The following is a 72089-nucleotide window of genomic DNA, read 5'->3' as shown; positions in this document are numbered from 1 at the left end:
TCTCTATCATTATTCTAGGAACACACTGTTTTGCTTTGTAGTAAATATTGAAATGTATCTCTTCCCCAGTCTCTTCCTTCCTAGGCTTTTCAGTCTGTCTGCTGCTTGCTCTATTATTATTTTTTTTTTTTTAATTTATTTATTTATTTATTTATTTTTAGCTGTGTTGGGTCTTCGTTTCTGTGCGAGGGCTTTCTCCAGTTGCGGCAAGCGGGGGCCACTCTTCATCGCGGTGCGCGGGCCTCTCACTATCGCGGCCTCTCTTGTTGGGAGCACAGGCTCCAGACGCGCAGGCTCAGTAGTTGTGGCTCACGGGCCTAGTCGCTCCGTGGCATGTGGGATCTTCCCAGACCAGGGCTCGAACCCGTGTCCCCTGCATTGGCAGGCAGATTCTCAACCACTGCGCCACCAGGGAAGCCCGCTCTATTATTTTTTTTCATGGATAGCTGTGTGTAGTATATGCCTTTGAATACTTTTGACAAAAGCCTCCCAGGGGGGCCACTCCAGCCCTTATGGACCAAACGGGTCAAAATAAGCACAATTCTTTGGGAACAAGTCTGTATTGTCCACTATGGTACCAACAAGCTGCACGAGGAATGCAGGCCACCATACCCACAGCCACCTCTGAGGTGGGAGATAGTAGGTTGGTATGCCAAAATACCACAATTCCTTCTACTGAACTTTAGCAGCTTCTTTCTTCATTAAGTACTCCCTTGGTTTTGTAAATTTTAAATTAGATTCCATAGTTATGAAAAGTTGATTCTGACAATTTTTGCCAGCTTAATCATTGCTTCATTGGAGGGATGGATCCATGGAGCCCCCTACTCCACCATTCTCAGTGACATCACACCCATTTCTACCAGTTATGCTTTACATATTCTACAACTCTGTTGTTTGGCACATACACATTTAGGATTTATACATTTGAATAAACATTCCTAAAGGATATTTTCACTAGGTAGAGAATTCTGGGTTGGACAGTTTTGCTTTTTCTTTCACCACTTGAAAAATGCTGTGCCACATCCTCCATCTCTGATGAGAAATTTGTTGTCATTCAAATTGTTTCCTCCTATAGATAAGGTGTCACTTCTCTTTTTGCTTTCAAGATTTTTTCTTTAGTTTTCAGAAGTTTGATTATAATGTGTCTTGGCTGGGATTTTTTTTTTTTTTTTTTTTTACCCTGTTTGAGTTTTTCTCAGCTTCTTGAATTTGTATGTATGTCTTTTGCCATATTGGGGACATTTTCAGCCATTATTTCTTCAACTATTTATTTAGCCTTGCCCTCTTTTTCCCCCTCCCTGTGGGACCCCTGTGACACAAACATTATATCTGTTTTTGTTTTCAGTCCATTTTCTCTTTGCTTTCAAATTGAATGATTTCCATTGTCTGTCTTCAAATTCATTGAGTCTTTCCTCTGTACTTCTCACACTGCTATTGAACCCAGCCGCTGAGTTTTGTTTTGTTTCTTATATTTTCAATTATTGTATCTTTCAATTCTAAAATTTCCATTTGGTTCTTCTTTATGTTTTCTATTTCTTTTTTTTTAAAGGGAATTTTTTTTAATAAATGTATTTATTTATTTTTGGCTGGGTTGGGTCTTCATTGCTGTGCACGGGCTTTCTCTAGTTGTGGAGAGCAGGGGCTACTCTTTGTTGCAGTGCACGGGCTTCTCATTGCAGTGGCGTCTCTTGTTGCAGAGCATGGGCTCTAGGCATGCGGGCTTCAGTAGTTGTGGCACCTGGGCTCAGTAGTTATGGCTCGCAGGCTCTAGAGCGCAGGCTCAGTAGTTGTGGTGCACAGGCTTAGTTGCTCCGTGGCACGTGGGATCTTCCCGGACCAGGGCTTAAACCCGTGTCCCCTGCATTGGCAGGCAGATTCTTAACCACTACACCACCAGGGAAGCCCTATGTTTTCTATTTCTTGCTCAAACCTTCTATTTCTCATTTGTTTCAAATGTGATTTTAATTGCTCATTAAAGCATATTTATGATGACTGCTTTAAAATCTTCATCAGATCATTCTAACCTGTCATCTATGTTGACATCTATTGATATTTTTAATAGAATTTATTTTTTAGAGCAGTTTTAGGTTCAAAGCAAAACATCTTCATTTTATTGGACTTCACTTTATTGTGCTTCACAGATATCGCATATTTTACAAATTCAATGTCTGTAGCAACCCTGCCTTAAGCCAGTCTATCAATGCCATTTTTCCAACAGCATTTGCTCACTTTGAGTCTCTGTGTCATATTTTGATAATTCTTGCAATATTTCAAACATTTGCATTAATATTGTATTTGTTATGATGATCTGTGATCTTTGATGTTACTACTACAACTTGCTGATGGCTCAGATGACAGTTAGCATTTTTTAGCAATGAAGTATTTTTTAACTAAGGTATGTATATTTTTTAGGCATAATTCTGTTGCACACTTAACAGACTACAGTACGGTGTAAACATAACTTTTATATGCACTGAGAAACCAAAAAATTTGTGTGACTCACTTTACTGTGATTTTTGCTTTATTGCGGTTGTCTAGAACTGAACTCACAATATCTCCAAGGGATGCCTATATTGATTTTTATTCAAGTTGAGATTTTCCCCGTTTTGTGAAATTTTCTAGTTTTTCTGTAATTTTCTATTGAAGTGTGGACATTTGGGGCATTATGAGACTAGATCTTATTTAAACCTTCAGTTTGGGCTGGCTTCCTCTGATACTGTCATAGCTGAGAGACCTGGAGACACGACCTTGTTTCTGCTAGCTGTGGGTAGAAGTTTAGGTTCCCAATTCAGCCTTCTTTGACACCTGAGGAGGGGAAGGCCTCCTTGTTATTGCTGAACAGGGATGGAAGTTCCAGCTCTCCTTTAGGCATCCACTGGTAATCACCATGACTGGGATGGATAAGACTATATATTATAACCGTCCCCCAGGTGGTCTCCACTGACACTACAGGGGTTTGTGTGGGCTCATTAACACAGGGCAGTGGTGAAAGTCCTGACTTTCCAGTAGGTCTCCCTGAGACCACCCAGTAGAGAGGTTGAGGGATGCAGGTGCCTCATTACTGCTGGGTAGAAGTCCTAGATCCCCAGAGGGTCTACACTGACACCATGGGTGGGAGTGCTGTCTCATTACCACCCAGTGGGGATAAAAGTCCCAACTCCTTAGTCGTCCTTTTCTGAAACCACCCCAGTGAAGGAGAGGTAGGGTTGGAGCACCCTTACAGCCTGGTGAGGCTTTATGCGGCCTTTGCTGGTGTGGGTGGGGCCAATCTTTTCTGTGGTGTTTGGCTTGAGTAGAGCAGCTATTATCTAAAATTTTTTTGTCTTACTAGGCTGTCCCTTTCATTGTTCTTTGGTTAGAGAGAATGGGCTTTTTTCTGAGGCTTTTTCTTTCTACATCAATTGGCATTCCAGGGTTGCCAGCTTCTTCAGCTCCAAGTCTCAGATGTATAAGGCAAAAAGAAAACCCAGAAAACTAACCACCATGTTATTCCTTAGGTCCCATGGTTCCAACCATGTCCACCTTTCAAAGTCTTATGTTTGTTTTCTATAAATATTCAGAGTTTTTATTTGTTCTCAGCAAGAGAAATAAGGAAAAGTACACCTACTCATTGTTCTCTGAAGCAGAAGGCCCTCTTCTATTATTTTTAAATTATTACTTAATCTTATACTGTTCTTTTTTTTTTTTCTGGCTGCATTGGGTCTTCATTGCTGTGCGTAGGCTTTCTCTAGTTGCAGCGAACGGGGGCTACTCTTCATTGTGGTACACGGGTTTCTCACTGTGGTGGTTTCTCTTGTTGCGGAGCATGGGCTCTAGGTGCGCAGGCTTCAGTAGTTGCGGCTTGCAGGCTCAATAGTTGTGGCACACAGGCTTAGTTGTTCTGTGGCATGTGGGGTCTCCCCCGACCAGGGCTTGAACCCATGTGCCCTGCACTGGCAGGGGGATTCCTAACCACTGTGCCACCAGGAAAGCCCAATATACTGTTCTTTTCTGGCTCTTTCAAATGTCTATTATACATATAGAGCATATTCTAGATGTATTTTTATATCTTTCCTTTCATAATTTCAGCGTCATTTTTCTCAGTCCTTATCAAGCTGTTAAGATTGACTGATTTGGTACTCTGCCATAACCATCCTGCTAATTATAGTTGCTGAGTCCAATTGCTTCATTTTATTGGCCTCTGTTCACTTGTAAAGGGATTGGAATAAATAGCCTTTAGCTTCCCAATTTATCTCTAAAGATGCTCTATTACAATAATGGTTTGAGAACTAATGGTTAATTCCTAACTATGTAAAATTCTATTTCATCTGAAAAAAAAATGAAAATGGTTAACTACTAGCTATGTAAATTCTATTTCCTCATCTGTAAAATGGAAATAAGTGACTACACTTCATAAACTTGATGTGAATATTGACACATTATAAAAGACTCAATGACTGGTAGTTATTATACAAAAACCTATGATTCCTGAGAGGAAAAAGGCAGAGAAGAATAGGAAAGGCTCAGTGGAAGAGTGACAACTGATCTCTGCCTTTGATGAATATATTTTGATAGCTGGTAATTGACAATTATAATGGATGGACATTCCAAACAGAGGAAAAAGCACAAGAAATATTGCTAATGTGGAAAAGAGCAAAGCAAGTTCTGGGACCATTAAGCAATCTATGTTTAGTTGACATATAAAGTACATGCTCTAAATTAGTGATGGATTAAATTAGAAAAGTAGAAAGTAAATAAAATATGAAAGACCTTGAATAATGTGGTAAGGAGTTCAGTTTTCTTTTCAAGAATTGAAGAATGATAGACATTTATTCTTCATATGGCAATGAGATAAAGTTGTCTTTCAGATTTCTCTGGGAGATAAACGGAGATTGCATGTTTACCCAAAGACCACATTCTGCATAGCTCTATCATCTCAAAAAATTTGCTTCTCTGGCAATTTCCTTCCTGGATTATGTATCAGACTGGAATCTCCCAATTAACTCAGCAACCCAGGCAATCATTTCACTGTTTCCACTAAATGAAGTTAGAAAGAATAAAAATAGGTTCTGGTTACATGTGAAAAGGATGGATGACTGTCTGCAATGGTCCAGAGTCCTTACACCAGAAAGCCAAAGAGAACTGTGAGGCCTCTTAAGCCCCACTTTTCGGTCCTGTCAGCACAACCTTTACAGTCAATCATACTAACCCGCACTTCCGCTCTAATACTGTCTGTGCCTACATTTCATTTTGCCCTTGGAAATGCCAGTTGTATCACAAACACTGCAAATATGCTAAACCTCAACAGTAAAGGTTTTACCTCTATTTTCTGCCTTAATTTAGCCATACTTTTTCTAAGGATTTCTCTTCCTCTTTAGGCCTCTAGAGCTGATGTTGCTCACTTCCCATGCTTCACATCCCACGGATCCCAGAAAAAGGGTGGGTGTTATTTTTTATTGCCTACACATTTGTATCCCTCATATAGCTATAAAAGCTATATAAAAGCTATGTCATATGCTTATATCACTTCCTATACTTCAAACTACTGTAACCTGTTCAAAACTCATTCTGGGAATATAGTTTTGAGAAAAACTTATGGATCTAAGGTTTTTTGTTTTTTTTAAGAAACTGTTGCATTTCAGCTAGACTTGCTCTAACTCATGCTGGTAGTTTTAAGGACTTATGTATCTAAGCTTATTTTCACAGAAACTGCTGTTTCAACTAGGTTTACTGATTTCCAGGTTGTGGGTTATATTATGCCTCCCAAAAAGATATGTTTAAGTCCTAATCCCAATACCTATGAATTTGACTTTATTTGGAAACAGGGTCTTTGCAGATGTAATCAAGCTAAGATGAGATCACACTGGATTAGGGCGGGCCCTAAATCCAATAACTCTTGTCATAAAGAGAAGTTTTGGACACACAGAGGAGACAAGGGGAATGGGATCATGTGAAGAGATTGGAGTGATGCAACTACAAGCCAAGGAATGCCTGGGTCTACAAAAGTTGTAAGAGGCAAGGAAGGATTCTTCCCTAGAACCTTCAAAGGGAGCATGGCCCTGATCACACCTGTGGGTTTTGGACTTCTAGCCTCCATAACTGTGAGAGAAGAACAAAATACCACAAACTTGGTGGCTTATCAAAATATTTGGTGGCTTGTTTTAAGCTTTGTGGTACTTTGCTATCGCAGCCCTAGGAAACAAACATTCCTCAGTGACTGAAAACTTCAACAGCAGTTTCTGAATTTTCTCTCTAGTTCCATTATCATTATCTGCATGGAAAACTTACCCAATTGGCTTGTCTGCCTCTTCTGTCATATACTTTCACAATGGTACAGAATAGTAATGAAAGAGCACATATCATGTGCATTATAAACTTAAGTTTAAAAAGGGAAAGTATATGTCACTTTCATTTATGCAATCAGATTTGAAAGCTTAAATACTACCAAACTTATTCCAGTAGGACTCCAAATTGGCCAAACAGGAATTCTACAAGGAATGCCATAAATGGACTTTTGTTGTTCACTTTTATTACACAATAAAAGATAGAAAAAATAGACACATTTTTTTAAAAAATTTTTTTCATCTTTATCTTTTGTTAGCACTTTTATGAGTTCATCAGTTAAGACACATTTTTTAAAAGAAAAAATAAAGAAAAGGAAAAAACTCAAAATCATCTATAATCTCAGCTATTCAGGATTACCACTCTAACATTTGCTAACCATCCTTCTTCATATTTTATTCTGAATGTGTACAGAAAGTATATTTGTATAGAAATGTATAGAAATGGTTACTTATTTTAGATCTTGTTTTGGTGGCTTCCCTATCACACTGTAGAAAATTATGTATTTCTATTGCACTGTAAAAACACATACAGGCAGTGGAGAAAGTGACCTGAGGGTAATAAAATGTGCAACTTACACACAGCCCTCTGAGAAGGCCAGGCCTGAATGGTTATATATAATTGATGGGTGAGGAAATAGTGCCCTGAGTAGGAAAAGCCAGGTCTAGGCCATGACACAATTTGGGCCAGCTCCCATCTCTTTCAAAGAACTCCATTTCCCATCATTTTAGGCATTCAATAATAAGGGATTAAAAAATGATGGAAATGATCATGAGTTTCTCTTGAGTTGGCTTTGCTCCTGATAGTTTTAAAATACCTGGTTAATTTGTCAATTTCTCTCTGTAGTTCTTTTGATTTGTTTTATTAATATTCTCAGGCTATATTATTTAGCAACATACATGATTAGAATTATATCTTCCTTAGTGAAGTGAAACGTTTACTATTCTCTAGTGACTTTATCTCTAGTAATGTTTGCTTAAAGACTACTTTGTCTGGTATTTAAATACAACAGCTTTCTCTTAGATACCATTTGCCTGGCATATCTTCTTCTGTAATTTTCACCTTTCTGTCCTTATCTTTTTAGAGATACCCTTTGTAAAATGGCTTATAGCTGCTTTTTAAAAAAAGAATTCTGTTTCATGATCTTTACTTTTAACTGAAAAGTTGAGCCTATTTACATTTACTTGATTAATGATGTACTCAGATTTATTTCTACTATTCATTATGTGGTTTCGACTTACCTCCCATTTTTGTTGTTGTTTCCTCCTCATTTTCCTGCCTTTCTTTGCGTTGGTTTTTTTCTCACTCCATTATTTTCTTCTAGTTTAGAAGTTTTCTCTCCCTGCCACCCTCCTTCCCTTTCTTAGTGGCTATCCTGGTTATTTCAGCACGTACACTTAAATCAGTCCATCTGCCATCTTCCTGAAATAAAAGGATCTTACAATGCTTTAACCCAGTAACTCATTCACAAAAGTTTGCGTCTCAAAACTTTAGTTCTTTTGTTAACGCCACAAAACAGACATTATCATGGTTTTATAGTCACTATTCCTTAATAAAAACATTTATATTAAACATTCTTTTGTATAAATATTCAACCCTTGGTATATTTTAGTCTGGTCTCCAGTATTTTCTCCTGGTTCTACATATCAACCTATTTTCTACAAGATTCCTGATGCAGTATTGCTAGGAATTGCCCTAAAGTTCACTCCTCTAACCATCTGCGTTTTCAGTTCTGTAGGATGGTAATCTCATTATATAGAAGTTTCATCCAATAACATACTCTCAAAATTTCATGTGGCAGGATATGTGAATAAATGTCTCAAGTCTGATATTCATCTTAGGGTAGAAAAAGAATCATTAGAGAAAAGCCATCATTAGTATGCTCTGGGTCAACTCCACAATACCCCCTTCCCTGCCCCAGGGCAGGCAGTTCAAATTGGACACATCTTAGGAATGTCTGAAATGAGGGGTGACTGTTGAGGAAAAAGGAATTTTTACTGAAAAATTCGAGACTTAATTAAGATATATTTTGTTGGGGACCTATGAGCATGCTTCAACACTTCAGTATGAGAGACCTCCTTTATCTCCTCAAATCTTGCACATTCCTTCCTCCGCTTTCGTTCTAACCCATTTCATCTGATATTACACTGAGAAAATACAATTAACCAAACAGAAACTTCCTTTTATTCTCCCCACCACCAAATTCTCAGATCTGCTTGCACTGACACTTATATTCTCTTCCCTCCTGTTCAGAGAAAGTAACCCAGTTCCTATCAACCACTAACTGGGTCATCTATGCAACAGCTCATCTTCTTCCGGCCTCTCAAATACTCTTGTCCTGAAGTTACCTTACAGTTTACAAATATATTCTACCCAGCTTTAGTAACAAACCAAAACCAAAGAACCAAAACTCCCTTCCTTTATCTCACATCTGCCTCAAACTAACTTACCTCTGGGCTTCTTCTAGTGGAACACTTAAAGGGTAGTCTACTCGTGCTGCCACTCTTCCTGTCTTTCCGTTCACCCTTTAACTCTAAGAATGATAAACATTTATTGAGCATTTAACGTGCTGAGTACTGTTCTAAGATTTTTTTTAAATGTTAATTATTTATTAATCCTTACAACTCTATGAGAAGATGATGTACTGGAGATAAGGCAACTGAGGCACAAATGTTACAAAATTTGCAGAAAGCCTCAGAAATAGTGGCAGGAACAGTTTTCAAACCTGATAGCAGAGCCAAGTTCTTATCAATTTACCCTATGCTAAACCAATGTGGTTTATGACCCCCGCAGTCCACCAAAAAAGCTTCTGAACAGGTTTACAGTGGCCTACATACTGTCAAATTTAAAGGACACTGGCTCATCATTTAATTTTGTAGTAAAATCAACAGAATGACCATTTCTATCTTCATGTACTTAGTTTCCTTGGCTTCTAAGACACCATACTCTAAATAGGCTCCTACCTCATTAGCATAGGCGATCAGCTGCTTTTCTTTCCGCTGCGTGACTTCTAAACATTGGAGAGTACCAAGGCTCAAACCTAGGCCTTCTTATGTCCTCTAAAGACTGTACTTTACCTCAGGGATCTTATCCTATCACCTGTCTTTAGTACTATCTGAAGGCTTATGATTCCAAATTCTCTGATTCCCACTTAGTGTCAAACAAGTTTTTCAAATCTAACAAACACACCTCAAACCAATTTTTTTTTTCTTAAAGGAAACTTTTTTTTTGATTTTTTTTTTTGACGTGGACCATTTTTAAAGTCTTTATTGAATTTTTGTTACAATATTGCTTCTGTCTTATGTTTGGTTTTTTGGCTGCGAAGCATGTGGGATCTTAGCTTCCCGGCTGCATTGGAAGTCTTAACCACCGGACCGCCAGGAAAGTCCCTCTCAAACCAATTCTTGATTCTATTTCCTCCCAAACTGCTTCTCCATGGCCCCTAATATCTTAATCAGCTAGCTGTAGAAGTTAAAAGTTGGCATTGTACTTGATGTCTTCCTGTTATCATGTACCTCGTAAGTCCTGTCAGCTCGCCTCCAAATAAATCTCAGAACTACCCATTTCCATCCATCTCCAATGCAACATCTCTATCCTAACCTCTATTACCTTGCTTCAGTGATTGATTACTCAGCCTCTAAAATGGCCACTCTGCCTCTCTACTCTTGCTCCCATTTCAACCCACTCTTCACAAAGCATCAAATGATCTCGTCAAAATGTCAATCATACTGCCACACTCAAGTCTCCTTTGGCAGATTCTCCTGGCACTTAATAAATCAAGTCTTTGACACAATGGCCTATGACCCTTACATTATATGCTACATGGCTGTATCTTCAGCCACATCGTACACTTCCCCTGCCTCCCCAGCACACACAAGAGCACTAGTAAGATCTTAAGAGGGCAGCAGCATGTTGTTTTGATATTCATTATGTATCGATGGCATGTAACAGGTAGTAGGCAAATTATTCACCAAAGTTTGCAAGAGCCATCTCTCCCATCTATTACACTGAAGTTGTCACAAAAAGCCATAACTTGCTTTATAGTCTTAGTTCACCACTAAATAGATATAAAACACTAAGCTTGTCACTTACCTCTCATTTTTTCTAGATGTAAAATGGAGAAATACTACTCTCTACTACCCAGTGGAGCTGCTGTGAAGATCATCAGTTCTCAAAGTGTGGCCCCTGGCACAGCAGCACCTGGGAACCTGTTAGAAATTCAAATTCTCAGCCCCCCTCATGCCAGATTTACTGAATCAGGAACTCTGGAAATGGGACCCAGCAATAAACCCTCTAGGTGATTCTAATGTACACTGAAGTTTAAAAATTTAGATGAAAACACTGGGGAAAAAAAAAAAAAAAGTAGAGATAAATAAATGCCAGGGTGTTGTTATTACTGCCTTGTATGACAAAATGGTGTTTGTTATGCAGCAGTGGTAAACAGTAAAATTACAAAGTCAGGTTTTGCATAAAATAACTTGTGCTGGCTCATAGTATTTTAAACACAGAACACCTTAAACGTGAAATACATATGCAGTATGTAAGCAAGGAGAGCAAAGATAGTATTGCTTAAATAACAGATATAACTAAGGAATACCTGAAACAGTAGATGAAAGGTTATCACTGAAAATTAGGATACTTGAGATTTTGTTGGGCTTGGGGCAAGGATAAAGATGTTTTATGGCCCCTCACGTGGTTTGGGTATGATATAAGGTAGCTATTAATATGTATCCTGGCAACGTGGGCAATGTGGGAGTAACAATTTATTTTATAAATCTTGACTAACAATGATTCAGGTTTCCAATAATCTGGTCACTTGTACCTATTAGGATGGAGTAAGACAGATGTACTTAGGAAGTTCAGGTCATCTGCCTCCTGACATACTGAGTAAAATGACGATTCTGATTTTCAGATTCAACTTCCCTCTATGGGTCAACACTACCAGCCAAGCTGGATGGGGGTGAGGGGTATCCCAAGCCGCAGTCAACAGACACATTAAGGTATCCTCTTGGTTTTGTCTTAGCGTCAGGCTTTATTTACTCTGTTGACTCCAAAGCTGCAAAAACACAGGAGCAGAGTTAAGAGCTAAGTGAAGCATGTGAGATTAAGGAGAAAAAAGTAGTTCAGGAAAATGCCTTATGACTAAAATCTTTGTTTTTCCTACTGTGGTTGATAAGCGGAGGCAATTTTTTTTCTTTTTGGCCCTGCCGCACAGCTTGTGGGATCTTAGTTCCCTGACTAGGGATTGAACCCGTGCCCTCGGAAATGAAAGCGCAGAGTCCTAACACCGCTGGACCACCAGAGAATTCCCTGAAGGCAATTTTTAAATGGTGTACAAACATCTGGTGCAATTCCTTAGTAGATTTAGTATATAACATCCTTTTTAAAAAGGGGGTTGTGGAACTTCATACTAGAAAGGACTAAGACTCACGTATTTAAGTGATGGTCATTCCTCCAAAACGGCTAATAAAAGATACACGGTAATGTTGTGGCATTTAGCTGAGTTTAAGAGTTGTTTTTGTTTTTTGGCTGCACCGCATGGCATCCAGGATCTTAGTTCCCCATCCGGGGATTGAAGCCTGCACCAGGGATCGAACCCATGTTCCCTGCATTGGAAGCACGGAGTCTTAACCACTGGACCACCAGGGAAGTCCTTAAGAGCTTTTTAAAAAGCAGTTTAAAAAGTCAACCTCAAATGCTGTATTGCTGATGTTCACCATTCAAGAAAATTTTAAAACATTATTTATATCAAGTTACATTCTGATGAGGGACTAAATAATAAGTATCTTCAGGAAGGATTGGTTTACACAATAGATTTCTGCCCGGAGTCTGAACCACTTTTTTCATACCCATCTCATCCTCTCCACCTTTGTAAAAGAAAACAGTAACTTGGTGGGGAGAATCCCTTCACAGGGTATACGTATATCAAATCCTCATGTTGTACACTTCAAATATCTTACAATTTTATTTGTCAGTTATACCAGAGCTGGAAAAAAACGAACAAAAAAGGTGTATTTGTCAAAGCAGGGGGAGGAATGAAATAATCTGCAGGTTAAAACTGAGATCCAGGTGTTGGCATTTAACTCGAATTGTGAACATTCTGGGAAGTTGAATGGTTTCTCTTTTTAAAAATGAAATAATCAAAAACTTTACTTTTAATGTATATGCTGTTCCCATGGAAATTTACAGGACAGGAAATGGTCATTCCAAAGTCAGTTTATCTGAAAAACACAAATTATATGAAGTCTGTGTGTGTATCCTTATTTAAACTAAATGTTCTTAAAAATTCCTAAGCTCAAATGATATGTCACAAAAGTGTTAAAAAACGTGTAGACCATATAGTGTACACTATATCATGTAAAAATAAATTAAAACAGATTTGGATTATGCTGTCATTTTTAATTTTAATAAAATAGATAATTTCATACTACATAGAGAGCAAGTCCATCCACTCATTGATAAAATTTTAGAAATATTTTCTATAAAAAGTTTAGTAGCTGATTGCGAATGAATCCATTAGAACATGATTTCTATAGGTACAGTGTTCCCATCCTCACCCCCATTCTTGTTAATTTTGAGAAAATTTAAAAATACAGAAAAGTACAAAAAATAAGACAAGATATCCATATACCACAATCCAGAATTAACCAGTTTTTCAATATATTTTCTTGCAGTCTTTTTTTTTAAGAGAAATGAACGTTTATATATAAAACTGAAGTCCCCTCTAACCAATCCAATCCCCCCCCTCTCCCACACGCATTCCCTTCCCTTCTCCACTCTTCACAGGCAACCACTATCAAGAGTTTGGTCTGTATCCTTCCAAACCATTTCAAAAACATTTAAAAAACATACATACATATATGTATCTATTACCAATATATAGCACTGAAATTTTGAGGGAAGTTTTATTCAAATTTACAAAACTCATCGTATTATATGTCATTCTGCAACTTTATCTTTCCCCCTCAACATGATTTTTGAGATCTTTCTCTGTAATACATATAGATCTCATTTATTACATTTTACAGATATACAGAATTCCATCATAAGTATTTTCCATTTTGTTGCTGATGGACATTTAAGTTGTTTCCAATTTATGACTACTACATATCATGCCACAGTAAATAGCCTGGTACACATTTCCTGAGCATACAAACTCAGAGTAGAATTGCTAGGTGTTTTTCAATTTGCTGTAAGGAATGTTTCCCAACTCCCAAGGTCATAACCATTTTAGTATATAGCTTTTTCATATTACTGTTTTTAACCTAACCCCCTTGGATCTTACCTTTGTGTATAGTTCGTGGTTTTTTTTTCCCCTTGGAGAACAAATTTCCTCCAAATCAAATCATTTTTTAAATAGTCCCATTATATTCTCATCTCGTGATGCCATTTCTATATTATAAATTCTAATAAATGCATAGGTGTTTCCAGAATCTCTTCTGTTCTGCTAAGTCAATATCATAAAAGTCTCTTCCTTCCTAATACTTGCAACCTTTTTTTTCTTTTACATTGGTGAAGAGCTCCAGATCCATGCAGATGGCAATGTTAAACATGTTTTCCATTCCCAATTTTAGTGGAAATGCATCTAAAGTTTCAGCATTACCTTTGCTGTATGTTTTGTTTTTTTTTTTTTAACTGAATATTATCATACAAATGTCTTTCTCTTCAGGATGAATTCTCTGGTGTCCTTTAAGTTTTTAGCTTTTGTTTCTCTCATTTGTGATGCTTTCCTTCAGAATGATTATTTCTGATATGTTACGAGATGTAAAATCCTGATGAACACCTTTCATGATATCCACAGGTTTTTAATGAGTATGAATTTTCTGGTGTCTAATATGGTGTGATTTCTGGCTGAAAGCTTTCCCACATTCACTACATTGATAAGGCTTCTTACCTGTGTGTATTCTCAAATGTAGAGCAAGGGTTGAGAATTGAGAGAAAGCTTTCCCACACTCATTACAACCATAGGGTTTCTCACCTGTATGGCTTCTCACATGCACCGTAAGAGATGAACTTTGAGAGAAGGCTTTTCCACATACATTGCATTCATAAGGCTTATCACCTGAATGAATTCTCACATGTACAATAAGTGATGTTCGCTGAGAGAAGGCTTTTCCACATTCATTACATTCATAGGGTTTCTCTCCAGTGTGAATATTTTGATGTTTTATGAGGTACTTCTTCTGACCAAAAGCTGTTCCACATTCACTACACTTAAAGGGTTTCTCTCCAATATGAATTTTCTCATGCTCTGTAAGGTTTGACTTGCCACTGAAGGTTTTCCCACACTCCTTACATACAAAGGGCTTCTCTCCTGTGTGAGTTCTCTGGTGTCTGATGAGGTTTGACTTCTGAATGAAAGCTTTCCCACAATCCTTACACTCAAAAGGTTTCTCTCCAGTGTGAATTTTCTGATGGGTAAGAAGGTTTTCCTTCTGGCTGAAGGATTTTCCACATTCATTACATTCAAAAAGCTTCTCTCCAGTATGGGTATTTTGATGTTTAATAACATACTGCTTTTGGCTGAACGCTTTTCCACATTCATTACATTCAAAAGGTTTCTCTCTATTATGAAAATGCTCATGCTCAGTGAGAGTTGATTTGTGGCTGAAGACTTTCCCACATACCTTACAGGCAAAGGGGTTTTCCCCACTACAAACTCTCTGCTGACTGAGGTGTGACATCTGAATGGAAGCTTTCCCACATTCACAAGATTTCTCTCCAGTATGAATTTTCTGATGAATGAGAATTTACTTTTAGCTGAAGGTATTTCCACATTTCTTACATTTGTAGGGCTTCTCTGTGTACGACCTTTCAAATGCAGAGTAAGAGATAAGGTTCAAGAGAAAACTTTATCATACTTAGTACCTTCAAAGCTTTCTCTTCAACTCTAAACTTTCTAATACTCAAATGAAGTTGTGTTACATTCACTGGTTTCTCTCCAGTATGAATTTTCTTCTACTCAATGAGATTTGTTATCTAGCTAAAGGCTTTTCAATATTCCTTAGAAGCACAGGGTTTCTCTCCAGCCTGACTTCTACATTTATAAGGTGCAACATGTGAGTGAAAGTTTTACCACATTCAGTAAATTCATAGGTTTTCTCTCCAGTATGAATGCTCTGATATCATATGGGGTTCAAAATTTTTTAAATGAAGGCATTTCCACACTGATTTACACCTAAAAGGGGTTATTACCACAAGGAGTAAGCTGTGGCAGGATTTCCAAACTAATTGATGATTCTTTCCTACACAAATAAGTCTAAATTGTGTTTCAAACTCTTTCTAGGTTAAGTTGAAAAAGGTGTTGCCTTAAAAGATATAAGGTTTGAGATCAGAGGAAGTATTTTTCCAATTTTCTTATATTCACTGCTTTTTTCCTCAGTCTGTACTTTACTGGAGCTGGATGCAACTTGCCTCCCAAGTCTTGTTGCCTCTCTATCTGCTCATCATCTTCTCAGGCTTCTTCTAAAATGGAGTACAAAGAATCATCATTTAAAGGAGTCAATGTGCTTAGAACTGTGGCTGGCACATGGTAAGCACTCAATGTTAGCTTTATGTTATCATCATTATTTATGAATTTTCCCATTACTAGTAATAAAATTTCAGATTGTGCTTTTGGGGATGAACTCGGGTAACCCACCTCAACAGTATGAAAGAATCCTCATGACCAATGTCTCCAACTAAATTTTGAGAAGGAAACCCTTATAGAGGACCCCTGGTTGAAAATTAACATTCATATGTACATAAAGCTTAGATTATTCTTGAAAAATAATCTTTCTTATTTCATAATCCAGCAAATTGAATATAACAAAAAATGAGGAATTAACAAACAGGATAAAGAGATGACCACATAAAATTAAGAAAGTCTACCTGGGATTCCTAAGAAATGGAAAAAGGAAAAATCAACTGCTTCCTTCTAAAACTCCATTAAAATGACACGAAAAGGGAAAATGGTACAAACTCATAAGAAAAAAGAATATGATAGCAGACATCAATACACACAGGTGTTAACAAAATTTTTGATAACATAAAGTACATGGAAGATTTTCAACACACAGAAGAGCTCAGGAAGTTCAAATAACATAAAGGTATTCCAGAAGAGGATGCCAATGTCAAGCAAGCCAATTTGTGCCACAAAATATCAGAAAGACTCAGGAAATGAAGGGAAATCAAGTATCTCAAAAGAAGGAATGAAGGATGGTTGCTGGGTGGAAAAAGAAAAGATTGTGTGAGTTGCAGCTGGACCTCTACTGTCAGTCAGGAGGACAAAGGACCACTACTCTGTAAGAAATGGAAGTTATTCTTTGCAGAAATTTAATCAGAGTAGCTCTAGTCTCAGGGACACTCAACAAATGAGATGACAGGTGCTATACTGAAATCAATGGGATCTATATGCAATATGGTGAAACCTCCAGTTCCATTATGCAGCTGATGCCAAAAAATGTTGGCAACCTGTGAGCAGGATATGAAAGGACCCTTTTCTGGACAAACTGAAAGGCCAGTGAAAAACTTAAATAGGATGCCCACCATCTAAGATGATACTTGTTGCTTGTACTCATTTTTTTTTTTTTTTTGCCAAAACGAAGTACCTGGCCACACCTGAGCTCATGAGAGGAAGGCAGTATAACGCTTCTGCAGGAGGAGACCCTGAGTCCATGAGGCATTCTATTTTTCATCCACTGAGGCCTACCAGCTGACTAGAAGCACCCAGGCACGAAAGAGCTTACGTTTTAGTGAATCACTCTTAAGTATGACTGTGCAGCCAGTGTTCCACACACATTAGAGGAACCCCACTAACATGACAGATCAACATTGAGAGAAAAAAGAAAGTCTAAGGAAATAAAGGTAAGGCACAGCAAACAACAAAACCCTAAAACCAATCACAGTTATGAGAAGATATTTTATCAGTGAAACAATAACAGGATTCTGTAAGCAAGAAGCAGAAAGAAAAAGTTCCCTTACAAATTAAGACTGGGGTTGAGGGGGTGGTGAGGGGGAAGGTGGTAAAGTAGACTGTACTACCATTTACCAATAACAGGGTCTCCTAAGTGCAGAGGGGTCATACTGTTAATATGAGCACAGGTGACAAGTGTCATTTCCTGGTAGAAGTTTTGTTTGTTTGTTTGTTTGTTTTAGGGGGGCACGCCTCGGCTTGCAGGATCTTAGTTCCCTAAAACCAGGCGTCCAACCCAGCCCCCAGCAGTGAAAGCGCGGAGTCCTAACCACTGGAATGCCAGGGAATTCCCTCTCTAGACTTCTTTTTTCCCCTCTCTTTTTTTCTTTTTCTTTCTTTCCTTTTTTTCTTTGGCCACACCACGCAGCATGTAGGATCTTAGTTCCCCGACCAAATATCGAACCTCTGTGCCCTGCAGTGGAAGTGCAGAGTCTCAACCACTGGACCTCCAGGGAAGTCCTCTCTAGAATTCTTAGAAGGCCCACTTGGTACCCCACACAATGAATAATAAAGATGCATACCTAGACACATCACTGTGACATTTCAAAACAGAAAAGAGGCCATAACTGTTTTCAGAAAAAAGAACATATATCATTCAAAGAAAAAGGAATCAGAATAAAATTTCCCAACAGAAAGACAGGAAGTTAGAAATAAAATTCTGAGAGAAAAATTTTACGCTTAGCCTATCAATCTAATAAGACAGTCAAATAAATCCATTTTTCAGATATGCAAATGCCCCAAAATGCACCTTTCCTCCCAGGGTGGTACTAGAAGATGTGTTCCACCAAAATTAGTAGACAGAGAAGGCAACAGATGTAGAATCCAAATAAGAGGGGATGCATAGGGGAAAAAATGAAGAAAGTTTCTATGATAATGGTGATGAAAACCTATAAGTAAGAGCTGACTATCAAGTCAGAGTACAGCCAGTCTAGACTGAAGCAGGAGGACAAAAATTCTAGAAGTAATATCTCTAAGGGGAAAAATGGAAGGAGATTTCCCAATGCATTTGACCATGTGGAAACAAGTACTGAGAGGGCTTTGAACTATTCTGAAGAAAGTCCAAGGGAGTCTGTGCTAAATATAGGAAACCAAGCAAGGAAAAGCACTTGGGCAAATCATCTAAGTTGTGAGCTAAACCTAGCCACTTTTCTCATGAAGCACCATTTTTTACTTTATTTTATGGAGCACCACTGATTTGCTTTAAATAAATTAATAAATGCCTTACAAACTATGGTTATTAAGCCTTGGGTATTGTTTGCCAGGAACTTCCTTCAGACAGAACAAAGTAAGACATCATCTTAAGGAAAACAACTGACAGTATATGTTGCCAATGATAGAATTCGAGTTTCAAACAAAAATTAGAATTTTGGAAAACCATAAATCCTCCACCATGAGACTGATAGCTTCCCAATACTTAAAAAACTTTTCTAATGAGACTGGTGATGTTAACAAACTGTGATGTTTTGATATTGTATAATGAGATACATCAACATTTGAAAGATCTCCATAATTCAACAGACAAATGCATGATATTACAAAATCACGCATGGGTAAGAGATCCATTCAAAGTTTAAGACAAACCAATGGATTTTATGTAAGAGAACAAAAAAATGTGTTTCAAATTTCACATTATGGCTAATCTTAAAAAAAGTGATCACTTGTCAAGTGTTGGTATAGTACCAAAGAATATTCACAATTATCTGAAAAGGCTACTAAAATACTTCTCCCTTTTCTAACTACATCTGTGTGAAGCCACAATTTTTTAACATACTTCAACCAAAACAACAGGTTACAATAGCAGATTCTGCTATCTCCTATTAAGCCAGACAATAAAGATATTTACAAACATGCAAAACAATGCCACTCTTCTCACTAAATTTTTTTATTTTGGAAAATTGTTATTTTTATTAAGAAACGATATGTTTATATGTAATGGGGGTTTTTTTAAATTAATAAATGTTTTTAAAAGTTTCCATTTTTTGTTAAATAAAGTAAATATCACAAAAGTCCACATAATAAACCAAAACTCTTTGCGGGTCCTCAAGTTTTAGGACTGTAAATTTTATTGCTATTGGGTACTGGGTTTCCTTCTGTGGTGATGAAAATGTGATAGCGGTGATGACTGCACGACTTTGTGAATATAATAAAAACTACTGAACTGTATACCCTAAAAGGGTAGATTTGGTTATCTGAATTATATCTTAATAAAGCTGTTATGTAAGAAAAAGAAAAAAAAAATGTGAAGAGTTCCTAAGACTAAAAACTTTGAGAACCTGATGCTCAAAACACTTCTCATTATTCATTCCACAAATACCTTCTTCTTTCCTTACTATGTGCCTGGCACAGTTCTAAGCTCCAGGGATAAACAGTACTGAACAAAACCGACAAAATTTTCTGCACCCATCAAGTTTACATTCTAGTGGACAGAGACAAATAATAAACAAATGAAGGAGATGGTTTGTTAACAAGTTTTAAGTGCTATGAGATAAAATTAGGGAAGGGATAGAGTTTCAATTTCAGATGGAGCGGCCTCTGAGAAGGCAAGATTCAAGACATGAAGGAAGAAAGAGTGATCTGGAGGAAGAGCATTCTAAGCAGTAGTTAAGTAAGTTCAGAGGCCCTGAGGAAAAGCCTGCCAAGCATGTTAAATATGCTATCAGTGAGTCACAATTACACATATTATGTTCCTTATGTCCTTTGGCTTAGCCTGATCCCCTAGTTTTTACACTTCTTAGAATCCACAGAACCTCCTGGAAGCAGCTCCAGTAACATGCTCTTAAAAAGACTTCTCCAGTCTTGTCTCTTACTTCTAAACATCTTTCCCTTAACTACTAATCACAATCACATTCACTTTTCTTAAAATAAGTGTTTCATATGAAATATTTTTAAACCCAAATTTGTATGTAGTTAAGTCTTAACATGCTAACTATAATCTGAGATGCTGGATTGCAGTAACAGCTCCACTCTTTTCTTTGGATGGCTGATAGCAATTATTTTTTAAAAATAGGGGGCATTACCAAGGGGGAAAAAAGGAGGGGAGGAGAGTTTAGAGTTTAAAGACTAAAAAGACAACAACCAAACCCAAAGTTTAAACCTTGACTGGATTCTGGTATTTAAAAATAAGCTATAGAGGGACCTCCCTGGTCGTCTAGTGGTTAGGATCTGGTGCTTTCACTGCTGTGGCCTGGGTTCAATCCCTGGTCAGGGAACTGAGACCCCGCAAGGCTCGAAGAGGCCAAAAAAAAAAAAAAAAAAGAAAAAAGCTATAGAAAGTATTCTGGAGATAACTGGGGAATCTGAATATGGACTACTACATAGTGTTAGCACATTATGACTAATCATCTAAGGCGTGATAATGGTATTTTTGTTATATAGAGGGATGACAGTATTTTTAGAAAATGCTTAATTTTTTAGGAGTGAAGTGTCATGCTGTTTGTGTGCTGTAATGCACACAATACACATGCACTGGGATACAGATACATCAAACACGGCAAAATACTAACTACTGAATCTATGTGGTGGGTATAGAGGAGATCACTGTACTCTTCTTTCAGTGTTTTATGGTGTTTGAAGATGTTAAGAATTGATTAAAAAAACAAACCTTCCACAATAATAATTCAGATTTAACAAGTTACCACATGTGTAATCAAAACTGCAAACAGAAAATATAAAACATGGGCCTTCCTTTCAACAAGTTCGTAAGATATCCAGACATAAAAACAAAAAAACACGTCAGATGGTATTTACTAAGGACTTTTGAATTTCTGTGGGAAATGTGAAGTAGGATGGACAATCAGAGGGGAGATCAAAAAAAGAGGAAGTAACAGGTTTAAATAAGCAGGAACTGAAAAGGTAGGGTATTTCATAATCAAAGGCCAAGATTCAAATAATTTTATAGAAAGGAAATATGTTCACATTTATATTCACATGGTTAACATGCCCTCTCTTGATGAGAGCAAAGTATATCTTTTAAAAGGTTTGACTGACCATATCACAAGGACCATAAGAAAAGAAATAATCCAGACCTAATTTGAAAATGGTTTGAAGTAACGTCTGGACCTGAAATAATGAGCTGAAATCTCTAATTTGCGTAGAATATTAATGATTTCACGGTCTGACACAATGAAAATGAAGTCAATTGGACAGTTGTTTATCCCGTAAACAGGTAAAATTATGGTGGGCAAGACAAAAAGCCTGGAGGTGCCAAAATAAAAATTGATATTTATAGAAAGAGTTACTTCTAACTTCAGAATGAATGAGTCACTTTCTAGGAATTAATTTATAAAGGGAAGGAGGAAAGGCAGAATGCAGAGTTCCAGAAGCCACCTCCAGTAAGAGGATGAGGGGGGGAGGGCGCAAAAGATAAGGAAACACTTAAGACAGAAAAAGCAACATCTCAGGCCATCAAAGCACCAATCAAGCTTAAGTGGGAGAGAATTCCTAGAGGAGGGACTCAAACATAACATAAATAGATGCTTTCTTCTAAAATGATAGACATCTCTGCTCACTTTATGCCTGTGAAGGAGAAAGATAAAGAGGAAAAACAAAGGGAAAACTGCATTGTTGATAAGAGTAGGAAGTAGCTATAATTCTAATGTCTTATGAGAAAGGATATGAGTGGGCAGCTGCCACTGCTGTTTTTAGGAAGAGCTCTCATGCACAATGCTCTCCAAAAACAAAAGGCACAGCTTCAAGGGCCATTATCACCACCTCCTTGTTTCTAACAACAGAATCCAGGAATGTAGGCTGGATGCAGGAGACTTGGTGGACACACTGGCATCCCTGAGTGGTAAGAAAAGTTAAGACTGAGCAAGAAAATGCAGAGACACCATCAATGAATAAAGCAGCTTATTAGTACAGCAGAACAGAAGTCATCACAACTTTCTATCTCCCTCAATTCCTGACCTGTGCATCCAACTGTCTACCTGAATATGCACTTAGATGATGGACCAGTAGATATGTCACAATTAACGAGTCCAAAAGAAAACTCTTGATCTATCTCCCAAAATTCCTGAAGTCTTCCTATCCCAGTAAATGGTAATTCATCTTCTTCTAATTAAAGAGTCATCAACAACTCTTCTTTCTCTCATAACCAACATAAAATAAGTCAATCTTGTCAGCTGTTCCTTTAAAATATCTTAAGAATCTGACTATGTGTCACTAAGTACAATTACTACCTAGATTACTGCAATAGCCTCCCATTAATCCCCTCTACCATGTTTTCTTTATAGCAGCCAAACTGTAATTCTGATCTTTTCACTCCTCACCTCAAACCCCCCTGCTTTTTTCCCCAAATATTTCATTTTTATTAGAATATTTTTTTTTTTGGTGGTAGAGCATATTACGATTTCAATTATCCTAACAGGCTTTTAAAGAAAAGCAGTTCTGGGACGTCCCTGGTGGTGCAGTAGTTAAGACTCCAAGCTCCCAACGCAGGGGGCCTGGGTTCAATCCCTGGTCAGGGAACTAGATCCCACATGCATGCCGCAACTAAGAGTTTGCATGCCACAACTAAAGAGCCAGCAAGCTGCCAACTAAGGAGCCCACGAGTAGTGCCGCAACTAAGGAGGACACGAGCTGCAACTAAGGAGCCGGTGAGCCACAACTAAGGAGCCAGCAAGCCACAACTAAGAACTGGCACAACCAAATAAATAATAGATATTTTAAAAAAAAAAAAAAAAAAAAAAGAACCCAGGATTCCTTCAGGTTCACATGCCTGGGAGGAACAGGAGAAAAAAAAAAAAGGAAAGCAGTTCTATCTGCCAAGGCGAGAAGAACCAATGTTTAGAGAATGGTTACGAAGCAGAGAGGAGAAGAGTGACTCTTCCTCCATATATGTCAGCGAACTTGAATATGCTCAGCTTTAATACCTTGCCAACTTGCAAAGCGTCTAATGGTGGCTTGAGCCACAAGGGATAACTGAATTATGGTATTTAACAATATTTATTGCTTGACTACTGGCTTCATACAATTTGGTGATTTACCTCAAAACCCTTTGATGGTCTACCAAAATCACTCAGAATAAAGGCCAAAGTCTATGGTTTAGACTGTTAACCTAACCAAACTTATTCTTATTCCCTTTGTTCACTCTGCTCCAGCCCACCGCCCTGATCATTATTTCTTGAACAGCACGCTTCAGCCTCAGGGTTTTTAAGACTTTTTGTTCCTTTTGGCTGAATGTTCTTCCACCAAATACTGCATGCCCCACTCTCATACTCTTAAATGCCATCCTCTTAACGAGACCTTTCCCTGACCAACTTATTTAAAATTATAACCCCCAACTGGCCCTCTCTATGCCAGTTTTCCTTGCTTTACTCTTCTGCATAGGACTCACCACCGAATATATCTTTTACCTATTTATTCATAGTCTGTCTTCCCCAATTAGAATATAGGCCTCAAGAGGGAGGAATTTTTGACTGCTTTGATCACTGACATTTCCCTAGTAACTGAACTGGTGCCAAATACAAATCATTCAGTAAATATTTATTGAATATACGAATAAACCATGTTGGTAGAAATGTAAATTGGTTTAATTCTCTTGAGAACAATGTGCCTATTTCTATCAAACCTATAAATAAACATAACTTTGACCCAGCACTTCCACTTAGAGTAAATTATGATGTAACTATATCTGCACATCTCTGCAAAGCAATATAAACAAGTATATGCACTTGCATCTTCAATTGCATAAGCCTGGAAACAACCTAAATGTCCATTAGTACGAGATAGGTTAAACAAATTAAATGTTGATAGAGAAAAAAAGAAAACTATGTACACAATAGAATACATACCACCATTTACATGAAACGGAAAACTGAGGGCTTATATATATTCATACTTGCAGCACAGATACATAATATATGCTGGTTTATTCGTAGACTACCTCAAGAAGGATACATGTGAAACTCTTAAAAGTGACTGCATCTTTGAAAAAGAACTACAGGACTCAGGGTCAGAACAGCAGACTTTTTCACTGTATACCTGATGTTCAAAAATTTTTACAAATTCATGTATTACATTAAAAAACAAATACTGACTCATACATCCATACACACATACACAGCAGAAAGGTAGAACTGACTTCTAAGGCAAAAACTTCTGAAAGAGGTTCATGGGGGCAGAAGGGAGGGAGGCAGGAGTTTGTTGATGTATAATGGGGGCGTTGGATAAGAAGACAACAGGAAGTGTGATTACAGATGTAAAATATAATGCTGAGGCATTTAACCACTGAAAGAATGAAAGAAATTGGTAAGTAATAAAAAGGAACCTAAATATCAGATAATATATAAAGACTTAAGACATATAAAAGAATGCACAAGGAAAGGAGTCTATACACATCAGGGGATATGAGACTGAGGGTATCATGAAAGAGAGAACAATCACACAGACGCAGTACAAATGAAGTGCGAAGTGCTGACATGCAGAATAAAGGTAAGACGGGAACCTGGTCCTCTAGCATCTGATTAAAGGAGTAGACTACTAAAAGAAAAAATGACTGGAAATGTCCTTCAGGTTTCTAAAGAATTCGTATCAAGTGATACTCTAAGACTAGGGCCTGTAAGAAAACATCCTTAAAAGCATTTCAGAGGTGGCAATGCTGACTGAACAACTGTGACCCGCCTGGTTGTGATGCACTCACCTGGACAAATTTCCTTTACACTTCTTTCTCCACCATCCAGATTTCGTCTTCTTGCTTCAACAGAAGATCACATACAGCTTGGCCAGCTTATAACCTGCTATTGGGGAAATGACACAGCACTAGAATGTTAATGCTGGAGCCAAAGTTCTGTCCTAGAACTCAGGCTGAGCCCTGGGGCCTCCTGGCCTTCCGAAGGATGAGGAAGGTGCAGTCTCCAGGAATGCACAAGGAAGCGACCCTGTGAAAAAGAACAAAGTAAGGACTTTTTGTCTTAGAGATTAAAGCACACACAACTAATATGAGCAAAGGGACTATTTGGGTCCTGAATTTCAAAGCCATACACTCATTAAACCTTTTAAGGCTCCACACATCCAGAAATGGAGGAAGAAAGAGGGAATGTATTTTGAAAATTTGACCTCCATAGGAAAAGCTGTTCATACCTTACATGACTGGCTGCTACTGTTCTCTAGCACCACATTCCTATGTAGGCTCCTAAGTGGATTTTAACTGTGGCCCTTATTCCTGGATGAAATTCAATACTCATATCTATGACTATAACAACATACACCTAACAGAACTAAGCCACATGGATAAAGTTGTTCTTGACAGTATTCAGGAATAAAAACTGAAGTTTACCTGGAGTCCTAATATTTACTTTGCTAGCAATATACTCTGAAAGAAACTATATACTAAAAATATCCTGTAAATATATGTTCATCCACACATTCAAAAAAACGTTTTTAAGAACATTATTCAGACAATGGACAAAATTTGAATATGGATTTTGAATTAAACAATAGTATTGGCATTGTATTTTCTGATTTTGATTACTGTACCATGGTTATGTATAAGAATGTTCTTGTCCTTAGAAAATTTATGAAGTATTTGCAGATAAAGGGAGCATGTATACAACTTAGTCTCAAATAGTTCAGAAAAAAAATTTACACACATATTTGGAGAATAAGAGAAGGAAAAATAAAGCAATAAAAAAGTAAATGATTGGTGAATTTGGGTAAAGGGTATATGGGACTTCTCTGCACATGTAACCTTCTCTAGAAAGGGTACATGCAACTTTTCTATAAAATTGAAACCATTAAAAAAGAAAAGCAAAATCCTAAAAAAACCTAAGTTACTACTTATACACTCTATCTACTATGTGTGTTGAAAAAGCTTGGTCACCAGCTTGTACTGGGGTGTAGCAGATGGAAGGCTTAGAGCCTACTTTAAACAGTAATGTACACAGAGATAAACATGAGAGGGCGAGTTGCCTAGAAACAGCCTGCAAAAGGAGATCAAGTTTGATCTTCTGGACATTCAGAGTGTCAGGTTTCTGAGGATCATGCAGGCAAGTATATCCATTACACAACTGCATATATAAATTAGGAGCTCAGAACAGCCTAGAATGGAAATGGGAATTTGTCAGTTGTCAGAATATCACTGCTGTTGAAGACAGGTGGAATACTACTGTGACTGCTTATAGAGAACATACACAGTACGTGAAGATGGTCAAGGACAGAATCCTAGGAACACCAAAGGTCAAGGACACAAGGAAAGGTTTCACAGGAGCATGGTGGCTGCTTAGTTTCAATCTTGCAAATACTTTTCCTGAAAACCATATAAAACATCAAGAATAATGGGGTAATGGGGAGGGTGGAACAAGGGGGCAAGAAGCTAATCCATACACTACATCTGTAGTGAAACTAGTAGGGAGAATTTATGTTAACTCTAAATTATTTGTAAGTGCGGCCCAAAAACCCAAAATAGCCGAAGTGGTACAGGAACCACAACAGTGTAATAAGTGTAGCAAGAAAGACTAGATAATGGCGAGAAGTCCTTGAGGTAACAGATCTCAGAAAAAACTAGCTAATATTCATTCTCAGAATGAGGGATTCACCCTGAGTGAGAACTGTTGTAATGAAGTCTAATCATGAACAACAAGACTAGCAACAAAAGAAAAAAAAAAAAAGCCAAACACCCAAACTCCATATATCTCTGCCAAAGGGAAACCCAAACAGGAGGCCTAAAGAAGTTACAAAGAAGCCTAGGAAGAACTCGAAATGCTGAGGGAGATTCTCAGGACTTAAGGAGTTCAGAAATCTGCAGCTAGTATTTCCTTCCAGAACGAGTAGGCCTTACCCTAAGACGGAACTAATGAAAGCAAGACCTAGATTAAACAGAAAGAGACTGCAGGGAAAGCAGAAAGAGCAGGCTTAAAAAGTACTTGGGGGCTTCCCTGGTGGTGCAGTGGTTGAGAATCTGCCTGCCGATGCAGGGGACATGGGTTCGAGCCCTGGTCCGGGAAGATCCCACATGCTGCGGAGCAACTAAGCCCATGTGCCACAACTACTGAGCCTGCGCTCTAGAGCCCACTCGCCACTACTGAAGCCCGTGTGCCTAGAGCCCTTGCTCCGCAACAAGAGAAGCCACCGTAGTGAGAAGCCTGCGCACGGCAACAAAGAGTAGCCCCCGCTCGCCACAACTAGAGAAAGCCCGCACACAGCAACAAAGACCCAACACAGCCAAAAATAAAATAATAAATAAATAAATTTATATATTTAAAAAAAAAGCAAATGCATCATCCTGGAAGGCAAGTACAATGAACATTTATGGGAAACAGAGAGATGGAGATAAAAGTCTGCCTCAACCAGGTTAGGGTCATCTAGCCAGAGAAGGTGTGGAAGCCCTCTGCTTTTAAACACTAGAAGAGGCACATGAGCTTTGAAGTATAGAATGCTACTATGTTTCCTTTTTCTTGGTACTTGTCTATGAATATCTACCTCATACAAACATGAGAAACACAAAATATTTTGTCTGTGTCCATACAAGGATGCTTTAAGGAAAACAGTGGCAATGAACAGCATAATTTTCCAACAGTTAAACTCACCTGAAAATTACTGCCACAAGTAGATAAAAAATGAAACACAATGTAACAAAATTAATTTTTTTAAAAAGACATAAAAACTTTAAGAAGCAAGCAAAGCTACAAAAAGAACATAAGGGGCTTCCCTGGTGGCGCAGTGGTTGGGGGTCTGCCTGCCAACGCAGGGGACATGGGTTCGAGCCCTGGTCTGGGAGGATCCCACATGCCGCGGAGCGGCTGGGCCCGTGAGCCACAGCTGCTGAGCCTGCGCGTCTGGAGCCTGTGCTCCGCAACGGGAGAGGCCGCGATAGTGAGAGGCCCGCGCACCGCGATGAGGAGTGGCCCCCGCTTGCCGCAACTAAAGAAAGCCCTCGCACAGAAACGAAGACCCAACGCAGCCAAAAATAAATAAATAAATAAATATATTTATTTTTAAAAAAAAAGAACATAAAAGATAAATGGAGAAACTGATTTAAGAAATTGTCACCCAAAAGGAGGAAATGAAAATAGGAATGGACATCTTACTTTTGTTATATTTGACTTTTTTAAAGACTGCAGCTGGACTTCCCTGGTGGCGCAGTGGTTAAGAATCCGCCTGCCAATGCAGGGGACACGGGTTCGAGCCCTGATCCGGGAAGACTCCACATGCCGCGGAGCAACTAAGCCCGTGCGCCACTACTACTGAGCCTGTGCTCTAGAGCCCGCGAGCCGCAACTACTAAGCCCGCATGCCACAACTACTGAAGCCCGCGTGCCTAGAGCCTGTGCTCCACAATGAGAAGCCCACGCACTACAACGAAGAGTAGCCCCCGCTCGCCACAACTAGAGAAAGCCCGCGTGCAGCAACGAAGACCCAACACAGCCATAAAATAAATTAATTAATTAATTTAAAAAAAAAAGACTGCAGCTATCAGAGTTTAGAGGGATTTCTATTTCCTTGATTAATGTGATCTTTCCTGGTTGTTGTATCTGAGGCATAGCAGTGGTCTCAGCCCTAAACTTTTTGTTTCTACTCACATCCCCAGAGACCCAGGCAGCATGGGTAATTTATACATATATAGGTAATCATAATCTATATCTGACCACGAAAGCCAGCATCTTATCTAATGCAAAAATATTGAAGGCATTTCTATTAAACTCTAAATAAAGGTAAGGATGCCCACTGCCTCATTTTAAAATATAATTATAAACAATAATTCAATAAATTAAGCAGGGAATAAAATTAACTTATAGAAATCAACAAACTTTGGGACTTCCCTAGTGGTGCAGTGGTTAAGAATCCGCCTGCCAATGCAGGGGACACGGGTTTGAACCCTGGTCTGGGAAGATCCCACATGCCACGGAGCAACTAAGCCCATGCGCCACAACTACTGAGCCTGCGCTCTAGAGCCTGCGTGCCACAACTACTGAAGCCCGCGTGCCTAGAGCCCGTGCTCCACAACAAGAGAAGCCACCGCAATGAGAAGCCCGCGCACTGCAACGAAGAGTAGCCCCCACTCACCGCAACTACAGAAAGCCCGCAAACAGAAACGAAGACCCAACACAGCCAAAAATAAATAAATAAATAAATGTATATATATATAAAAGAAATCAACAAGCTTTATATATAGCACAATGACTCCATTCATAACAGCAATATAAAAGATAAAGTACCTAGAAATAAACTTAGTAAAAAGTGCCTAAAACCTATATGAAGAAAGTATTAAAACACTCTAGAAGACCCAAAAGTAAACTGGAATATATACAACACATATCATGTACATGGACAAGAATATTTAACATTATAAAGATCTAATGTCCCTTTCCCTAAATTATTTTACAAAATTTAATACAATATCAGTAAGTTTTTTTCTAGAACTAGACAAGCTGATTCTGAAGTTTACAAAGAAAAATAAACAAGAATTAGGAAACTGAAAAAGATAAGCAGTAAGAGAAGAGTAACTATAATAGATATTAAAACAAAATTATAAAGCATCTATACTAAAAAGATAAATATTGGTACACGAATATAGGCTGGAAGATGGATGAGAATATAAAGTCCAGAAATAAGACCAAAAACATGAGAATTTAGTATATGATCAAAATGGAATCTTAAAATAGTAGAGTTAAGGCCTTTTAATAAATGGTGTTGGAAGAACTGGGTAGCCTACTGGAAAAACATAAACCTGGATGCAAACCTAAATATCATACACGAGGATATGAAAACCCATAGAAATTATAATCTTTTAAGGATTTGAAAGTATAGGTGAAACCTGGAGTGGGAAAGGCTTTCTATGACCATAAATGAAAAGACTGATAAATCTATTACATAAAAATAAAAACTACCTGATTCCACATGGTTTAAAAAAACAAACCACTGTGAACAATATCAAAACACAAATTTAAAACTTGGAAAAAAACCTGCAACTCATTTCACATAGGGCTAACCTTTCTAATGTAATTTAACAGCTCCTAGAAGAAAGAGATACCCTATAGTAAAAGGAGGAAAAGGATATGAACAGAGTTCCCAGATAAGTACATGTGGCCCTTAAACATATGGAAGATACTCAACCTCACCCATAATAGAGATGTAAATTAAACCTACACTGAGATACCAATTTTCACTCATACCTTTGGCAAAAAAAAAATTCAACTCTACATTCTGATGATAAGGTTCTAGGAGGAAAGGTGTTCTTGTAGATTGCTAATGGAAATGAAAGTACTTAGCCCTACGTGCAATTCTACTTGTAGCAATCTACTTTGGAGATAATCTTGCATAAGTACAAAATGACACAGATGAAAAATTATTCATTACTGCAGTAACAGCAAAAGATTGGAAACAACCCAAATGTCCAAGAGCAGAATCAACTACGGTACACGCACACAATGGCATCTTATTTATAAGGCAGTTAAAAAGAAAAATATATATATATAATCATTAACAAAGGGTATCTCCAGAACATATTGTTAAGTGAAGAAAGTGAGGAACACAGATGTACATAGTATATCTTTTACGTAAGGACAGTGGGGGATAGGAGGGAAGAATAAACATACACTAATGGCCCAACAAACAAAAAAAATCTACTTGAAGGATACAGAAACAAAAAAACAAGAAACTATATTTAATTGGGACAGAGAAGAATGTGATGGGGAGGGGAGCAGAATGAGATATCTCTATGAGATATAGTTTTTGTTGAATCACAGAAATGCATTATTTACTTTTTATATGATAAAATTCATTTTTAAAAAAAGCAATCCCTGAACTTGAAATTGAAACAAATGAACTCAACTGTACATTAACTTGGTAACATAACTCCTCAAAGAAAGGATTTATAACAGAGAACTTTGACTACACATCTTTCGTGGGATGCATTCTAAGGACAAAAATAGCTACAAAGAAAATTTTCACATGATACAGTATGTTTATAGTTACTACTATCAACATTGTTATTTTTGAAACCATTTTTTTTTTATAGTGCAGGATAAAGCAAATAATCCCATACTTATATTAACCTGTTCCAAAATTTTTACTATAAAATACAATTAGGAAAAAAAAAAAAAAAAAAAAAAATACAATTAGGAGCTAAGTATGAGGTAAAAATACTGAACCATTTAAACTGAATTATAAATATTAATATGAACTCATGATTTTTCAAAATGGGTTTTCTAGTTCCGTCTCTGAAATGGCCTTGAAACAATGTTACCTCTGCAGCAATAAAATAACATCCAGGAGCTTCCCTGGGTCTGCCCGCCAGTGCAGGGGACATGGGTTCGATCCCTGGTCCGGGAGGATCCCACATGCCGCAGAGTGGCTGGGCCCGTGCGCCACAGCTACTGAGCCTGCGCTCTGGAGGCCACAAGCCACAACTGCTGAGCCCGCATACCACAACTACTGAGGCCCGTGCGCCTGGAGCCGGTGCTCTGCAACAGGAGAGGTCACCGCGATGGGAGGCCCGCACACCATGGCGAGGAGTGGCCCCCGCTCTCCGCAACTGCAAAAAGCCCACGCACAGCAATGAAGCCAAAGAAGCCTAAAGTGGGGGGCAGGGGGGGAGAACAAACATCCAGCACCCAGATCTTGGTCTCCAGTACCACTCTCCAGTAAAAGGAACCAGAGCTCCTTGAAGAAACAGCTAATTCCAAGTCTGGGAGGGAAGGTACAAGATGGGCCTGGAGTGCAAGATAGGTTTCAAAGTTAAATGGGGGCAAGTTAAAATGAGACAGGAGTTAGCATGAAGGAACATCCACTGACTAAAACTGTGACAATATGACTATCAAAAAGAAAACTAGCTGCAGTTATTAGAGCACAACTTTAAAATGATGCTTAAAGAAAAAGCCAGGATAAATTTGACACAATTTGAGGTAGCAATCAAATAAACGTAAAAGGAATGAAAAACTAGAAAATCACTTTGCAACCTTGAAGAAATTATTGATTCCGCTAAGGGTTATTTATTGGTGTTAAAACCATTCATTAAATGATTGATGGGGAATGGACATCTGTACCGTGCCAAATTATGAAACCATACAGATTACACTTTGGTCATAAAGGGGAAAATACAATCACTAATGGTGGACCAGTCATATATTTCTCTCCTGATGTTATGCAATTTGAAGATCACCTCTGATGTAGTCTGACCCAAAACAGGTCACAATTAGGATTTTTAAAAAATATCATCAGAGGCTCTGAATTAGAACCATGAGAAAGTAACCATCACAGAAATCAAAGAACAAATCTCATGAAGGAGGCAGTGATGAATTTCTAAGGATGAATGTAACCTGAACAAAGAACTCTAACTTCCTCATTCCAGTTACAAAAGAAAATGTCAAAAAAAAAAAAATACTTAAACATGGCAATTAAAAAAGAGCATCTACATATCTGAATCTTTCAGAAATTTTTACCAGAAACAGTAAGAATGACTGTACTGTTTCTGAGGAAATTTTTTGTCCCTTTCTGAATTTTCTAAAAATTTTTATTTTATATTGGAATATAGTTGATTAACAATGATGTGCTAGGGCTTCCCTGGTGGCACAGTGGTTAAGAATCCACCTGCCAATGCAGGGGACACGGGTTCAAGCCCTGGTCCGGGAAGATCCCACATGCCACGGAGCAACTAAGCCCGTGTGCCACAACTACTGAGCCTGCGCTCTAGAGCCCACAAGCCACAACTGCTGAGCCCACGTGCCACAACTACTGAAGCCTGCACACCTAGAGCCTGTGCTCCGCAACAAAAGAAGTCACCCCAATCAGAAGCCTGCACACAACAAAGAATAACCCCCGCTCACCACAACTAGAGAAAGCCCGCATGCAGCAACGAAGACCCAATGCAGCCAAAAATAAATAAATAAATTTATTAAAAAAAAAAAAACAATGATGTGCTAGTTACAGGTGTACGGCAAAGTGATTTAGTTACACCCATACAAGTATCCACTCTTTTTCAAATTCTTTTCCCATTTAGGTTATTATATTGAGCTGAGTTCCCTGTGCTATACAGTAGGTCCTTGTTGGTTATCTATTTTAAATATAGTACTGTGTACATGTCAATCCCAAACTCCCAATCTACCCACCCCACACACACACACACACACACACTCTTTCCCTCTGGTAACCATAAATTCATTCTCTGAGTGTTTGCTTTGCAAATAAGTTCATTTGTATCATTTTTTTTAGATTCTGCCTATCATATATTTGTCTTTCTCTGTCTGACTTAACTTCACTTAGTATGATAATCTCCAGGTCCATCCACCTTGCTGCAAGTGGCATTATTTCTGAGAAAGTATTGTTCTATAGATAGTAATAATAGTACTACTTAAAATTTATCCAGTATTACTGAGTAATAAGGCACTATTCTTTAGAACTCCTCGATCTACACAACTACTCCATGAATCAGATACTATTATTTTCTCTATAATACTGGATGAGAACCTGAGGCACAAGGGAGTACCTGCCTAAGGTCACCAAGGTACAAAGTGGCAGAGGAAAGAGTCTGGTTCTATGGCTTATGTCCTCCTTTTAAAAAAAATTACTTTGACTTTTGAATATATACTAAACTCATATAGTCAGGGGAAAAAAAAAACAAACATAGAAAGCTATTTGCCCTTGTCCTATCTATGCCAGTACCTCTACCCGCAACAGAGGTAGCCACTCTTACTAGTTTCTTGTGGATCTTGTTTCTTAAAGGAAACAAATACAAGTATATATTCTTATCTCTCCCCTTTCTTACTCCAAATGAAGCATACCATACATTCTGCATCTTGCATTTTTCACTTAACAATACAATTCTGGAGTTATTTCAGTGTCAGTATATAGAAAGCTTCCTCCTCATTCTTTTATAGAGCTGCAAATTATTCTGTTGTATACATACATTATAATTTTATCGAACCAATCTCCTACTGATGGGCATGAATTGTTTCTAATCTTTTCCTATGTGAAACACTGCTGCAATGAACAACCTTGTACCTGTATAACTTCATGTAAATTCAGGTACATTTGCAGAATGAATTTCCATCTGTAAAATAAGTCAAAAAAAAATACATTTGTAGTTATCATACATAATGCTGAATTGCCCTTCATAGGTCTGCTTCCTGCTAATACCAATACTATTTTAATTTCTGAGGATTTAAAATGTTACTGTTGGGGGAATTCCTTGGTGGTCCAGTGGTTAGGACTCTGCGCTTTCACTGCTGAGGGTGCCTGTTCAATACCTGGTTGGGGAACTAACATCACAAAAGCCCAGGGGAGTGGCCAAAAAAAAAAAAAAAAATGTTACTGTTGGGCTCCGACCTCCCCACACCCCAACTGCTTTCCTTTTTCAGAGTTTTACTAGCTATTCTAGCTTGTCTATTTTTCCATATTAAGTGCAGAATCAGCTTACCTAGGTCCAAAAAAAAAAAAAATCTGTGGATACTTTTATTGGGATAACATTAAATTAATAAATTTACTTAAATTTGCACACACTTCTTTAAGATGTCTTCCTATTGAAAAACACTATATTTGTTCACATCTTATGTTATGCCCTTTAGCAGTATTTTAAAGTTCTTTTCCAATAGTTTTGCACATTTCTTAAGTTTATTCCTCAATTTTTAAAAAACTGTTCTTGTAAATAATGGTTGTCTTCTATTATACCTTCTAACTGGCTGTGGTTTGTCTATCTGAAGGCTACTGATTTGTAGATATTGATTTGGTACCCAATTATTTAAAATAACGTGAAGGATAACTTAAAGTGGATTCCTTAGACTTTTTCGTTACTTCACAAAATCCATACAACCTGGGAACATCTCCACGCATTTAGGAGTTAGGACAACTAACTAATCCAGACTCATGGATAAACACTTCAGGAACTAAGTTTTTTTCAAAGAACGAGGGTAACCGTGCCGAACCTAGAACCCCAAACCCTTGACTCCCCAGTCCTCGGCCTTCTGCTCTATATGACACTGCTTCTCAAAATGTAAGGCTGATATTTACTCTAAGTTAACAGCAGACCTATTAAAGTACCCCAAAGATCAGGATATTTGAGACCGTTTGAAGCAGGCTCCCCCTAACAAAAATTTCCTTCGAAATATTTTTGCTTGTTTAAAAAAAAAAAAAAAACACGGTGATTTGCATTCTACCCCAATTAAAAAGAAACGCGCTTTTATACAAAAGTCCATTTAAAAAGTATTTACCACTTAGCTTTTATCCCCCTTCAAATCTTCAAGTAAATTAGATGTTCCAGGAAGACGGCACCGTTATTATCAGCACTTTCGACGCGGGAAGTGCCGCTCGGATGTTATTCTCTCAATGCTGGTTTCCTACATCTCTCTCTCTTAGAAGCAACCATACACAACGCTACACCCCCAGTTTCTCCGTCAATAATCTCAAACATCCGATCAAACTTGCGGTCAAACTCAGGGTCATGCACGCTCGAACCCTCCTCAGAGGCCCCCACCCCCACTCTACATGTAGGCCAGAAGCGCTTAAACCCACTCCCCACCCTCGCGCCGCACCCCAATAGATCTGGAATCCTTCTCTTCATAACCTCCCAGACCCCATCGGCCCAAGACACCCACGTCCCACCTCCTATTTTCGCGCCACGTGTACCCAGGGGCCGGACTGACCCGCGGACAAAGACCAAAATGTCCACTCGGTGCGCTGCGCCTGCGCACTCCGAGGCCGAGTGAGCACTCCCAGAAATCTCCGCGATGCGGCCCGCACGGTCGCCGCGGCCAAGCGCAGGCTGGTATCTGATTACCTTCTATCGACAGCACCGCCGCTTTTCCGGCCTTGGACTACATTTCCCTTAAGGCTTTGCTGGTCGACATTCTATGTCTCTCCGTCTGTCTTTCCCACGCGAACTTGGCGGCCTCTTCCTGTGATTATGAAGCTCTCAGGGTGAGTACTTCTGCCTTGGAGGAAGATCAGCTCAAGCCTGGTGGAAGGTTTGGAGCCGGAACCCCAACCCCCTCTTTGAAGCCTCCCGAGGGCAACGTCAAACGAACCAAGCCCATACTCTGAGGTATGAGGACACCATTTTCTCTGTAGCTGGTCTGGCTTTGGACTACATTTCCCAGAGTCCACAGCGGCCCAGCGTTACGTCTCTCTTGACGTCGTGGCGAGGTCGTTAGCTCCGCAGGGCCCCGGACGCGACCACGGGGAGGCAGAAGGTGAGGGGTCTGGGAGTCCGGGGCGGGGACAGGGCGTGTCCAGAGAGCCTTGGGTTTTTGCGCGCCGGCGCGAGCGGGCTAACAATACACGATTCTGAATGTGTCTTTGTGTGTCATGGTGGTGAGTAGATTGTGCGACTGTGTGTGCCTTAGTGGGTGTGAGATTGTGGCTGTGTATAAGGCTGTGGAGGTGTCTATGATCGTGTTTCATTGTGTGTTCTAAGAGTGGATATGTGTTTGTGTGACACTGACCATTTGTTCAGCACCAAGTGTGTGGGTGTGAGGTGCCTGTGACTCCAGTGCTCTGACAGATTATGGCCCTGGACAGTGATAACCTCAGCCTTTCCCTGTAATACCGAGATTGGGCATGATGTCCAGTCTTCTCTGCTCTCCCTCCCCAGTGTGGGAGGGTCGGGCGATGACCCTTTAAAAATGCGCTGGTCCCTTATGATTGCTTTTCCTTGACTCTTCTCCAAGAGACGTATTGAGAGGAGAAGGAAAGAATTATTATTGAACATCCAAAAGCCAAGTTCTCCGTGCATGTTTTTCTTCTTTCCCTGAAACCGGTGTTATTTTTCGTGATGTGTGTTAAAAAAAACAAAATTCAGCCAAATGTGAAGATTAATTGGCTTTATTCAACAATTCATGAATCAGGCAGCATCCCATCTACCAAGCAGAGAGATACTCCAAGGAGTTGTACAAAATGGAAGGTTTTTATAGGCAGTAGGAAAGTGGGGCAAGGAAGTTATTAGCAAAAGAAAAGAAAGGATTGTTTTAGGCCGGGACATCTTTTAGGGGAAGGGAATGGCAGGGGTCTTATCATGCAGATTACCTCACTAGTGCTAATCAGGAAATTTCAGATTGACTGTTTAAAGAGCACATTTTCTTTTTGTTTGTTTGTTTGTTCAGTTTTTATTTAGGAGCACATTTTCTTGAGAGAGATTGAAACTGGAATTGTCTTGTTTGCTGTTATGGGGGCACATGACCCCATTTTGGGCTTGTTTTTTTTTTTTTTTTTTACACGTGCTTTTCTTTCCTTCTCCTGAAACTTCTTGCCTAACAAAGACATACACCACCACCCACCCTCAAGTGAACTGGTGTCCAGTATTTGCCATTGGAGTGAATTACTGAGTGCTATGGAGGTGAACTGAAAGGCCCATACCTTCCATACTCCCTACACACCTAACGTTAATCTAAATGTTTTTAAACTTTTCATTTTGAATTAGCTTTAGACTTAAAACTGTTGCAAAAATAGAATTCCCAAATACTCTTAACCCAGCTTCTCTATCAAAGCCAGAAGATTAACACTGATAAATAACCAATCTACAAACCTTATTCAAATTTCATCAGTGTCCCTTAGTGTCCTGTTTCTGGACAAGGATCCAATCCATGGATCATATGTTCCTCAATTTGAGGTTGTCTGATACTTCCTCATAATTAAATTCAGATTATGCAGTTGAGGCAAGACTACCCCAAAAGTGATGTATTCTCAGTGCATCTTATCAGGAGACACATGAGATTAATTTGTCTCAATATTGGTGGTGTTAACTTTATTTGCCAGGTTTCTCCACCGCAAAGTCACTCTTTCCATTATAATTAATGTGTCTCATGGAGAAATACTTTAGGTCTATAAAATTATGCTGTTTTTCATCCTACTTCCACCTACTACATCCATTGATAATTCCTGCCTGAAAATTTATTACCAGGTATTTGCCAAATGGTGATTTTTTTTTTCCGGATTGTTATTCCTTGTACATTTATTAATTATAATTCTGTTACAAATAGATTTTCCTTCTCCCCATTTAATTTATTTACTAACTTACATAAGTATAGTCTGGATTTTTTTAATACTATAGGTTATAATCCATTACTATCACTATTTTATTGCTCGAATTGTCCCATATTTGGCCACTGGGAAACCCTTTGGATTGGCTCCTGTATCCTTTCAACGTATCCCCTTTATTTATTTATTTATTTTTTAGTACTTCCTTATTTTCCTGCACCGCAGGATGTTCCAGGTTGATACTGTACTTTCCCAGCCCTAGTCCTGGAATCAGCAAATTTCCCAGGGATCACTGGCTCCTTTTATTAGAAAATTATATTTAGAAACCAAGATTAGATGTGCTTATTGCTACTGGGATGTCTTTGCTTCTTGACTTTCTCAGATATGAAATATATGCATCTGTACCCACACATCTGTATCTATCTGTATGTATACCTATACAGGTAATCCATGATTTCAGATATCTCCAATTCCAGTTCAATACCACAGGGCTTCTTCTAGCCATCTCCATTTCCTTTTCTGTAACTCCCTTCTCTGACAGTGAAAAACTCGGCTCTCATTAACCACAATATATTTATTTATTTGCTCAGTCTTGAGTAGAAAGTAGTTCTAACACATATCCCCAAACCCCATACAGTTCTTTTTGTATTTAGTCTTACAGTTCATAGTAAAAATACAGTACCCCCCCCAAAAAAAATAAAATAAATAAAAATACAGTTTTCCCTACACCCATCTGTATGGTAATGTTACTCATTTGTAATATACATAGGTTCATTTGTTACTGTTTGTATTTTATTTGGGGTTCCCAAACACACATCCTGGTTGATTTTAATTATTTTTTGAGTATGTGAAACATTAACATGGTTCTGAAAGTTAGAATTAGACCAGAGGATCTACTCAGTTACTCCTCCATCATTCCTTCTCTCCCAATTCCATTCCCCCATTCTTTCCACACTGTTCCCAATCACCCATTGTAGGTAGCCAACCAATCTCAGTTTGTTGGGGGTTTTTATGGTTAAATATACATAACATAAAATTTACCATTTTAATTATGCTGTTCAGTAACATTAACTCCATTTGCATTGTGCAGCCATCACCACCATTCATCTCCAGAACTTTTTTCATCTTCAAAAACCGAAACTCTGTACCCATCAAACAATAATTCCCTTCACCCCTTCCTCCAGCCCCTGGAAACCACCATTCTGCTTTTTATCTCTATGAATTAGAATGTTCTAGGTACCTCACATAAGTAGAATCATACAGTGTTTGACCTTTTATGACTGACTTATTTCACTGAGCGTAATATCTTCAGGATTCATCCATGTTGTAGCATATGTCAGAGTTTCCTTCCTTTTTAAGTCTGAATAATTTTCCATTGTACATATATACCACATTCTGTTTATTGATTTATCAGTGGGCAGTTGGGTTGCTAACACCTTTTCGCTATTGTGAATAATGCTGCTCTGAACATGGGTTTACAAATATCTGTTCAGGTCCCTGCTTTCACTTCTTTGGAGTATATATCCAGAAGTTGAATTGCTGGATCACATGGTATGTTTAATTTTTTGAGGAATCACCATACCATTTTCTACAACAGCTGCACTATTTTACATTCCCACTGGCAGTGCACAAGGGTTCTGATTTCTCTACATCCTTGCCAATGCTTGTTATTTTCTGCTTTTTTTTTAATAGCCATCCTAATGAGTGTGAAGTGGTATCTCATTATGGTTTTGATTTGCATTCCTTTAATTATTAGTGATGTAGGAAATCTTTTCACGTTGTTTGTTGGCCATTTGTGTATCTTTGGAGAAATGTCCTTTGGCTGCGCTGTGCAGCATGCAGGATCTCAGTTCCCTGACCAGGGATTGAACCCGGGCCATGGCAGTGAAAGCCTGGAATCCTAACCACAAGGCCACCGGGGTTTGTTTGTTTTTTGTTGTTGTGTTCTAGGAGTTCTTTATATATTCTGAATATTAATCCCTTATCAAACATATGATTTGCAAATATTCCCATCCCATGGATTGTATTTTCACTCTGTTGACGTATCCTTTGATGCACAAAAGTTTTTTATTTTGATGAAGTCTACAACACGTTTTTTCTTTTGTTGCCTGTGCTTTCATTGTCATATCCAAGAAATAATTGCTAAATCTAGTGTTATGAAGATTTTTCCCTACATTTTCTTCTAAGAGTTTTATAGTTTTAGCTCTTATGTTTAGATCTTTGATCCATTTTGAGTTAATTTTTTAATGTAGTATTAGGTACAGGTCCAACTTTATTCTTTTGCATGTGGATATCCAGTTTTCCCAACACCATTTGTTGAAAAGACTGTCCTTTCCCCTATCAAATGGTCTTGACTCCATTGCTGAAAATTATTTGACCATATATGTGAGGATTTCTATTCTATTTCATTGGTCTAGATATCTGTCTTTTTGGCAGTACCACACTATTTTGATTACCATCTTTGGTAAGTTTTGTAGTAAGTTTTGAAATCAAGAAGTGTGAGAGTAAGATTGTTTTGGCTATTTGGGGTCCCTTGAGATTCCGTGTGAATTTTAGGATGGATTTTTCTATTTCTTCAAAAAAATCATTGGGGTTTTCATAAGGATCGCATTGAATCTGTATGTTACTTTAGGTAGTATTGCCATCTGTCTTGGTCAGCTCAAGCTTCCATAACAAAATACCATAGACTGCGTGGCTTAAACAACAGAAATTTATTTTCTCACAATTATGGAGGTTGGAAGTCGGAGATCAAGGTGCCACCTTCTCACTGAGTCCTCGCATGGCAGAGAGAGTGAGCTCTCTGGTGTCTCTTCTTATAGGGACACTACTGCTATCATATCAGGCCCCCACCCTTATGACGTCATTTAAATGCAATTACTTCCATAACGGCCCTATCTCCAAATACAGTGACATTAGGGGTTAGGGCTTCCAACATATGAATGGGGCGGGGAGGACACACACAATTCTAAGTCCATAGCAGCATCTTAACAATATTAAGTATTCCAAGTCTTGAACACAGGATATCTTTCCATTTATGTCTTCTTTCATTTCTTTCAGCAATCTTTGTAGTTATCAATGTATAAGTCTTTTGCTTCCTTAGTTAAGTTTATTCCTAAGTATTTTGGGTTTTTTTGATACTATCATAAATGGATTTGTTTTTTTTAATTTTCTTTTCTGATTGTTCATTGTTAGTCTATATAGAAATGCAACTGATTTTTGTGTGTTGATTTTGTATCCTGCAACTTCTCTGAATTCATTTTTTAGTTCTAATGGTGTGTGTGTGTGTGTGTGTGTGTGTGTGTAATCTCTAGGGTTTTCTATATATAAGATTATGTCATCTGTGAACAGAGATAAGTTTACTTCTTCCTTTCCAATTTGGATGCCTTTTATTTCTTTTTCTTGCCCAACTGCTCTGGCTAGGACTTGCAGTACTATGTTGATAGACATCTTTTCATACATATCCTTAAGGGCCTTTTTTACATCTTTTTTGTGTGTGAATTGTCCATCTCTTTTTCCTATTTACTTTCACGGGGTTTTTTTGTTTGTTGTTTGTTTTTTTTTGGTTTTGGTTTTTCTGGTGCTTTGTCACAATGTTTAAGAATTCTTTACACACTAGGAATATTAGTTCCTCATCCGTGATGTATGGTGCAAGTATTTTCTTCCAGTTTGACAGTTGTCTTTTTACTTTGTTTATGGTGTTCTTTGTCATTGAATATTTTTATTTTTATGTAGTCAAATTACCAATGTTTTCCTTTATTGCTTCTGGATTTAGAAAGCCTTTCTAAATCTCAGGATTAAAGGGGAATTTACATGTGTTATCTTCTAATAACTGTATGGTTTCATCTTTTACATCTAGCACCCTGATCCATTTGGAGTTTAATATTGTGTATGGAATGGGGTATGGATTTAATTTTATATTTTCTAAATGGCTATCCAGTTTTCCCAGCACCATTTATTAAGAATTTTATCTTTGCCCCACTGATTTGAAATGCCATCTCTATCATATACTAAATGTCCATATATATTGATACTTGGTTCTATTTCTAGGCCTTCTGTTCTGTTCCACTGGTTGGTTTGTCTATTTATGCACTACTACCACACTGTTTTAATTATAGAGACTTTACAGTACATTTTAATGTCTAGTACAGCTAGTTTCCTGATGTTCCTTTTTTATTGTCAAATTATTCTGTTTCTCCTTTATACCATTTATGCAGCAAAGGGTTCTGTTGGCATAGATCTACATCTTTTGGAGGGTTGTGATTTGTTGATTCATGAGTAATGGCCCCTACATAATTGTACACAGATACCCTGGCTCATGTAACACTTGTTATTAATATTTTTGATTTTCACAGTCTGGGTTGATGAACAAGGCCTTCTGCTGTTCTGGCTTTTAGGAGTAAGAATGTGATTGGGACCTATCTCAGAAGTCTAGATTCACAAATCTGGGATAAAACTTTGTTTCAGTAACCAGATCTAATTTGATATGGGGCATTTTAGGTTTTGTGTCTTAAATTTGTTTCCGACCAAATCCATGTTGTTCTTTTGATAAGTTACGAAAAAAACAAAAAAAAGAATATTAGCTAGTAGTACTTGGTGTTTGTAAATAAGTGGTTACAGCAGGGTTTTTAAAGAAGGTCCAGGCTCCCACCCTTAGACTTCAGGGCTCTGCAGACGCCATGAAATTTTATGCAGTTTTTGCAGATACTTTTTTTTTTAATACTTATTTATTTATTTATTTTGGCTGCGCTGGGTCTTAGTTGCGGCACGCAGAATGCTCACCGCGGCTTGCAGGCTCATAGTTGTGGCATCTTAGTTATGCCATTCGGGCTCTTAGTTGTGGCATGTGAACTCTTAGTTGCGGCATGCATTCAGGATCTAGCTCCTGGACCAGGGATTGAACCTGGACCTCCTGCATTGGGAGCACAGAGTCTCAGCCACTGGACCACCAGGGAAGTCCTTGCAGATACTTATTTATTTGATTTTTTTCTTGAAAGAAGGTTTATGATTTCATAAGATTTTCAAAGAGATTCATGACCCTTAAAAATTTAGAACTGCAATCAAAGACAGTAATGCCCGGTAATAATAGCCTTTGAGATGTTGTCCAAAATTTGTGCCAACAACAGGGAGTTAGAAGAGGAAGTTTCCATCACATACTACGTTCATATGATGGAATATTATTCAGCTAATAAACATATGCTTACAGAGAGTTAACCAGAACAAGGAAAATACTGTAATGATACAACTCTGAAAATGATGAATAAAAAAGTACTCAAATTTTGCAAAGATCCCATCTCCAAATTTTTTAATGGGTAATTGAATGGAGAAGAAACTGGCTACATATCTGACACCATGCATTCTGCTGTGTGTTCACTGTCTCACTTAAACTGGAAATTGCACTGTCTTGAAAATTGGTCATTCACAGGATGTTTTTGATAATGAAGCTATTTCAGTGCACCAGAGAATATGTTAAAGGACTTTTAGTTGTAACTTGTTTCAATCATACTAATTTCCTTTTTTGTCCCCACTTGTGTTATAGACATTGGCTCGATTGCTCATAATTTTTCTGCTGCCAGGAAAATAAATGTCAGCTACAACTCTAGTTATTTATTTTTGTTTAAATGGAAAGTACTGTTATGTCTTTTATTATGAAATATATAAGCTTAATGCAAAAATCTAGAAATTTTGCTAAAAATGTAATTCATCTAAAGGTAAATATTCTTAATATTTGATGGATATATTTCAAGTATTTTTCTGTGGGATTTTATAGAGTGGTATCTCATATAAATTCTGTAACCTCCCTGCCTCATTTAATAATGCCTTGACTGTGTAGCAATTATATTTTAAAGTCACTATGTAGTATTTCATTATTGAGATGCACCTTAATTTATTAGCTTTACTGCCTACTAAAGAGCATTTATATTTCTATATTTTAATTGTGAAATTGTCCCAAAAGCACTCTTGTGCGTACAACTTCATGTATTTTTATAATGAATTCCTTTGGGTCAGGCATTTATTAAGAATTTGCAAATATGCAAAATCCTAATCTAGAACTCAGGGAGACAAAGTACTTTTAAAAAGTGAGAATCTCTATTTTTAAATTACAAAAATGTAATGGGGGAGATAAAACTTGTATACGAATGTCCAAAGTAAAGGATGAAAAAGAGCACTCGTTTACCCTGATAGTATGCTATGAGAGTTCATAAGAGGAAGATATTTGTATGACCAGAGCAGTCATTGTCATGTCATATCATATCTAAGTCAAACTGATCCCATAAGAACTCTATGGAGGTGAACTGAGTCACCTATATTTCCTGCAATTTTCATTCTAATCATCAGAAATCCAAAGTATTGGGACTTCCCTGGCAGTCCAGTGGTTAAGACTTCACCTTCCAATGCAGGGGGGGGGGGGGGGTACAGGTTCGATCCCTGGTTGAGGAGCTAAGATCCCACATGCCTCATGGCCAAAAAAACCAAAACATAAAACAGAAGCAATATTGTAACAAATTCAATAAAGACTTTAAAAATGGTCCACATCAAAAAAGTCTTTAAAAAAAAAAGTGTTAAAAAGAAATACAAAGTATGACCAATGGAGCAAGATGATTCTATAGCTGTTCAGAGAACACTGAGGCAAATAGGGCAGGTACAGAAACATAATAAACCTATCTGGCAAGAAGAGCTGAAAGGAAGCATCACTTATACACAGGACTTGGTCTGAATGACTTTTAGTTCTTTTCCAGGCAGGTCTCCAGCACACATAAATGTAGTTACCAAATCAAGAAGTTTGCAACAATTGGGAGCTGAGGAAGCAAAAACAACAAAAGCCATTCTGTGAAAAAGAACTGTTTTTAGAATATCCTAAGCTATTATTTCATGTTCAAAGGAAGATTGTTTAAAAAAAAGAAAGTATTTCCTTTTTCATCTGGCATTTGGGAGTAGCTTATACTTAACAGAACTTTAAAATACGCATTTAAAAATTAATGTGTGGGGCTTCCCTGGTGGCACAGTGGTTGAGAATCTGCCTGCTAGTGCAGGGGACACGGGTTCGAGCCCTGGTCTGGGAAGATCCCACATGCCGCGGGGCGGCTGGGCCCGTGAGCCACAACTACTGAGCCTGCGCGTCTGGAGCCTGTGCCCCGCAACGGGAGGGGCCGCGATAGTGAAAGGCCCGCGCACCGCGATGAAGAGCGGCCCCCACTTGCCGTAACCAGAGAAAGCCCTCGCACGAAACAAAGACCCAACACAGCCATAAATAAATAAATAAATAAATAAAGTAGCTATAAAATTAAAAAAAAACAAAAACAAAAAACAAAAACTCTAGCCTTTAAAAAAAAAAAAAATTAATGTGTGGTTATTGAAAAACTACACTTAAGCAAAACTAAGAAAATTGAAGATCACAACCCAGAAATAACCAAAGTAATCTTTAAGGATAAAACTTCCCAGATATGTTCAGTCTGATCTGTCTGTCTATATTGTCTATGTTAATAAATACATGTATTTTACAAATAAGACCACATGATGCCCAGTTGTTTTGTAATCTAACCATATCTTGAACATTTTCTATGTTATTAACTACTTCATTACCACTAAATTTGTGAGTACTCAGAATTGCTGTTTTATAGAAATCTTTAATTTATTTAATATGCTATTGTCTGACAGAATCTTGAACATTGCCTGAGAATGTACATACCTCTCAGTGTATTGATTTTGGGTTGATGTTTAGACTGGAAAAATTTATGTTTACATCCATAAAGCTCAATACAACATTTAAAAATATGACATATAGGAAAAGTTTCAAGTTAAATCAGAAATTCACTTAAATATCAGAGTCATGTAAATATTTTGACAAATGTATAGATTGGCCTGTCAACAAAAGGGATGTGCAGATGTTCATGGTGTTAAGGAGGCCATGTTACTGCACACAAAGCAACTAGTTATTAATAACTATAATAACTGGTGATCAGGAAGTGATGTTTTAAGAAATTTTCATCTTTTTTTTTCTTTTTAGCTGCGTTGGGTCTCCTGCGTGTGGGCTTTCTGTAGTAGGGGCAAGTGGGGGCTACTCTTCGTTGCGGCGTGTAGGCCTCTCATTGCGGTGGCTTCTCTTGTTGTGAAGCACGGGCTCTAGCCTTGCGGGCTTCAGTAGTTGTGGCATGCGGGCTCAGTAGTTGTGGCTCACGGGCTCTAGAGCGCAGGCTCAGCAGTTGTGGCGCACAGGGTTAGTTGCTCCGTGGCATGTGGGATCTTCCTAGACCAGGGTTCAAACCCGTGTCCCCCGCATTGGCAGGCGGATTCTTAACCACTGCACAACCAGGGAAGTCCCAGAAATTTTCATCTTAATACAATAGTTTATTATTTATATGTAGGTGTTTCTTGTGTTTAATTATGTTTAGGAAATTATTTGGGGGCTTTGTGTTAAAATGTGACTCATTATATTTTTCACATTTTAAATATTGGGAAAGAGGCTCCTGGTTAGAGTTTTTACTCAGAATGATTGCTTTTTCAGGAATAGATTACTAATGTTAAGGTGAAGATACCTATGTATATCTACTTCTCATGAGCTGTCAAGTTCTCCTACTCCCCCGGCACAAGCCTTGTGTGATGTGGGATCCATGCCCTCTGAAGAATAAGAATGTCAATTTAGAGACAGGGAAAATCCAGGGATGTAACTACAAGCTTCACTGGGTGGTGTGTAGATGGCTGGACTTTGCTTAGAAGGATTTGTACAAAGATTTGATGATAGGGATCTAAAGGAGCATGATTTTGCTGGGTCAAGAACAACTTGTCCCATAACTCATAATCTGCCTTTTGAGGGCTTTTTGTTTCACATTGTGGGTTTGTGAAAAATCCCTTTGAGATGTATAGAGTTGGAAATGCACAGCTCTGCTCTGTTATTTCTGAAGCTTCCTCTGACTTCTTAAAAATTATTCTTTCTTATATTGACCAAGGCCCCAAGTCTGAATTTTTATTTAGTCAGAGTATAGCTGAATTAGCGTATTAGTTAGGACAGGTTGTTATGCTGTGGTAGCAAACAACCCCCAAATCTCAGTGGTTTACAAAATAACTTTTTATTTTTTGCTCATTATGCATCAGCATAGGCAGGGTCCCAGACTAAAGGAGACTCCACCATCCTGTAGCTGTACCATCTGAAACACACAGCCTCCTTGGCCACCACATCAGCAATAGAAAGATTAGAGAATTATGTGGTCTTTCCAGTGCCTCAGACTGAAGTGGCACACATCACCTCAGCTCATATTTCTATTGGTCAAAACCAGTTTATGGCCCTGCCTAACTTCAGGGGGCTGGAAAATGTCATCTTCTACATGCCCAAAAGGAGAGGAAGACTGGATACTTGAAAAACTGGATAATGGTGAGACATTAGTAATGTCTACCACACTGGCTAAGACCCATTTCTTTTCCTGTGTATAGGAAGTTGCTTCTGTAAATTAGGTGTGAATTCTTTTTGGAGCAAGGAAGACATCCTGGACTGTGGAAAGAGGTTAATAAGAGGCCTGTGCAGAGGTGAGTGAGGAGACTAAGGAAACAGGAAGCCTTTTATATGAAAGCTCACCTCCTCTGTGGGAAGTCAGTTACTGTTTGAGAACACACGCCACAAAGGCTCTAGAACTATGGAGAAGATTAAGCTCCTTCAGCATACAAGTTCCCAGAGGCACTTCACTGTCACTCATATCACTCCATTCGTATTTTCTTTTATAATCTATCCCACCCCATGAGGAGGAAGGAATTAATTGTGTTATTTATGATTATAAATATGCTTAAAGGAAAACTTGAAAATACAGGAAAACAGGGACTTCCCTGACGGTCCAGTGGTTGAGACCCCATGCTTCCAATGCAGGGGCAGGGGGCGCAGGTTCCATCCCTGGTCGGGGAACTAAGATCCTAGATGCAGCGTGGTGTGGCCCAAAAAAAAAAAAAAAGGAAAAGAAAAAATACAGAAAAACAGATTCCCCCATAATTATACACCTAGAGACAAATGTAAAAATTTAATTGAAAATCCTTTCAATCCATTTTCTGTGCATACACATACGCATGTATATACGCATGCGTATATTTTTCCTATAAATATAAGATTACATATACTGTTTTATTACCTACCTTATTCACCCAAAGTTGTTTAACATCTTAACATCAGCAAAGATATGTTTTTATGGCAACAGTGTTTCCATTGTATGGATACACTATATTTTGTAGGATATTTAAATCCTCTCCAAGTTGTTTCCATTGTCAACAGTGTCTCCATCATACACCCCACACTCATCTTTTGGATAGAGTCTCAGATATAGAATTACTTCATCAGAGGACATACGTGGTTTAATTTCTGCTAACATTGCCTTCTTGCAAGTTTATACCAGCTATAATCTACTGTGTGTGTCCATTTCCTTACATCATGCTATTGTGAAGTGTCATCAGTCTTTTAAAAATTTGCCAAATTGATAACTGTAAAATGTTATTTCCTTATTGCTTTAATGTACATTCCCTTCATTACTAGTGAAGTTTTAAAACTTTTGATAGGTTGAGGAGCCACTTTATTATCTAGTGAGTTGCCCATGCATATCCTTTGCTCACTTGTCTAAAATTACTGCTTTTTTCTGAAAATTTAATTTTAAAAAATTAATTTATTTATTTATTTATTTTTGACTGAGTTGGGTCTTTGTTGCTGCGTGCGGGCTTTCTCTAGTTGCAGCAAGCAGGGGCTACTCTTCATTGCAGTGCGCGGGCTTCTCATTGCGGTGGCTTCTCGTTGTGGAGCACAGGCTCTAGGCGTGCGGGCTTCAGTAGTTGTGGCGCACGGGCTTAGTTGCTCCGCGGCATGTGGGATCTTCCCAGACCAGGGCTCGAACCCGTGTCCCCTGCATTGGCAGGCAGATTCTTAACCACTGCGGCACCAGGGAAGCCCTGAAAATTTAATTTTAAAAGCACTATCCAATAAGAATTTTTGTTGTTTATCTGACTTGTGAGTTAAAGCCTTTTTTTTTTTTTCCATTTTATCATTTGCCTTTTCATTTTGATTTTAGTATTTGGGGCTAGAGTTTTAAAAATCTCAAATATAAGTTTTTTCTTTGTATTTTTCTGCCTTGTATCTTATGTGTTCACAAAATATAAATACATTATATTTGTCTGAAGTACGTTTACAGTTATTTTATTTTTATATTAAATATTTTATCAAGTTAGAACTTCTTTTTGGCTTATGGTACAACCAGAAAAAATAGGCTGAGAAATTACTACTTTGATAAACTCTTAAGGTTTTCATTGTGATATTGTACATTCATTGGAGAGTTTGAGTGCCTCCCATGTAGTATTTTATGTCCTGAGGAATTCATAATGAACAAAACCAACAAGATCCCTGCTTTTAAGTTTAGTGGGAAGAGTCAAATAATTGACAAGCAAATATATAATATAATGTATAGTAGCACTGAGAGCTAGAAGGAAAAATAAAGCAGGGAAGGCTAAAGTGAATGACAGAGGGTAATATTTTAATAGTTTGGTCATAGAGGTGAAGTTTAAGCAGAAACCTTCATGGAGGGAGCAAGTGAGCTCTATGACTATCTTTTTTTTTAATAAATTTATTTATTTTATTTATTTATTTTTGGCTGTGTTGGGTCTTCGTTGCTGTGTGCGGGCTTTCTCTAGTTGCGGCGAGCAGGGGCTACTCTTCATTGCGGTGCGCAGGCTTCTCATTGCGGTGGCTTCTCTTATTGTGGAGCACGGGCTCTAGGCGCATGGGCTTCAGTAGTTGTGGCACTTGGGCTCAGTAGTTGTGGCTCACAGGCTCTAGAGCGCAGGCTCAGTAGCTGTGGCGCACGAGCTTAGTTGCTCTGCGGCATGTGGGATCTTCCCGGACCAGGGCTCGAACCCGTGTCCCCTGCATTGGCAGGCGGATTCTTAACCACTGCGCCACCAGGGAAGCCCTCTATGACTATCTTGAGGAGGAGCATTCCAGAAGGAATATACAAAGCCTCCAAAGGGAACATGGCTGGTATTATGTGGTGCGTTCTAAATAGTCCATGGACATTTAAGAATAATACCTTATTGGTAAGTGAAAATTTCAGGATTGCTACCAGGATGCATCCAGATATGGCCCTTTGTGAATTTTTATAAGCTCTCAGGGATTCTTTCTAATTTAAAGATTCAAGTATTTTATTTCCTCCAGAAAACACTCTTGTTACTAACTTTTATTCACTTTTTTCCTCCCGGTGTTCTGTTTTATTCTCCACTTTTACATACATTTTAGGTCTTCTGGATCTCTCTTCCGTACCTCTGACCTTTGTTTTCAGAATTCATTTCTTCTGTCTTTTTTTCCTCTGAATTCTGAGATGTTCTCCTAGGCTTTTCCCTCCTGATTTCTAATGTATCTGGTGCCTTCTTGTCTAATAATTCTTAAAAGAAACTATTACTTGTCAGAATTGTCTCCTGTTACAAAGCCCTTACAAAAGGTTTCAGTTTCCTTTTCCCATTAACCCCTAACTCTCTTAATTGGGCCTTTTCTAACTCTCTTAATTGGGGAATTTATTGTTCATTCCCCTCATTAATGGCAGTAACCACAGGGAGGCAGTTTATGCTGACGGAAACTTTCATGGGCAATAAAATAGAACACTTGGGTTCTTATCCCACTCAGTGTGGCCTTGGGTCAATATCATAACCTCTCAGGCATTCTAGCTTCTCTTATGTATAATGTGAGAAATAAAATCAACTTTATTTAACTAACAGGGTAGTTATAAAAGTAAAACTAAATGAAAGTGTATATGAATGGCACTGCATCACCTCACCCTAGAGTCCTGGGGATCATTCCTGTACTTATGTACTCTACCTTCCCTAGTTATGAACTAACTATCTGTGATCTTCTGTAATTCAGCCCCCAATACTTGGGTGCTGGTTCCCATCCCCTCTCTCCTGCTCAAGATCATTGCTCCTGTGCAATTGTCTCCTGTGTCCCTGCGTTATTCATTTTTCTCTACTGGGTTATTCCCATCACTATAAACCATGCTGTAATCTCTCCCACATTCAAAACAAACAACCGTTCCTGGATTCCATATCCATTTCTAGCTCTATTTCTCTGTTCTTTTCAACAAAACTCCTTGAAAGGGATGGGTCTTCTGTCTCCACTACCTTTCCTTCCACTTTCTCATATAAATTTATTTACTTATTTATTTTTGGCTGTGCTGGGTCTTCGTTGCTGCGTGCAGGCTTTCCCTAGTTGCAGCGAGTGGGGGCTACTCTTTGTTGCAGTGCTCGGGCTTCTCACCACGGTGGCTTCTCTTTGTTGCGGGGCACAGGCTGTAGGCGAGCGGGCTTCAGTAGTTGTGGTACGCCGGCTCAGTAGTTGTGGCTCACGGTCTCTAGAGTGTAGGCTCAGTAGTTGTGGCGCACGGGCTAAGTTGCTCCGCGGCATGTGGGATCTTCCCAGACCAGGGCTCCGAACCCATGTCCTCTGCATTGGCAGGCGGATTCTTAACTACTACGCCACCAGGGAAGTCCCACCTTCCATTTTCTCTTGAACTCACTCCAGCCAAGCTTTTGTGTCCTCCACTCTAGAGAATCCACTTTTGTTGAGACTTCTAATGATCTCTCTAATGCCAGATCCAATGGACAGTTCTCGTTCCTCATACCACTTGACCTATTGGTAGCATTTGACAGTTGTTCTCACCTTCCTTCTTGGTATACTTTCTTCACTGGGCTTTCAGTGAAGCCCAATTCTCTTTTTTTCCTTCTATTCCACTGATGTCTCCTTTTCAGACTCCTTTCTTTCTTTTTTCCTTTTCATCTCCCTGTTCTCTAACTGTTGGAGCCCCTCAGGCTCAGGTTTTGGACCGTTTTTCTTCCTTACCTTTAATCACTCTATAGGCAATCTTACCTAGTATCAGAGCTTTAAATATCAACTGAACATCAGTAACTTCCAATTTTATATTCCTACATTTGGACTTTCTCTGAACTCCCGGATCGAATGTCTAATGGACATCTGGCATTTCCACTTAGACATGTAGTAAGCATCTCAAGTATTAAAGTAAAACAGAATTCATAATTGGTCCATCCAAACCCACTCCTCTCACAGTCCGTTGTGTTAAAAAATGGCAACTTCATACCTCTAGTTGAGTTGCTCAAGCCAAAAACCCTAGCATCTTGGCCTTTTTTTTTTTCTTTTATACCTAAAATCAGTAAATCCTGTCAGCTCTTCCTACAGAGAATATCTAGAATCTGATCAGTTCTCGTCACCTCCCCCATGACCATACCACCCTAAGGCAAGCCCCTCAACCCCTTGCCAGGATTACTGCAATAACCTTCTCACTGGTCTCTCTGCTTCCCCCCCTTGTCCTCTTAGTCCATTTTCCATGAGTGATCCTTTTAAATGTAAATCAGATTATGCCATTCCTTGGTTTGAAGTGTTTCAGTGGCTTCCTGTCTTACTCAAGAGTAAAAACCAACGTTCTTACAATGGCCCACAAGCCCCGTGTGATCCAGCTTCCATCTACCTCTCTGGCCCTCATTTTCTCACTCACCCCATTCCAGCCACTCTTGTCTCCTTCCTCTTTGTTGTTAAAGCCTGCTCTTGCCAGAGGCCTTTGCATTTGTTGGTCCCTCTGCTAGGACTGTGCTTCCCCTAGATATCTGTGTCGACATGTCACATTCCCAATGAAAAGCCTTCTCAGACCACCCTTCATTCCCCCATCTCCTTAATCTTTTTATTTTCCTCTATAGAACTTTGACCCCTTTACATATAAATAGGAATATCAGTGTCAGTATATCAATATTTGTTATTGTCTCCTTCCATTAGAACGTGAGACCCGCTGGGACGGGCTGGATTTGCTGTCTTCCTTACACATAGAACCATGCCAACTGAAGTGGAAACTCAGCAAATATGAAAGAATTCCTGACTCCTTTTTCTCTCTCTGCATCCATATCCAATCAGATGCCAGAACCAGTTGATTTTACTTCTCTGACACCTTTAATTCATCCCCTTCCTCCTCATTTCCACCATCACCATCTTGGGTCAGGCCTTTGTTTGCTTGGGAAAGTACAGGCACCTTTCAGCTGATCTCCCTGACTCCAATTTTACTCCTCTCCACTAAAATAATCTGGCCATATTGGCCCTTTCACTTCCTTTTTTAAAATTCTTCAGTAGCCTTCCATTCATTAATGGGTGAAAACCGAAATTGTATATATTCAGTCAGTATTCATTGGTCACCTTTATACTTCAGTCACTGTGGCCCGTACTATTTAGAGTGATGATGAGACCTGGCCCTCATAGTTAATGTCATAAGCATTATCTTCCTCTAGATTCTAGAATTAATTAAATTTAAATTCAGATTAACTAAAATTAAATTAAAAATTCAGTTCCTCGGTCATACTAGCCACATTTCAAATGCTTAGTAGCCACATGCGGCTAATGGTTACATTATTGACAGTACAAGATGTGAAGAGTTCCATCATCACAAAGGTTCTATAAGACAGCAGTGGTCTAAACCTTGCCCCAAACTGTACAAGTCATTCGCAGTTATTCTCTGCAATCCAAACACACCGTCTACTTCTGGTCCACTGTTTTTGCCACTGTTCTTCACTTTGCTCAGAATGCTCTTCTGTCCCTTTTCTGTCTATTAAAATCCTCTGATTTTAGGCCCCAAATTATATTCTGTAACTTACAGGAAATTTTCCTTGACACCAGACCCCAGTGATTTAACTCGTCTTCCTTCTGACCGCACCCCTCCCCACCATGGGAACCCAGCAAGGCAGTCTGGCTGCTTACTTCAGCACTATTGGAATTATTTCCTGCTGTTGCCAATGGAAATCAAAGAAAATGGATGTGACATCTCTGCAGGTGGATGGCAGTAAGAGAGGCTTATTTAACTTGCTTCTCAGTGCAACTTGATAGGAGAATACAACATCTTAAAGTTGCATATGTGTAGCACTAATGTTTCTTTTTAAACAGTTGGGGGAAAATGACCTAGAAAACCAAATTGCAGTTTGGTAGCCAAAATTAACTCTTGGTTTATTTGTCCTTTGTGTGTGAAAAGTCCTACTATTCCGTGCGTCCGACTTCCTCACGGATCTGTTGATCAGTTTTGGTTCTTCTTAGTACTATTGAGATCTATCCAGTTGATACCAACGGCCTTAGCGGCGGCAGACTCTGGAATAACTCCTTACACCTTTCTGGCCTGCATTTCTCTAGACTTCACCCTCCAGGGAGGAGTTTTCTTTTCTTACTTTTTGACTGTCTTGCACACCATATGCACTAAGGATTCTGGAAACTTCTAGCATGACTGCAAAGTGGCCAAGAGAATAAAGTCCTTGATGATAAATCACAGTATAAAAAAAAAAAAAAAAAAGCGTGGGTGCTCCTTGCACCTGTAATTAGAACCAGCCTTACTACCCTCCTTAAAAACCCCTGAGTTCTCATTATCTTGAAGTAGGCCGTTCTCCACCAGCCTCAGCAGCTCTCAGCCAGAGAGGAAGTGATGTTCTTCAGGAAAGCAGTAGAGAGGGCTTATGTGGAAAATAAGGATTGCTGGGCCAAGAAGCTTCTAGAAATTGAGTTCCCACTCAGGTCAATACTCTGGATGTGGAGGTATGCCTGTAAGATGCCTGTATTACTGTCGTTTTTTTGCTCCTGTCTGATAAGTCCAGCTGGGGCTGGAGGCTTTGATGAAGCCTCTCATATGGATGGTGTAGCCCTTTTTGAACTTAGAAGGAGAATGTAGAGCCGGGGAGGTACCCAAGAGGTTTTGCCTGTTGAACCCAGAGAAGCTGGAAAACTTTGTTTAAGGTTGTCTTTTTCACAAGGTTTGGCCTGCACAGGTATGCTCTGCTCCTAGCCTGTAGGTACCGTCCTCATCTTTAAGGGGTAAAGTCTGAACGAGTCTGAGTTGTGATCCTCCTTGCTGCAGCTGCAAAGGAAGGTCTGCTTGGTACAGCTAGCTGGGAGTTGTCTAGGCCTCATCTAGGGTGTAGATTAGCATCAACAAGATAGGGACTGTCCCAGCCAGAATCCCTCCTGTTGTGCTTGGATTCTATGTCAGTGCCGAAGCACATCTGCCTTGAATCCATCTTTCAGTTTCCTTATGGTTTAGGAAGGGGCTGGGTTTTGTTAACCCAGTAGTTCTTGGCATTAGTGTTGTGTGGTGGGACAAGGGGAGAGCAAAGGAAGCAGAGCAGGGACCCTGGAAGTACAGTTGTTTTAAGCTCATCTATTTAGGCGTGCTGAGGCAAGCTCGGTTTATGAGATTTGCCCCTTCTCCCCCTACTCTGTTTTCTTTTTTCAGGACTCTGCACTTGTTCAAGAGAAGAATCTAAAGAAATCCAAGCAGGACAGGTAGTTCTAAAAGCCATGACCCAGGTAAGTTGAAGTTTCCTCTATCCTTGAAATAATGCCAACATTTGTGTTCTTTATCCTGAGACTTCCCTGTCTGGCTGAGCCCCATTCAGTAACCTGCTCCCAGTTCCTCCATTGCAGGGAATGAGCAGTGGTGCCTCACCTCCCTTTGTGGCCCTCTCTTCTCCAACAGTGTTCACATACGTGCACAATGTTCTTACCAGAGCACCAATGGAGCAGAAATATATTCTCTTGAGAGAAATTTGAGAGCTGCCCTTATCAGAACCATGGTTGAATAGAGCCAAAGATAAGATAACTTTGATCTTTTCCATTAACCCAAGTAGTTTCCTTTTTTCTTCTATTTTAAAATATCACCCCCTCTTTAAAAATCATAAAACATTTCACAGTATTGAAAAGTACATACAAAAACATGTCTATAACATATATATGGTATAAAGAATAATAAAATGAGTTGATATAGTTGTTTAATGTACCATCTAAGCAACCCTTATCCCTTCCCACACCCCTTCACATATCGTATTACCACCTCACCAACGTTAATGACTACTTTTAATTTTGTGTTCGTTAGTACTTTGATTCTTATAATTTACCATATATGAATGCCTGCTGAACAGTATACTGTTGAGTTTTTAATTTTTAAATTGGATGTACAGTTGTCATATTCTCTATATTTTTTACCATATTTTTTCGCTCAACACAATGTGATTTCAAGTTATTCATGTTAAATTGTGTAGCACTAGGTCAGCAGTTCTTTTTTTTTTTTTTTTTTTTTTTAATTTTTTTTTATAGCTACTTTATTTATTTATTTATTTATTTTTGGCTGTGTTGGGTCTTCGGTTCGTGCGAGGGCTTTCTCTGGTTACGGCAAGCGGGGGCCACTCTTCATCGCGGTGCGCGGGCCTTTCACTATCGTGGCCCCTCCCGTTGCGGGGCACAGGCTCCAGACGCGCAGGCTCAGTAGTTGTGGCTCACGGGCCCAGCCGCCCCGCGGCATGTGGGATCTTCCCAGACCAGGGCTCGAACCCGTGTCCCCTGCACTAGCAGGCAGATTCTCAACCACTGCGCCACCAGGGAAGCCCAGGTCAGCAGTTCTTAAAGTGTGGTCCAGGAAGACTTTGATACCCTTTCAGGAGGTCTAGGGGTCAAAATTACTTTTATAATAATAATACTAACACATTATTTGCATTTTTCACTCACAACTCTAATGAGTGTACAGTGGAGTTTCCCAGAAGCTATATGAAATGTGTCATCCCAACAGATTGGGGAGTTCCCTGGTGACCTAGTGGTTAGGATTCCTGGCTTTCACTGCTGTGGCCTGGGTTCAGTTCCTGGGTGGAGAACTGAGATTCCGCAAGCCGCATGGTGCAGCCAAAAAGTAAAATTAAATTAAATTAAATTAAATTAAGTTGGCCAACAGATTGAATACAGAAGATGTGAAAATCTAACTCTTTCATTCAGCCAGTCATTAAAGAGATTTGCAAAAATGTAAAACAGTGCTACTAAATTTTTTTATTTTGACAAAGTTATTTTTCATAAAATGTGTGTTATTTATGTTAACATGTAACAGGTTTATTATTAGTTATTTGAATAAATTAATAATTTTTAAAATTTATCTCTTTTAATTTCTAATCTAGTGATAGATTTAACCAGCGTTAATGAAAGTCTTCAGTAACGTTAACAGCTTTATTTATTGTACATATATATAATTCACATACAATGAAATACACCCATTTAAGTATATAGTTCAGTGCTTTTTTAGTATATTTGCAGAGTTGTGCAACCATCAGCACAAACCATTTTAAAACATTTACATCACTGCCAAAAAAAATCCCGTTTGCATTAGCCGTCACTCCCAAATTCTCCTCCTCATCCCCTGGCAACCACTAATTTACTTTCTGTCTCTATGGAATTGCCTTTTCTGGACTTTTAATATAAATGAAATCATTGAATATTTGATCTTTTGTGTGTGACTTTTTTCACTTAGCATAAGTGAAGCTTTTTTTTTCAAGCTTCCATGATGTAGCATGTGTCAGTACTTTGTTCATTTTTATACCAAACAATATTCCATGGATATGTATAGACCACATTTGGTTCAGCAGTTCATCAGTCTGTGGACATCTGAGTTGCTTCTACTTTTTGGCTATCATGAATAATGCTGCTATAAGCATTGGTATATACCAGTGTTTTTAGGTAGACATAGGTTTTCATTTCTCTATACTTAGGAGTGGAATTTCTGAGTAACATGTTAACCCTATGTTTAACATTCTGAGGAACTGTCAAAACTGTTTTCCAAAGTGGCTACCCCATTTTACATTCCTACCAGCAATGTAAGAGAGTTCCAGTTTCTCCACATCTTCACCAATATGTGTTTTTGGGGAGTTTTGTTTTTTGTTTTGTTTTCATAATAGCCATCCCAGTGGATGTGAAATGGCATCTTATTGTGGTTTTGATTTGCATTTCCCTAATGATTAGTGATGTTAAACATCTTTTCATGTGCTTATTGGCCATTTGTATTTTTTTTATATACATATATATATATACATCTACATATATACATTATATATGTATATATACACATATATATACATCTCCACTCTTTTTTAGATTCATCCAGGGCTTGCTTTTTTTTTTTTAATTAATTAATTTTTTTTTTTTTGGGCTGTGTTGGGTCTTCATTTCTGTGCGAGGGCTTTCTCCAGTTGCGGCAAGCGGGGGCCACTCTTCATCGTGGTGCGCGGGCCTCTCACCATCGCGGCCTCTTTTGTTACGGAGCACAGGCTCCAGACATGCAGGCTCAGTAGTTGTGGCTCACGGGCCCAGTTGCTCTGCGGCATGTGGGATCTTCCCAGACCAGGGCTCGAACCCATGTCCCCTGCATTATCAGGCAGATTCTCAACCACTGCACCACCAGGGAAGCCCCCCATTTGTATATTTTCTTTGGAGAAATCTCTTCAAGTTCTTTGGCTGGTTTATAATTAGGTTGTCTTTTTTATTATTGAGTTGTGAGAGTTCTTTATATATTCTGGATTCAAGTCCCTTATCAGATAAACAATTTGCAAATATTTTCTCCCAGTTTTGTGGGTTGGAATTTCACTTTCTTGATGAAATTATTTGCAGAACAAAAGCTTTAAATTTTGATGAAGTTTATTTTATCTTCTTGTTCTTTTTGTTTCTTTTTTGTGTCTGGTGCCATATCTAAGAAACCCCTGCCTGACCAAGGCTGTGAAGATATACTCCTATGTTTTCTTCTAAGAGTTTTGTGGTTTTAGCTTTTACATTTAGATCTACGATCTATTTTGAGTTAATTTTTTTTTAATATTTATTTATTTATTTATTTATTTGGCTGTGTTGGATCTTCGTTTCTGTGCGAGGGCTTTCTCCAGTTGCGGCAAGCGGGGGCCACCTTCATCACGGTGCGCGGGCCTCTCACCATCGCGGCCTCTCCTATTGCAGAGCACAGGCTCCAGACGCGCAGGCTCAGTAGTTGTGGCTCACGGGCCCAGTTGCTCCGTGGCATATGGGATCTTCCCAGACCAGGGCTCGAACCCGTGTCCCCTGCATTGGCAGTCAGATTCTCAACCACTGCGCCACCAGGGAAGCCCTTGAGTTAATTTTTATATATAGTGTGATGTGGGGTCCAACTTCATTCTTTGCATATGGATATCCACTTATTCCAGCATTATTTGTTAAAAAGACTAATCTTTTCCCGTGAAATTATCTTGGTTGGTTTAATTTAATATGTGGTAGTCCTTAGGGAGCTGGTAGAAGATGCCTTTCTTCAGAGAGGTTTTGGACCTAGGAGTATTCTCAAATTTGGCACACTTTAATTTTTCTCCTGGGGTTTCCCCCAGCTGCATGAATTTCAACCTCACTAAAAATGAGACAACCAGTCATTATGTGCCTCCTAAGGGGATGCTATAGGAAGTACACAGTACGACCTCTGACATATTTATATCCCCTAAAAAATATGGAAGTAGAGCAACATGTTAAACTATACCATGAAGATAAGATAAGCCAAATCCAGAATATGGGAAATGCTACTGATTCAAATGTTTGTTTAATGAATAAACAGCAATAAAAATGTTGAAAGGGTCTGTGGGGGCTATAAGAGATTTGAGAGACTTTAGGAAATCTATAAACTAATTGCAAGGAGTGGATTTTGTTTGAATCCTGATTTGAACAAACCTACTGTCAAAAATCACTTTCGAGAAAATTGGGGCAATCTGAAACTTGATCTGGTTATTAGGAAATTATTGTTAATTTTATTAAGTGTGATAGTGATATTCTGGCTATTATGCCTTTTTTAAAAAGTCTAATCTGTTAGATACTAAAGTATTTGTGGGTGAAATACTATAATGTTTGGTATGTGGGATTTGCCTCAGAATATACCAGGGGTAAAAAACAGAAAGGAGGACCTAAAACAAGATTTGCAAGGTCTTGTTAAGTTACTGAAGCAGAGTGATGGATTCATGGGGGCTCATTATACTATTCTCTGTACTTTTGTGTATTTTGAAAATTTTTGTAATCAATTTAAAAAATAAAAGTCATTTCATTTACTATTAGTGCATGGGTTTATTGTTTCAGGGATTGGTGACATTTAGGGATGTGGCCATAGAGTTCTCTCAGGAAGAATGGAAGTGCCTGGAACCTGCCCAAAGGGACTTGTACAAGGATGTAACTTTGGAGAACTTCGGTAACTTGGTCTCACTAGGTAAGGACATTGTATAATACAGGACCAGCCAGGAAACAAGGCTCCCAGGGGCTACAACAGTGGGAGGCTGTTACCACCTCTGGCTGGAGGGGGTAAAGAGAGGAAACACTGCCACCGGAAGATAGTGAGAGCTAGAGCCATGGAGAAGGGCCGGCTGGTAGCCACTGTCGCTACCTCCAGAACTCCTGGGTCAAAGGAGGGAGCGAGAGGGATAAGAAATATCCTGAACTGTCTTCCTGCCCACTGATGCTTTCCATCTACCAAACCCAATGAGAAATGATAGGACCAGGGTAATACAGTCCTTACAGGTAAGCTGCCTGGGGCACAGCTGGGCACAGAGCAGGGCCAAGAGTAGCAAGGAATGGATTGGGGAGAGGGAGAGGGCAAATGGAGAATAAAATTTCTGGTTTCTTCGTGGTGAATTTCTGGGAAGACTCACAAGTTTCTGGCTAAGTTTCTGTTCTCTGTCTTCAAGGGAATTGTTCTGTGCTTTGTTGAAGTGGAAATGGGTAGTGCCATTGGCACCTCCACCTTCCCACCCTTTGGACAACCTTCACACCTTCCTTTATGTAATTGCCTCTCTTCCTTAGCAACCAAGGGACTGGGTTTGAATTTGGAAACAGCACGATCATGCCCCATTTCTTTTCCTATGAACAGGACTTTCCCTTTCTAAGCCCGATGTCATCTCCTTACTGGAGCAAGGGAAAGAACCCTGGATGGTTGTAAATGATATGACAGGACCATGGTGCCCAGGTGAGTGAGGGCTGATCCAATGGGGGGAGGTCACTGGGAATAATAGTCCAGCAGGTGAGTCAACTCCTAACAGTAACTTGAGTTACTGTCAGGAAACTCCCTCAAAGCCCTACCGAAAACTGAGGAATAAAAGCCTGAGACGTGAAGCCATGAAGAACAAAGACCTTGCCAGCGTCAGCTACCAAGGGAACCTTGCCTTTATCCTCATTAATTCCTCTCTGTTCTTTCTTCTCTTACGTTTTCTTCTCATTTCAAAAAGGAATGTGCCCCTCTCCGGTGGCTGCTATTTTACCTGTAGTTTGGATCCATTTTTCTGCAAGTGTCTTCATTCCTTAAAAAGTATTTATTTTCTTAAAACAGCTTTTCACTTCACCTAATTCAGCAATTCATTTATTCTCTTAACTTTTGAGAGGTAAGGATGTGTAGTGGCTGAGGGAATACTCTGGAATCAGATTTTCTTTTTTTTTTTTTAATTTATTTGGCTGCATCAGGTCATAGTTGCAGCATGTGGGATCTTTCGTTATGGCACGCGGGCTCCTCTAGTTGCAGCGCGCAGGCTTCTCCCTAGTTGTGGTGTGTGGGCTGCAGAGTGTGCAGGCTCAGTAGTTGCGGTGCATGGGCTTAGTTGCCCCGTGGCATGTGGGATCTTAGTTCCCCAACCAGGGATTGAACTTGCGTCCCCTGCATTGGGAGGCGGATGCTTAACCACTGGACCACCAGGGAAGTCCCTGGAATCAGGTTTTCTGAATTCAAATCCTGGCTCTGCCACTTACTAGATCTGTGAGTTTAAGTAAGTTACTTAAATTCTCTGTGCTTCAGTTTTCTCCTCTGAAAATGGGATTAAAAATAGTGCCTTCCTCATGTAGTTATCGTGGCTTTTTTATGAGTTAGTATGTGAAAATGCCCAGAACAATGCCAGGCAATAGTGACCACTAAAAAAATGTTAGTATTTGTAACTGGCACTTGCTGGACAGAATTGGAGCCTTTGAATACTTAGTTATGTTACTACCTCATGATTTCTCTGTATTGTTGTCATTTATTTTCATCTGGGATCATTTTTTCTCTATCTGAAGAACACCCTTAATATTTCCTTTTTTGTAGGTCTGCTGTTGACAAATTCTCTCAGCTTTTGACCACATGAAAATGTCTTTATTCTGCCTTTTTTCTTGTAGGATATTTTCACTGAGTATGGAATTCTGTGTTGGCAGGAATCTTCTCTCAGCCCAAAGAAGAACTCATTCCACTGCCTTTTCTCTTCCAATGTTATCAATAAGTCAAGTTGTTCCAATTTTGGAAAATGTTCCACATATATTTAAAACTAGTGTTCTTTGGATGGAGCATTCACCTCTTTAACTATAACCCTTTTGATTATGTGATTTAGAGTCTGTATGTCCTTTTAACTTTCTCTGTACTTCCACTATCAAATTCTGAGAGCTCTTAATTGTATTATATATTTTGCTACTACATATTACATTTTTATAAAGATGAAATATAGATCCTTGTTGCAAATTGTATTTTTATCAGTACAGTCCATCTTCATTTTGCCACTTAGGGGCATTTAACCTTGAATTATATTTTTTCTGATATTAGTATAAAATGCCCTGTTTTTGTTAGTTTAAAAAATTATGGTGTATCTTTGCTTATCCTTTTTTAAAAATTATTGCCATTTTAATTGTGTCCATTATAATCAGAATTAGAGTTTCCTTTTTTAATCAATCTGAGAGTCCTTGACTTTAATAGAATTTAATCCATTCTCATTTATTGTAATCATTCATGTGTCTGTTCTTACTCCTCCCATTTTATCTTATATTTTCTGTTCCTCATTCTATTTATTTCTAGCTATTCCTGTTTTGCTCACATTTTATTACCCTTTCTACCTTTAAGCAATTTTGAAGTTGTACGTCCTATTGCTTTGTAATAGAATAGTCTTTAACTCTTTTTTTTTTTTTTTTTTTAATTTTTTTTTTTTTTTTTTAAACACTATTTTATTTATTTTATTTATTTATGGCTGTGTTGGGTCTTCGTTTCTGTGCAAGGGCCTTCTCTAGCTGTGGCAAGCGGGGGCCACTCTTCATCGCGGTGCACGGGGCCTCTCATTATCGCGGCCTCTCTTGTTGCGGAGCACAGGCTCCAGACGCGCAGGCTCAGTAATTGTGGCTCACGGGCCTAGTTGCTCCGCGGCATGTGGGATCTTCCCAGACCAGGGCTCGAACCCGTGTCCCCTGCATTGGCAGGCAGACTCTCAACCACTGCGCCACCAGGGAAGCCCTAGTCTTTAACTTTTAAGAAATGTGCTTAAACCTGTGTTTCTCTTCCCACCTCAAGACTGAAATAGAATTTTTTTCTTTTTAGTAAAGTTTTTAAAAAAATATTTTGAAATCATTCTAGTTTAGACTTACAGAAAATTTGCAAAATTATTACAGAGAATTCCCATATACCCTTCACTCAGCTTCCAAATGTTAACATTTTATGTAACCATAGTACAGTTATCAAAACCAGGAAATTAACATTGGTGTAATACTATTAACTAATCTACAGATCTTATTAGAATTTTATCACTTTTTCCCCTAATGTCCTCCTTCTATACCAGGATCCAGTCTGGGATCCCACTTTGCATTAAGTTGTTTTGTCTCCTTAGTATCCTCCAATCTGTGACAATTGCTCTGTCTTTCATGACTTTGATCCTTTTGATGAGTACTCTTTTGGAGAATGTCTCTCACTTGTGTTTGCTTGATATTTTCTCATAGTTAGATTGAGATTATGCATCTTTGACAGGAATACCACAGAAGTGATGTTGTGTCCTTCTCTATGCATCATATCAGGGGTTGCCTGATGTTAATATGGCTTTTTACTGGTAGTGTTAACCTTGATCACCTTGGTTAAGGTGTTTCTCATGTTTCTTTCCTGTAAAGTTACTACTTTGCAACTGTAAGTGGTAATTATCTTGGAGGGAGCTACTTTGCAACTATATGCTGTTTCTCCTCATTTTGCCTACTGGTTTTAGCATCCATTGGTGGATCTTGTCTGTAACAATACAATAGTGTTGCCTTGTGTTGATTTTCTATGTCCCTTATTGCTTCTGCATTTATTAATTGGAATTCTTCTGTAAGGAAGGGCTCTCCCTACCCCCTTTCCCATTCATCTATTTATTCAAAGATTTGTTTCTATCAGTATGGGCTATTTATTTATTTATGTATTCTATGAGTTATAGTCCAAAAATATCATTGTTTATTCTGCTATTCAAATTGCTTATTGGGAAAGCTTTGGCCATTTGGGAACACCTTCAGGTTGTATATATATTCACAATGTTGTGCAGCCATTATCACTATCCATTTCCAGAACTTATTCATCATCCCAAACAGAAACTCTGTATCTATTAAACAATAACTCCCTACTTTCCCCTCCACCCTGCCCCTTGTTACCTCTTTTCTACTTTGTCTCTATGAATTTGACAATTCTAGGTATCTCGTGTAAATGTAGTCATGCAATATGTAGTTTTAGGTTCATTCATTTATCAGAATTTAATTTCTTTTTAAGACTGAATAACATTCCATTGTATGTATATACCACATTTTGTTTATTCATTCCTCTGTTGATGGACACTTGGGTTCTTTCTATCTTTTGGCTATTGTGAATAATGCTGCTCTGAGCCTTGGTGTACAAGTATCTGTTTGACTCCCTGTTTTCACTTCCTTGGGGTATATACCTAGGAATGAAATTGCTGGATCAGCTGGTAATTGTTATGTTACTTTTCGAGGGCATTTCTTAATTTTTAAGAGTCTTTTATAAATTGTGAAGATCATCCCATTATCTATGATATAAGTTTCAAATATTTTCTCTGTCACTTGTCTTTTGACTTTGCTTTTGGTGTTTTTTGTTCATGTGCAATTTTTTTTTTGTTTTTTTGTTTTTGTTTGTTTTTTTTAAACATCTTTATTGGAGTATAACTGCTTTACAATGGTGTGTTAGTTTCTGCTTTATAACAAAGTGAATCAGTTATACATATACATATGTTCCCATATCTCTTCCCTCTTGCATCTCCCTCCCTCCCACCCTCCCTATCCCACCCCTCTAGGTGGTCACAAAGCACCGAGCTGATCTCCCTGTGCTATGCGGTTGCTTCCCACTAGCTATCTATTTTACGTTTGGTAGTGTATATATGTCTATGCCACTCTCTCACCCTGTCACATCTTACCCCTCCCCCTCCCCATATCCTCAAGTCCATTCTCTAGTAGGTCTGTGTCTTTATTCCCGTCTTGCCACTAGGTTCTTCATGACCTTTATTTTCCCTTAGATTCCATATATATGTGTTAGCATACTGTATTTGTTTTTCTCTTTCTGACTTACTTCACTCTGTATGACAGACTCTAACTCCATCCACCTCACTACAAATACCTCCATTTCATTTCTTTTTTTTTTTTTTTTTTTTTAAAGGATTTTTCTTATTTATTTATTTATTTATTTATTTTTATTTTTGGCTGTGTTGGGTCTTCGGTTCGTGCGAGGGCTTTCTCCAGTTGCGGCAAGCGGGGGCCACTCTTCATCGCGGTGCGGGGACCGCTCTTCATCGCGGTGCGCGGGCCTTTCTCTATCGCGGCCCCTCCCGTCGCGGGGCACAGGCTCCAGACGCGCAGGCTCAGCAATTGTGGCTCACGGGCCCAGCTGCTCCGTGGCATGTGGGATCTTCCCAGACCAGGGCTCGAACCCGTGTCCCCTGCATTAGCAGGCAGATTCTCAACCACTGCGCCACCAGGGAAGCCCCATTTCATTTCTTTTTATGGCTGAGTAATATTCCTTTGTATATATGTGCCACATCTTCTTTATCCATTCATCTGATGATGGACACTTAGGTTGCTTCCATGTCCTGGCTATTGTAAATAGAGCTGCAATGAACATTTTGATACATGACTCTTTTTGAATTATGGTTTTCTCAGGGTATATGCCCAGTAGTGGGATTGCTGGGTCGTATGGTAGTTCTATTTTTAGTTTTTTAAGGAACCTCCATACTGTTCTCCATAGTGGCTGTATCAATTTACATTCCCACCAACAGTGCAAGAGTGTTCCCTTTTCTCCACACCCTCTCCAGCATTTATTGTTTCTAGATTTTTTGATGATGGCCATTCTGACTGCTGTGAGATGATATCTCATTGTAGTTTTGATTTGCATTTCTCTAATGATTAATGATGTTGAGCATTCTTTCATGTGTCTGTTGGCAATCTGTATATCTTCTTTGGAGAAATGTCTATTTAGGTCTTCTGCCCATTTTTGGATTGGGTTGTTTGTTTTTTTGTTATTGAGCTGCATGAGCTGCTTGTAAATCTTGGAGATTAATCCTTTGTCAGTTGCTTCATTTGCAAATATTTTCTCCCATTCTGAGGGTTGTCTTTTGGTCTTGTTTATGGTTTCCTTTGCCATGTGCAAGTTTTTTGTTTTGTTTTTCACCTTTACGTAATGGAATTTATCAGTCTTTTGATGCTTTGGGATTTTGAGTCATTATTTAGAAGGTTTCCCTGTACCTAGATTATAAAGTAATCTACCACATTTCCTTCCAGTTTTTGTATGGTTTCTATTTTCTTTTAACATTAAAACTGTATTCAGAGTTTATTCTGGTATGTGGTGGTATAACATATGGATCTAATTTTATCTTTTTCCAAATGACTATCTAATCCCCACATTATTTATTATAAAAACTATTCTTTTCTCCTTTGAGATACCACCTTTATAATAAATTCAATTTCCATATAAACTTTAGTCTATTTCTGGCCTTTCTATTGAGTTCCATTGGTGTGTCTCTAGAATCCAATATTTATTCATCAAGCAATCCGTTATTGCTACTATGTGCTAGGATTTGGTGACAACGGCTAGTGAAAAAGGCTTTATTTCTGCCTTTGGGGAGGTAAAAAAACAAATCAACAGATGAGTAAGTAAATGAAACTCTAAGTACAACTGATGAAAGTGTTATGACAATAGGACACACATTGTGGGAGACAGAATCAAAGTATATGCTTAGGGTTATCAGGCTGAGAGCTTTTTGAAAGTATGAGTTTTAATCTGAAACCTAAAGAGAAAAGCAGCCATACAAAGGGCCCAGGACAGGATTCCCAATAGATAGAAGAACCTGATGAAAGGTCTACGATGGAAAAGACCTACATTTATTCTAGATACTCAAAGGAGGGCTGTGTTACATAGGGAGGAAAGGGGAGAGTGTTCAATATGAAGATGCATTGTCCTTGGTGGAGATAGAGTGACAGAGCGACAACACAGACAATCAGGGACCTGCTTTGCCAAGAACCTGTGAACCATGGCATTGAATTTAGAATTTATTCTAAGTGCAGTGGGGAGGCTGTGAAAAAGTTTAAGCAGAGATTTTCATTTTGACTGACATCAGCATCATATGGTAGAAAGTGCTAAAAATATAGATGCCTTATTTGTATGAAATGCCCTGAATAGGCAAATTCACAGGGACAGAATTAGTGTTTCTCTGCCATTAGTGATTGCCAGGGGCTGGCAGGAATGAGGAATGGGGAGTGGCTGCTTAATGGGCACAGGGTTTCTTTTTTATTTTTTTAAAATTGAGGTGTAGTTGATTTACAATGTTGTGTTAGTTTCTGCTATACAGCAAAGTGATTTACATATATATATTATATATATATATACACACACATATATACATATATATACACACACACATTCTTTTTCATATTCTTTTCCATTATGGTTTAATTTCGGATATTGAATATGGTTTGCTATGCTATACAATAGGACCTTGTTGTTTATCCATTCTATATATAATAGTTTACATCTGCTAGTCCCAAACTCCCAATCCAACCCTCCCCCACCCCACCCACCCCACCCACCCCCACCCACCCCCGCCTTGGCAACCACAAGTCTGTCCTCTATGTCTGTGAGTCTGTAGCACAGAGTTTCCATTTGGGGTGATGAGAGTGTTCTGGAATTAGAAGATAGTGGCAATGATTGCAGGACACTGGGAATGTACTGCAAACCATGGAATTGTACACTTTAAAATGGTTAAATGGGAAATTTTATGTTATGTGAATCTTCAATTAAAATATATATATATTACTTTTAAAATATGTGTAGATATGTATGTATACACATGTCTTGGCCCTACTCCTGTAGATTTTGATTCAGTGTGGGGTGCTGTTTGGACATTTGTTTTGTTACAAGGCTTCCTGGATGATTCTGATCACTGTCAAACATGAGAACCACTGGCTTAATTTGTTTTCTTGCCCCTTTCTGGCACCATATGAGCTCTTATCATATTTGTGCTTTCATGTGCTTTTTAGAAATTGCACAGCAATATTTGAGACTTATAGAAGCAATTCACCTATTACGGTTATTATTTTCATTTTGTCTCTCCAGTCTGTAGAATTTTAAAATTTCTCTTAGAAGAAGAGAACAGGTTTTATTTACTTTTTTTTTATTTTTCAGACTTGGAGTCCAGGTGTGATAAATTTCTACAAAAAGATATCTTTGAAGTAGAGTCATTCGATTGGGAGCTGATGGAAAGCCTTACATGCTGTGCTTTTGAGGGCTCCAGTTTTAGAGATGACTGGGCATACAAAGGCCAGTTTGAAAAACAACAAGTAAATCATGAGTGCTCTTTCAAGCAAGTGAAAATCACCTATGGAAACATGCCCACTTTTGAGCATCATACATCCCTTACCCTACATCCCAGCAATGAGACTGGCGAGAAACTGATTGAATGTAATGAATGTGGGAAAGCATTTAGCCGTGGCTCACACCTTAGTCAACATCAGAAAACTCATACGGGTGAAAAGCCCTTTGAATGTAAGGAATGTGGGAAAGCCTTCAGTCGTACCTCGCACCTTGTTCAACATCAGAGAATTCATACAGGTGAGAAACCTTATGACTGTAAGGAGTGTGGGAAGGCCTTTGGTCGTACTTCAGAACTTATTCTACATCAGAGACTTCATACTGGTGTCAAGCCCTATGAATGTAAAGAATGTGGAAAGACCTTTAGACAGCACTCACAACTTATTCTGCATCATAGAACTCATACAGGTGAGAAACCCTACGTATGTAAAGACTGTGGCAAGGCTTTTATTCGCGGCTCACAACTTACTGTTCATCGGAGAATTCATACAGGTGCTAGACCCTATCAGTGTAAAGAATGTGGGAAAGCCTTTAGACAACATTCACAGCTTACTGTACATCAGAGGATTCATACTGGGGAGAAACCCTATGAATGTAAGGAGTGTGGCAAGGGCTTTATTCATAGCTCAGAAGTTACTCGACATCAAAGAATTCATTCTGGGGAGAAACCCTACGAATGTAAAGAATGTGGGAAGGCCTTTAGACAGCACGCACAGCTTACACGACATCAGAGAGTTCATACAGGTGACAGACCCTATGAGTGTAAAGATTGTGGGAAGGCCTTTAGTCGTAGTTCGTACCTTATTCAGCATCAAAGAATTCATACAGGTGACAAACCCTACGAATGTAAGGAATGTGGGAAAGCCTTTATTCGTGTTTCACAACTGACTCATCATCAGCGGATTCACACTTGTGAGAAACCCTATCAATGTAGGGAATGTGGAATGGCCTTTATTCGTAGTTCACAGCTTACTGAACATCAGAGAATTCATCCTGGTATCAAACCTTATGAATGTAGAGAATGTGGGCAGGCCTTTATTCTTGGCTCACAGCTCATTGAACACTACAGAATTCATACTGGCTAGAAAGCCTTGATGTTAGGGATGTAGCAGAGCCTTTATGTGGAATTCATGCCTGACTCAATATTAGATAATGCATAATGTAATGTAATTATTGTCAGAGAACCTTCATTTGTCACCTCCATTATGGAACATCAGGTAACTCATACCAGAAGAAAATTCAATAAACATGGGAATTCATTTTGCCTCACACTCACTGTTTACTAAGCATCAGAGATCTTACATTGAAAAAAATTAATATGAATATAGAAAACCCTCCTGTTACCACTCAAAATATGTTAAACTTCTGAGAATTCCTAATAGAAAATGACCCTATTAAAACATTTGTGACTGTGCCTTTCACCATATACCTTACTTAACATTATCTCACTTCCAGCAATTACTGACTGTATACCATTGGGCAAATTATGCAATGTCTGTGTTCCTCAGTTTACTTATTTTTAAGCAGTGATAATTATATGTACCTAATAGAGTTTCCGTGAAGATTGTCAGATATTTTATATAAAGCCTATGCTCAATAAATACTATTGTCATTAATTAATAACAGTATTACTGTTAAGGAGTTCATGTGAGAGGAGGGCCTTATTAATGTATCAAATATCCAAAGCCTTCAAAACCACTTGTTAGGATAATTCATTCTGAAAAACAGTAGTAAAGTATAGTTATCATGAGAAGATCTTCATTTAAAAGGTTGTAAATTTTGAAGATTAGAAATTAACAGAAGAGTAGCCGAAAGAAATCTGCCCATTTAGGAATCTAAAACCACCTCCAAGTATAACTCCAAGAGAATCAAACTAAAATTACAAACTAGAAATGAATGGCAGTGGGGCTTCCTTGGTGGTGCAGTGGTTGAGAATCTGCCTGCCAATGCAGGGGACACGGGTTCGAGCCCTGGTCTGGGAAGATCCCACATGCCGCAGAGCAACTGGGCCCATGAGCCACAACTACTGAGCCTGCGCGTCTGGAGCCTGTGCTGTGCAATAAGAGAGGCCACGATAGTGAGAGGCCCACGCACCACGATGAAGAGTGGCCCCCGCTTGCTGCAACTAGAGAAAGCCCTCGCACAGAAACGAAGACCCAACACAGCCAAAAAAATAAATAAATTAAAAAAAAAAAAAAAAGAATGGCAGTGAATTCTGCATATCAAAACCAGTTCAGTGTAACCAAAGCTGTACTCCTGTCAGAACCCAAGGGTTAAAGGTAGGGGCTTTGGGACTTCCCTGGTGGCACGGTGGTTAGGAGTCCACCTGCCAATGCAGGGGATACAGGTTTGAGCCCTGGTCCGGGAAGATCCCACGTGCCGTGGAGCAACTAAGCCCATGCGCCACAACTACTGAGCCTGCACTCGAGAGCCCGCGTGCCACAACTACTGAGCCCACGTGCTGCAACAACTGAAGCCCACGCACCTAGAGCCCATGCTCTGCAACAAGAGAAGCCACTGCAATGAGAAACCCGCATACCGCAACGAAGAGTAGCCCCCAATCACCGCAACTAGCAAAAGCCCACATGCAGCAGCGAAGACCCAACGCATCCAAAGATGAATAAATGAATTAATTAATTAAAAATTAAAAAAAAAAAAAGGTAGGGGCTTTGTTCTCCAAGTAGATCTCCAACACCTACTCATTGCCAGTCACATACTAAATGCATTAAATGAATGGTCAACCCTAAAAGTTAGGGGAAATTACCACATAAACCTAAGTCAACAGTAAGAACGATTATTAAAAAGAAAAGAAAAAATGGGACTTCTCTAGTGGTCCACTGGTTAAGACTTCAAGCTTCCACTGCAGGGGGCGTGGGTTCAATCCCTGCTCGGGGAACTAAGATCCTACATGCCGCATGGTGCAGCCAAAAAATATGAAATCAGAAATGACAGTAGACTTAATCTGAAGGTTATTTAACAATATAATAGACAATTGACAACTCAGATATAGAAAAAAAAACACATTTAGCAGTATGAATGAGGAAGGGGTGCATTTTTTAAAAATAGCAACTATGCATGACTTTATTCTAATATATTTAGAAATCTAGAGAGAATGGATTTTTACAAAAATAATCAAAATTGGTTCAAAAAGATGTGGAATTTCCGAACAATCAATGATTGTGGAAGGACATAAAAAGTCATCAGAGCTCTGTCCCTTTAGAAAAAACAATTTGTTTTGTTTTGTTTCGTTTTAATTAGTTTATTTTTGGCTGCGTTGGGTCTTCATTGCTGTGCGCGGGCTTTCTCTAGTTGCGGCGAGTGGGGGCTACTCTTTGTTGCGGTGCACAGGCTTCTCATTGTGGTGGATTCTCGTTGTGGAGCATGGGCTTTAGGCGTGCAGGCTTCAGTAGTTATGGCACACGGGCTCAGTAGTTGTGGCACACAGGCTTAGTTGCTCCGTGGCATGTGGGA

The 72089-nt window shown here is 38.8% G+C and overlaps 2 protein-coding genes across 9 annotated transcripts; one reads left to right on the top strand and one right to left on the bottom strand.

The window, feature by feature from the left end:
- Positions 1-12705: 12705 nt before the first annotated feature.
- Positions 12706-36266, bottom strand: ZNF146 (zinc finger protein 146). Of its 8 annotated transcripts, none has more exons than XM_057533397.1 (4): positions 35806-35916; positions 34210-34258; positions 24915-25152; positions 12706-15786 (listed from the first exon to the last, which is right to left on the bottom strand). In XM_057533397.1, exon 4 carries the CDS (start codon positions 15003-15005, stop codon positions 14127-14129), a length of 879 nt encoding a protein of 292 aa, XP_057389380.1. In that variant the 5' UTR covers positions 15006-15786; positions 24915-25152; positions 34210-34258; positions 35806-35916; the 3' UTR covers positions 12706-14126. The 8 variants fall into 8 exon arrangements, with proteins under 8 accessions (XP_057389380.1, XP_057389388.1, XP_057389383.1 ...); XM_057533405.1 differs by having other exon boundaries at positions 12706-15132; XM_057533400.1 differs by having other exon boundaries at positions 35847-35867.
- A 17640-nt stretch (positions 36267-53906) lies between these two features.
- On the top strand, positions 53907-70515 carry ZNF565 (zinc finger protein 565). Its single transcript, XM_007165187.2, has 5 exons — positions 53907-54014; positions 55446-55519; positions 60101-60227; positions 60885-60980; positions 68433-70515. The coding sequence occupies exons 1-5, from the start codon at positions 53984-53986 to the stop codon at positions 69701-69703; spliced, it is 1599 nt and encodes a 532-aa protein (XP_007165249.2). The 5' UTR covers positions 53907-53983; the 3' UTR covers positions 69704-70515.
- Positions 70516-72089: the final 1574 nt, after the last annotated feature.

This window comes from Balaenoptera acutorostrata, chromosome 19 (genome assembly GCF_949987535.1).
Source record: "Balaenoptera acutorostrata chromosome 19, mBalAcu1.1, whole genome shotgun sequence".
Classification (NCBI taxonomy): domain Eukaryota; kingdom Metazoa; phylum Chordata; class Mammalia; order Artiodactyla; family Balaenopteridae; genus Balaenoptera; species Balaenoptera acutorostrata.
This window is presented reverse-complemented; position numbering and strand designations above follow the sequence as displayed.

Excerpts from the sequence above, each read along its gene's own strand:
- ZNF146 (XM_057533403.1), bottom strand. The coding sequence starts at position 15,005 with ATGTCACACCTCAGTCAGCAGAGAGTTTGTAGTGGGGAAAACCCCTTT.
- ZNF565 (XM_007165187.2), top strand. The coding sequence starts at position 53,984 with ATGGATGTGACATCTCTGCAGGTGGATGGCA. Across the intron at positions 54,015-55,445 it reads ATCTCTGCAGGTGGATGGCA|GACTCTGCACTTGTTCAAGA; the intron begins GTAAGAGAGGCT and ends TTCTTTTTTCAG. Across the intron at positions 60,228-60,884 it reads CGGTAACTTGGTCTCACTAG|GACTTTCCCTTTCTAAGCCC; the intron begins GTAAGGACATTG and ends TCCTATGAACAG.